Source organism: Eptesicus fuscus, chromosome 2 (genome assembly GCF_027574615.1).
Source record: "Eptesicus fuscus isolate TK198812 chromosome 2, DD_ASM_mEF_20220401, whole genome shotgun sequence".
NCBI classification, from domain to species: Eukaryota; Metazoa; Chordata; class Mammalia; order Chiroptera; family Vespertilionidae; genus Eptesicus; species Eptesicus fuscus.
In genome coordinates this window covers 60221703-60282650 of record NC_072474.1, presented here as the reverse complement: position 1 = coordinate 60282650, position 60948 = coordinate 60221703, and the positions used below count along the sequence as shown (strand labels likewise).

The window sequence follows — 60948 nt, the reverse complement described above, 5'->3', positions numbered from 1 at the left end:
CACAAGATGGCCACTACAAGATGGCCAGCAGGAGAGGGCAGTTGGGAGGCACCCGGCCTGCAAGGGAGGGCAGTTGAGAGGGACCAGGCTTGCAAGGGAGGGCAGTTGGAAGTGATCAACCCTGCATGAGAGGGCAGTTAGGGGTGACCAGGCCAGCAGAGGAGGGAAGTTGGGGGCAAACAGGCTGGCAGGGGAGCAGTTAAGCATCAACCAGGCTGGCAGGAGAGTGGTTAGGGGGTGATCAGGCTGGCAGGCAGAAGCGGTTAGGGGCAATCAGGAAGGAAGGCAGGCAAACAGTTGGGAGCCAGCAGTCCTGGATTGTGAGAGGGATGTCCGACTGCCCGTTTAGGCCCAATCCTGGTGGGATCGGGCCTAAATGGGCAGTCAGACATCCCTCCAGGAGTCCCAGATTGGAGAGGGTACAGGCTGGGCTAAGGGACAACCCCCCTCCATGCATGAATTTCGTGCACCGGGCTTCTAGTAGTTATATAAGAACACTGGTTCAGATCCAGCAATGACATGTGAACTTGCCCATAGGCTGATAGAAAAAAAACAGAGTAATTTGGGAACTTTTAAATCTGCTCCATGAAAGACTTTTTCTGCTAGCCTGCGCCTTCTTACAATTTTTTCTTTTTAGGGGGTGGGGGGAAGGGAGGCGTCCATTATACCCAATAGGCAATGGCTTTGTAATGTGGCTTTTTGATCTACTGCACTGACAAGCCCAGGTTGCCATTTTTTTTTTTTTTTAAATCTTCACCCGAAGATATTTTTCCCACTGATTTTTCAGAGAGAGTGAAAAGAATGGGGGTGGTGAGAGGGTAGAGAGAGAGAGAGAGAGAAGCATCAATGTGAGAGAGACACGTCAACCAGGGCTGGGAGCAAACCCACAACCCAGGTATGTGCCCTTGACCAGGAATTGAACCCGTGACCCTTCAGTCCGCAGGCAGACATTCTAACCAGCTAGGGCCAGGATGCCACTTAATGAGGACCACCAGAGCTACTAGGCAATAAACTTCAGGGTTGGCTAGATGGGGTTAGGGTTCTTACTGCCCTGCTTCCTTGTGAACCAGATGACTGATCAGCAGTGAATTATACTGAATTCTAAGGTATGACTTTAGGAGAGCCTAGATGTACCAAATGACATTCAAATAAAAAATATTCCTCATAAATATTTATACAAATATATACATATAACAAATAGGCCATTTTACAATTCTGGTTTAAACCATGAAGACCTGTTAATTAGTAGATGTAAGAATATCCTGGCTTCAAATTAATGTACAGAAATATTTCCAATTAAATAAATATACCAAAGGGGATTAAATAAAACAGAAAAAAAATGTAGTTTCAATCTTTCTCTGTTTTTACCAACTATATCTTTTATTGGTAATGATGGACTTGAACTAATCAGTAAACTACAGTCTATAATAGGATACATGTAAAAATGCATTCATTTTCTGATAATAAATTAATCCAGATTCTGTACAGTTACAAACACCAGGATGGTGGCAAATAGCAAAATAGAAAGTTCAAAATCAAATGATTAAATCAAAAAAAGAGTGTTGAACATATTCTCAGGCTCTCTTAAGGTGTATTGACTGAGCACTAGAATAACATCAACTCGAAAGCTTTCCTCTAGTATGTACTCTGGTTCAATTTTTGCTTACTATGAAGAAATTTCTTTTTTTTTGTATGAGGTGAAAAAATAAAAGTGTACATTTGTTCAGATGGAATCAGTTCAGCTAGGTCTTTGGTGTCCTAACAACTCAAACTGAAATTAAGATCTTAGAAGCTTTGAGCCAAGTGGCATGCAGAGAGATCAAACATTTGTTTCTACTTCTGTAAATATTCCAAAAAAAACTGAGAAATCAACACCCAGAAAAAGCAAGGCATAAATTCATCAGCACCAAGTAGAACTGCTCTTCAAAAGAAGGTCTCTTCTGTGTCCTAATGTCCTGGTGTTGATGAAGAGAGTCTAATCTCCCCTCTAGGAAAAGCCCACTGCCTAAGGTTAATACCTTTAGGCAAAAGAAACAAAACAAACAAAAAAAACCTCAGTAAATGACTTACATTTTGATTTGTCCACACTTTTTTAAATAGGAATTTCAACGGTTGGCACGACTTTAAACATTTTTCAGAGAAGGTATGGTTTCAGGTTAGAATGTCTTTCTTCCCTACTCAATTATTTGCTAAAGTGGGAAGTTATCAAATTTAACTTTATTACTAATAATTCTTTAGCTACTATTCCAAAAGTTGCACTTTGTCACAATACAACAGTTTACATTTCAGCAAGACTCTAGTAGTAGTTAAAACTGTTCAAAGAGGGTCATACAAAATCCTGGTCATTTTTCCTGACTATCAGATATGATGAAATTGTTGATGGCTGGGACTCAAATCACATGCAGTCAACCACATTGTTGGATCCATGACCTACATCTCGAATTTGGCTAGTTAAACAGGCACACACAGCTACACCTGCTCCAGCTCGGCAATGTGACACAGATCCAACAAGCTCCCACCTGAAATGAGAGGAAAAATAACGTTATTTTAAAAATATATATTTTTATTGATTTCAGAGAGGAAGAAAGAGGGAGAGAGAGATAAAAACATCAATGATAAGAGAAAATCATTGATTGGCTGCCTCCTGCATGCCCTCCCTCCCACTCTTGGGGATCGAGCCCACAACCTGGGCATGTGCCCTTGACCAGAATCCAACCCAGGATCCTTTAGTCTGCAGGCCAATGCTCTATGCACTGAGCCAAACCGGCTAGGGCAAAAGAATGTTATCTTAGAACAAAGCATGATTTACTTTATTCAAAACTGCCTATTATGGGACTGGTTTTGGAAGACACCAAGTTTCCCAAGGAAGACAAGATATCCCAAATGTTTTATATTAACCCCATCTAGCAGCATGTTAGCACCATGAAGTAATCAGTTACTGGAAGATCCCATTAAAGGGTAGAGAAAACATAGTTACCTATTCAGCACTGGATCAAATGCTTCTACTGTATTTAAGTATGCGTTGCCATTATGACCACCAACTGCAAAGATTTTGCCCATCACTGTTGCGATCCCCACTCCACCCCTGGGAGTGGTAAGTGCTGCTACATAATCCCATTTGTTGCTTCGAGGGTCATACCGCTCAACCGAACTCAGAGGAGAATTATCATCAAAACCACCTATATGAAGAAAAAAAGTAAAAGCATTACATTTCATAGAAATTAACTGCTAAGTCTTCATTCAATAGCTTCTACAAACCAAATCTTTTAAAAACATTTTAGAAAATGGAAAAAATTAATCTCAAAACTTATTACCACTCCCAACTTCTGTTAGACATACTTTCTAGAATTCATGATAAATGAAATAATATTTTACCTTAATACTAGGATTAAAAATCTTAAAATAGGAAAAACGAGAGTTCCTGTATCTAAGCAGATAACATAAAAGCAAAAAAAAAACCCCAAAAAACAAGAAAACAACAACAACAAAAAACCACAGACATTTATATAATTTTCCCTTAGCTTCCTAGAGGCAAGCAAGACAGCACCGGGATTCCCCTCTGTGTGTACATGTGTGCCTTATATTTTGAACAGTAACAGGGCTTGAGAAGAGAATAAACTATACTAAGTCATTTTACTCATTTATATATGTTAAAGTTTTCCAACTACTTCCCTTAATACCATAATTGCCATAGTAATTATAGATGGTAAACTATGACTGAATTCTTACTAGTTTTTGCCAAAACTACATCTTCATGCTACATAAGCTACGTCAAGCATGTCAAACTCACAGCCCATAGGCTGCATGCCTCATTTACTTGGCCCATGTTAGCTTCTGAGTTTGACATGTTTGCTACACATCATTCTGACAATATCCTATCTAATAAAAGAGTGATATGCAAATTAACCAACAGTCTGCTACGCCCACAAACCACGCGCACCAGCCAATCAGGAGTGAATATGCAAATTAACCACAACCAAGATGGCTGCGGCCACGGAGCGAGCAGGAGGGAGGCTTGGGTTTCCCTGGCGATGAAGGAAGCCAAGCTTTCCACACACCCTGGCGGGCCCAGGCCTCCACTCAAGGCTACAAAGTTTCAATTATAGAAGATAAATAAATCCCAACATAAATGGTGGCAGCCACGGAGCTGGAGAGAGCAGGAGGCTAGGGTTGCCCCCAGCGATGGAGGAAGCCAAGCTTTCTGCCTGCCCTGGCCTGCCTTGGCCTCCCCTTAAGGCTACAAAGTTTCAATTATAGAAGATAAATAAAGCCCAACAGAAATGGCTGCCACCACAGAGCAAGCAGGAGGCTTGGCTCCGCTCCAGGCTACAAAGTTTCAATTGTAGAAGATAAATAAGTCCCAGACACCAGGGTCTCCATTTGGGTTGCCGGGCCGCATGGCCGGCCTGCAAACCACCATAGGCCCCTCGCCCAGGCCGCCCCAAGCCCCAAGGGAACCCCCACCCTGATCCGGGACACCCTTTAGGGCAAACCAGCTGGCCCCCACCCATGCACCAGGCCTCTATCCTATCTAATAAAAGAGTAATATGCAGATTGACCATCACTCCAACACACAAGATGGCTGCCCACGTGGTCAAAGATCCTGCCCCCATGTAGACACAAGATGGCCACCACAAGATGGCCAGCAGGGGAGGGCAGTTGGGAGGGACCAGGCCTGCAAGGGAGGGCAGTTGTGGGTGATCAGGCCAGCAGAGGAGGGTAGTTGGGAGGGATCAGGCCTGCAAGGGAGGGCAGTTGGGGGCGATCAAGCCTGCAAGGGAGGGCAGTTAGGGGTGACCAGGCCGGCAGAATAGGGAAGTTGGGGGTGACCGGGCCTGCAGGGAAGGGCAGTTGGGGGGGACCCAGGCCTGCAGGGGAGGGCAGTTAGGGGCAAACGGGCTGTCAGGGGAGCAGTTAGGCATCAATCAGGCTGGCAGGGGAGTGGTTAAGGGGTGATCAGGCTGCAGGCAGAAGCGGTTAGGGGCAATCAGGAAGGCAGGCAGGCAAGCAGTTGGGAGCCAGCAGTTCTGGATTGTGAGAAGGATGTCCGACTGCCCGTTTAGACCCACCAGGATCGGGCCTAAATGTGCAGTCAGACATCCCTCGAGGGGTCCCAGATTGAAGAGGGTGCAAGCTGGGCTGAGGGACACCCCCCGCCCTGTGCGCGAATTTCATGTATTGGGCCTCTAGTTACTTATAATGTTTCTGAGGGTTAGACAAAGACTGTTATTTTAACAGTGCTCTTTCCTTTAAAAATAAACGTGTCTCACCTGGCTGGTGTACCACAGTGGATTGAGCACTGACCCTTGGACCAAGAGGTCCTGGGTTTGATTCCTAGTGAGGACACATGCCTGGGTTGCGGGTTCCATCCCCAGTAGGGGGGCCTGCAGGAGGCAGCAGATCAATTATTTGCTCTCATCATTGATATTTCTACCTCTCTCTCTCCCTTCCTCTCTGAAATCAATCAAAATATTCTTTTTTTTAAAAAGAAAAATTTCAAAGCAGAGGAAAAGAGGATGCAATGCTGCAGGCAGTGACTAGCTCTCTGAACTCTTTTCTTCCTTTGTAGAGGAAGGGATTACTGAGTCTAATATAGCCACCTATTTATTGGGTAACTACAAAGTACCAGATGCAGTTTGAGATGTTGAACATATATCGACTTTAATTCTTAAAACAATTCTAAAAAATAGGCATTATTACTCCCATGTCTTGGTCCTTTAAAACCTTAGTATTGGAAGGGAATAGACCAGAAGTAGCATCAGTTATCACTTGGGACTGTTAGAAATACAGAATCTGGGCCCCTCCTTTGCAGTTTAACAATATCTCCATACTATTCACACGCATATTAAAGTTTGAGAAAGCACTGTCCTATGGTTCCTTCCAACTCTACAATTCAGTAAGTCAAAAAGCAATAAAAAGATGCCAATACCTATTATGCATATGAAATACCTATTGGTTTGCTTAAAGTAGTCACTATAATTCCCTTGGGATGAGAAAACATGTCTTAGATCTCTAAAGATTTTTGCAAAGCATATTCATTCAATTTGTGTCCTTAAGTGAAGAAATATATATCTTATTTAAATGTAACCCCTTACTTTAGATATACTTGCTACTCCTAGTAAAAATATGGAGCTAGAAGTTTTAAACATGAATGAGGAAGATGTAAACAAAAAAGCATGAATGTGAACCCTAAGAATTCAAAAGTAAACCTTAGGACTGATTCCACTTGAACCTAAATGCAAATAATTTGTGTTATTTTGTAACACTACTAGATGCCAGGTTCATGAAATTCATGCATGGGTAGGGTCCGTAGGCCTGGCCGGCAATCAGGGCCAATCGGAGCCTTCCGGCTGCCGGCCAGGGCCTTCCTTCATTCCACGCCACCCCCTGGTGGGTGGTCAGCACACATCATAGCAAGCGATTGAACTCCCGGTCAAACTCCCAAGGGGACACTTGGCATATTAGCCTTACACACACACACACACACACACACACACACACACACACACACACACGAGGTTAAACTATATGAAATTCGTGCATGGGTAGGGTCCCTAGGCCTGGCCTTCGATCAGGGCCCATCTTGCCCGGCTGCTGGCAGCCGGCCCCGCCCTCCACTGCTAACGCTGGTCGCCCTGTGTGTGTGGGCCCACCGGCAGGGTGATTGGAGCCCTGCTCACTTGCACCCACTTTTGCCTGGCGCCGTCCGCATCCACCGCCACCCACCCCCAGGCCCCCATTTCCCATTAGGCGATCGGAGCCTGCCAGCCAGGGGGAGGGACTGAGAGGTTGTCCAGCAGGCCCCCATTGGGCGATCGGGGCCTGCAGGCCGGGGCAGCTCCTGTATTGAGCATCTGCCCCCTTGTGGTCAGTGCACGTCATAGCGACTGTTCGTTCCACTGTCTGGTTGATTTGCATATTATGCTTTTATATATATATATATATATATATATATAAAAGATTATTGTATATCCTGTAGTAAATTAGACCAGAGAAACACTATTCACTCACCAACAACGTATAAACAACCATGGAGATCACTAACTCCATTGCCTGCTCTTCGTTGACCCATCTCTTTAAGTTCTATCCACTTATCCAGATGTGGATCATACCTCTCCACACTAGATAGAGAGGCTACTCCATCATTGCCACCTACTGCATAAACATGGTTCTAAGTAAAGAGAAAATAAAAAACATGTCACATTAGTTTTTTAACTGATTTATACATTATCCTAATGGTAAATCAGAATCTTGAAAGAAAGCAGCATTTCATGAAATAATATGGTGTATAATCAATACGTGCATACTGGAGATATGAATATCCCAGATCATTCCTTATTTGGTTAGGGATGTGATGCAATGCAGTCCAATGAGCAAGGTGCCATATAACTTACCACTAGAGCCACAGAGCCAACTCCTCCACGGGGAGTAATCATTGGTGCCACTGTACTCCACTGATCACATTCTATGTCATATCTCTCCACGTAGTTGAAGCAAGTGTTGTCATCTAACCCTCCAATTGCATAAATTGGGCCTCCTAAGGAGGCTAAGGCAATTCCTCGCCTGCAAAGACAATAAAACACATTTTAGCCTCTGGGTTTGTTTAGAGAAAACAGGTAGCAAATTAAAAAAAAAATTGTGCTAATACAAGTCATTCATCATGTTAAACTTCAATGTGTCATTCCCCTCACCCCCCAATTATATTTAGATTTATGGAAGCTTCTGAATAGATGGCTACGGGGTTGCCAAACGTGCAAGTCTATGTGAGCAGTGCCCTCTGGAGTTTTATAATGCATAGCCTACATGGATTACTTTAAACTCATATGAAATAATAAAGTTAAAACCCAACAAAATACTATAAATGTAGTTCAAAATATTCAGTAAGTAAAACACAGTTGCATTGAGAGGTTGATGAACTGACAAATGGTTTACTATGGAGGTAAGAAGTCAACATCATTTCTAAATTCTTATAATCAGCAGAGTACATTTTGTTGCAGGGTTTCATTATATCACATTAAAAAAACATCAATTTTTATATTACATCCTTTTTATCACATTGCTTTACTTATGTAGGGCATTTATTTCTCTTCTTGGAAAGTAAGAGACTTAGCCCATGTTAAAAACTAATCTGCAGCCTGGCAGGTGTGGCTCGCTGGTTGAGCAATGACCTATGAACCAGGAGGTCAGGGTTCGATTCCAGTCGGGGTACATGCCCAGGTTGCGGACTCGATCCCTAGTAGGGGGTGTGCAAAAAGCAGCCAGTTGATGATTCTCTCTCATTGCTGATATTTCTATCTCTCTCTCCCTCTCCCTTCCTCTCTGAAATAAATAAAAATATATTAAAAAAACAACTACTAATTCACAGTAATGATGATCAGAAGAAGACTGCATAGCCTGGCTAGTGCAGCTCAGTGGTTGAGCGTCAACCCATGAACCAAAAGGTCATGGGATCGATTTCTGGTCAGGGCACATACCTGGATTATGGACTCGAACCCCTAGCACAGTGGTTGGCAAACTCATTAGTCAACAGAGCGGCAAGCCGAGGCTCGCCGACCACTGCCCTAGCAGATCGATAATTATCTCTCATAATTGATGTTTCTCTCTCTCCCTCTCCCTTCCTCTCTGAAATCAATAAAAATATATTTTAAAAAACCAAAAAGATTACACAAACTTCTTTAAAAACAATTGCAGCAATCTCTAAAACTATTATGTCACGGACTTGGTATGTACTTTGGATAAAGTAGTGTATCTTATAAATCTCTACCACCTTGCTTCTTCATCTGTACCCCATTTGAGACAGGAGTAGAAACAGCTGGTATGAGTTAATGTACGTCAAGCACTAAGAACAGTGACTGACCCATATATAGTGCTATGTATTAGCTATTGTTACTGGTGAGAGCAGCTGTTCTACTGAGTTTCTAACTCTAAGTTTACCAAAAGAGTATCGAAGGAAAGAATTCTTAAGAATTATGTAGTCATTCATTTTGTCATATTAACCTCTTTTCTCTTGAGTATAAAGCAATGACTTATAAAATACAGCGGGGAGCAGAATACAAGTCAGAAAGTTAAAGAATGAGGGCAATTCTGCATGCTACTGCTTGACAATAGAGGGGAACACTTAGAAAAAACCTGAGAGTGGTCTCTAGGAGCTGAGAGTAAGCCCTGGCCAACGGCCAGAAAAAATGAGGAAGTCAGTCCTACAATCACAGGAACAGAATTCTATCAATAACTAAGTGACCTTGGGAGCAGTTTCTCCCCCAGAGCCTCCAGGTGAGAACCTAGCCCCGCCGATACTTCAATTTTGGCCTCGTAAGACCCCAAGTGGAAAACCCAGTCAAACCTGCTGGATATCTGACCCATGGAACTGTGAGCCAATAAATGAGTGTTGTTTTGCACGGCTAAGTTTGTGAAGCACAGAAATTGAAAACTAACAGATCTATCACAAGACGAACAAAAATTTCATTCTGTTCACTGTCTTGTTTTGCCTAATACAGAAAAGCACATCACTATACATATCAGATGCTTAAGCCAGGAACCGTCCTCGCCTCTGCCTTAGTTTTCTTTCTAGCTCCCAAGCCTAATTCATCATTAAATCTTGTTGACAGTATACTTCTGAACTCTCAAATATGTCTTCTTTCCTCTATTCCACCTTCTACTACTTAAGTCCAAGCCACCATTATTTCTTGGCTGAAATATTACAATAATCCTTTTGGTCTCTCAGACTATTTTCACTTTCACTCTGGTCCTTCTCAAATTCCTTCTCCATTTGAGATGCAGGGGATTTTAGAAATGAGAAATGTGATTTTCTTGTCCCCTTGCTATTAAAAATTGCGTGTGTGCGTGTGCATGCGCGTGCGTGCGTGCGTGCGTGCGTGTGTGTGTGTGTGTGTGTGTGTGTGTGTGTATTTCAGAACCCACTAGATAAAGTAAATCTTGACAAACCTAAAAGGTCCTTTCTTTGCCTACTGTTTCAGCCTTATTTCTTGACACTATCCCTTTGATCTCTCACCCAAACTTGACACCTTTTATGCTCTCTGCTCTACTTCACCTCTGGATTTTCGAAGATTCTTCATCTCTTTCCACCCACCACCACTTAACTAGGCTAAATTATTCTATCCCTTCAGATCTTAGGTTAAGTGGGACTTCGTTAAGATCTTTTCCACTCTCCAGCACTCTTTACTTTCCCTGTGCTCACATTACTACTACCCTTGTAATCATGTCTTTGTATTTTCCCTTCTAGAGTGTAAGCTCAATGGAAGTGGGGCCTTTGGCTGTCTTATTTACTGCTGTATCTTCAGCACTTGGTATGTCTTACAATGGTCACTTAACCAGTGTTTGTTGAATAAATAAACCAACCTCTAGAGAGGCTCTGTTAGGATGAGGAGTTTCAATAAAGCCACAGGTTAACCAATACCAATGTCCATGTTAGTGGAAAAATGAAAAAGAAGAGGGGAAAAGTAAAGAAACCCAGATATTTTATATGTGAATATGATCTTGAAATGCACACTGAAAAAATGATTTGGGGGAATATAAATTGTTTTTTTTTTAGTGTTTTTTTTTTTTATTGATTTTTTACAGAGAGGAAGAGAGAGGGATAGAAACATCGATGATAGAGAAACATCGATCAGCTGCCTCTTGCACAACCCCTACTGGGGATGTGCCCGCAACCAAGGTACATGCCCTTGACCGGAATCGAACCTGGGACCTTTCAGTCCGAAGGCCGACGCTCTATCCACTGAGCCAAACCGGTTTCGGCTGGGGGACTATAAATTGTTAACAAATAACATGACAAAATAACTGCAGTTTTATTATTTTTACAGTTGGATAGCTATTTTAAAGTGCTCAGGGCATATTTTAAAAGATTAAAGAAATTCAACTGCTATTATGCTAGAGAAGTTTCGCTCAATTCTTGGCTAAAAACTAGCCAACTTCCTTATTTTAATTAATGCACAATTTAAATATTATTTGTAGTTAGCATGTAACATAAATCAAACCCTATTAAAGTATTAAAATGTCACTTGTAGACAAGTGGGAGATAATAGCATATTTTAAGGTCAGCTTTCTTCCCTAGATTTCTTTCTCCTCATGAGAAAAAAAAGGCTAGAAATATCTTTTAAAAATAACTCTCACAGTTCCATCTAATCTCTTATACTTATAACACATGAAAAATATTTAGTTAAAAACACTTCATGTTAAATTGATACATAATAGAAAATTAGTTGGCAATGTATCCCATGTGTAATTTAACTTAAAATTGTTTGTTTTGGTAAAAAGCAAATGCTGCTACAGTTTACAAACTATACAAGCCATAATGTCTGAAGTTAGGTTTTGTCTGTTGAATACTTATTCAGATAGCCCTTTTTTCTTTCCTTTATCCCATTTTCACTCTGAAACAAAGAGGCCGAATTACTGTAGTATCTAGGTTTATGTTCCTTGTTAAGCTATTTTTGAAATCCTCACCGTTTGCTGAATTTTAAATTTAAAAAAGAAAAAGAACAAGTAATCCAATTCAAGCTGTAAAAATAAGTTACTTTCTGATATATACATACATAATTCCAGTCACTGGGAGGTATTATATGTAGTATGCTCCATTACTATTATATTGATCTATAAATAAATAGATCATTCCTTCCTTCTAAAGCACCATACATCTCTTTAAATATCTAGATATTCTCTTAAGTGCTCATGTTTCCAGACCAAAACCCTTCAACAATATTTTATATGGCAGTTTTCAGAACTCTTACTAACCTACTAGTCTGTAGTTACATTTCCAACAATTTTTGTGCACCCCTATCTATATATATTAAAACATAATAAGCAAATCAACTGGACAGCGGAATGACCAGTTGCTATGACCTGCACTGACCACCAGGGGGCAGATGCTCAACGCAGAAGCTGCCCCCAACCCACAGGCCCCGATCGCCTGATCAGGGCCTGCCAGCCAACCTCTCGGTCTCCTCCCACCGCCAGCAGGCTCCAATTGCCATATGAGGAACAGGGAACCGGGATTGAGTGACGGCGGATGCAGACGGTGCCAGGCCAAGGTGGGTGCAAGCAAGCGGGGTCCTGACCGCCCCACCGGTTGCCCCACACACAGAGGGTGACTGGCATCGGTGGCAGGGGGCAGGGCCAGCTGCCAGCAGCCAGGGAATATGGGCCCTGATCACAGGCCAGGCTTAGAGACCCTACCCATGCACAAATTTCATGCGCCAGGCCTCTAGTATACCATAATTATTTTCAAAGTTAAAACATATATTACTCTATAGATAATGTTCACTATAGAACATCCACTCAAAATAAATTTAAAATGATTAAATTAAAATTGTAGAGTCTCATTTTTTTATTCCCACACCCCAACTGATATTACATAGCCTACTTTTTGAGACCACAGCTATAGATATAGACAAATCAGCATAAAGAACAGTACAATTACAATCTCCCTTGATCCAAAGGCTTCATTTCTCTTAATGTAGGAAACTATATTATATTTGCTTTTTTCCTTTCTTTTTTTTTTTTTTTTTAAGAGCTGTGCCTTTAGATTGGTTCAGGTACTTTTTCCATATGCAACAAAATCACAAACCTGACTTCCCACTGTGTTGTACTGGTGTAATTGATTTTTTAAAAACACGTCAAGCAGGTTTTACCTATAACTCTAATTTGAATATTTTTAAGGTTTGCCTCTATATCGAGAGTATGTTTGGTCTACTACATTTTTGAATCCTGATTTTGTCACATATTAGCTATCTTTCCACATTAGAATGTCTAAAAATTTGGTTTTCGAGTCATTTAAAAAATTCTGAATGGGCTAGTCAACATTTACTAAGTCATGTTACTAAAAAATCTTCCTCCCCTTTAAAGTGATCCATTTATCAATATATATTTCAATTTACTATAGATGAAGATTTTAACTATTAATACACATAATGATTAAAAATAATGACTAGAAATTGTGGGATATTCTTTTTATCATGTTAAAATACATAGCTTAGTCCTAAAGCCATTATCTTAATAGGGAAACAGCAGGACATTTCCATTAAGATCAGAAACAAGGCAAAAACACCTATCTCTGTCCCTATTCACACCATGGTATATTATTAACCAACACATTTAGAAAAGAAAAACCATCAGAAGCACAAAAATATGTGAAAAAACTGGCAAAAGTTGAATAAGGTCTACAGATTAGTGAACAGTTTTGTACTGATGTTCATTTCCTGGTTTCAAACACTGCACTGTGATGGTTTAAGATGTCAACCTTAGGGGATTTGGGTGAAGAGCACACAGCAGGTCTTCTCTGTCTCAGCGCTCCTGGCTTTTGGGGCCAGATAACCTGTGCTGTGGGGGACTTTCCTGTGCATTTACAGGATCTTTAGCAGCACCCGTGGCCTCTCCCAACAAGATGCCAGCGGCCACTCCCCAGCCCTCCCTGCCCCCAGCCCAGGTTGTGACACCAACTGCGCTGACCTACCTCTTTGTGTTCATTGATGCCTTCATCATCCATTTATTACTGAGAGGGTCAAACATCTCCATGCTGCCTAAATGCTCATTTCCATCGTGTCCACCCACGGCATACACTTTACCTGTCAAGCAGAGAAATACTTTCATTTGAGTCCAAATAAACTGACAGTTATTTACATGTATAACCAACATATAAATAGAAGAAAATAATTATTTTCCACAAGTATTCTTCTGTTCAGCATTATGATCAATGTCACTTTTGTAGTCAAATGGAAATAAATGTGAGCTTCTACTTAATAAAATGCCTGGAATGTGCTGTTCCACATGAAGTTTTTTAAATGCTCAAACACTATCCCTCAGGTTTCCCAACTTTTTATTACTTAGTATATGAAATCATGCTGTTAAAGAATGTTTTGTAAAATGAAAAAAATGCTCTAATGTTACATAAAGAAAATATGAAACAATACAATATGATCAAACTTTTTCTAAATGAAATAAAAGTACACAAAAAATTGGAAAGATTATATATCAAAATGTTAGCTGTGACAGTTGTGGGGTGTTTGGGTTACAGATGATGCCTATTAAAGTGTTTTCATATTTTCTAAAAAAAAAATTTACATTCTTATAATCAGAATAAAAGTGATTTTTTAAAAGTCTCCTAACAATGTATCCATGGTTTTCTGCAATTAATCATTTTCAGTAACCAGTAAAAAAAAAAAAAAAAAAAATCTAATTTCAATTATAATTAGATGGGTATAGAAAAAAGCTGGTATGTGTTTATTATTTGGGTTCAATAAACATTTTTCTTTAGTTTGATTCTTTTGCAAATATAATGCACAATAGTTTATTTTAACCCCCTTTCTCCCGGATACTCATCTCCTGTAAAGCAACTATATGCAAGTGATTGTACACTGAGCATCAATGGGCATAAAGCGAGTAAATACTCACCACCCAAATATATTAAAACATATTTTATCATTTAGCAATTTTCTTATAGAAAGAATTGTCAAAGTTCAAATAGTTTAAAAGAGCATTTATGATCATGTGATGTGATTTAAGACAATAATGAACTCACCTTCCACAGAGATTACACCCACATGTCGCCTTCGACTGTTCATTTCTGGTCCAAAGAACCAACTGTTTTTGTTGATAGAATAGCATTCAATACTGCGAAAAGGGTCACCAGATCCACCTCGACCACCCACACAAAACAGCACGCCTAAAGGTAAAGCCACAAAATAGAGGTCAAAATCACAGTTCCCTAATTTTTAAAAAAATTAGTATGGAAAAAATATTTAGGAAATCAAAATTTTGATTAATGGCAAAGAAAGTGAGTTATTTGGGTAGCATTCAATGTTACTACGTTACTAGAAATCTAATTTTTTTTTTTTTGGTTTTTCCTCATTTGAATTTCTCAAAGAATAGGACACATTAGCTACCCCCACTTCCTAACATCCCATTACAATATGGTTTAGATCCTCACCCACTATGTAAAATTGCTCTTGCTAAGGTCATCACACGATCCAGTGAACTCTTGCTAATTTCTTACTGAACACAGCTGCCAACACTGATCACTCTGTTTGAGAAACTCCTTAACTCTCTTGGTTTCCCTAATATCATAGTCTCCTTTTGTGTCTCATCGTTTCTTTCCTACATTTTCCATGTTTTATCCTTAGCCTACTTCTCACATACTTCGTGCATAGAGTGTATTCCTTTATTTTAAATTCCATCTGTATGATAATGCCTTCCAATCTATATTTGATGTCCTATGGGCACCCAAACCCAACATGTTCGAAAGAATGTGGCTTCCTCTCTTACCTAACCCTCTTCCTTCCCTGAGGTACCCTTCCTCTCCCTATTTCCACTGCCACTGCCTTCGTGCAGGCCAGGCGTCCTCAAACTACGGCCCGCGGGCCACATGCGGGTGTTTCTGCCGTTTTGTTTTTTTACTTCAAAATAAGATATGTGCAGTGTGCATAGGAATTTGTTCATAGTTTTTTTTAAACTATTGTCTGGCCCTCCAACGGTCTGAGGGACAGTGAACTGGCCCCCTGTTTAAAAAGTTTGAGGACCCCTGGTACCCGATCTTCTCCCTCTCTTTCTCTTAAAACTTCAAGCTCCTGCAACATGCGTGTAGTTGCGCTCATCCTCGAAGTGATCTATTATACTGACATTTGTCACCAGAAGCTAAGCCAGGTTAAGACTGTGTGCTAAGTGTTTATGCACTAAGAAGGACTAGCACAATGCCTGGCATATACTAGGCATTCAGTAAATGTAAAATGAACAGAATACCCCTTTCCCTAACTGGCACCCAGAAAAACATCTATTTATTATTAAAAACTAAGCCTGAGGTTTACTTTTTTATAGAACCTTTTCTGATCCTTGCAAGGTTCAGAAACCACCCTTTTCTTTGTGCTTCCCACTAAGCCTTACGATTATATCAAAGTATTTGTAATACTTTACATTTATTTATTTACATGTCTATTTCCCTCCATCAGACTGCAAGTACTCTCAGCATTTCTAATGCTCAACCTAGAACCCAGCACGTGGTAGGCACTGAATAATTGTTTGCTGAATGATCAGAACTGCTTGAGCTCTTTTCCAACTAATTCATTATCTTAAGTCATAGAAATTTAAAGTTGGAAGTGACTTTACAAATCATACAGTCAAAATTGTTTATAAATAAATCGAGGCTTTCGGAGGTTAAGAAATCTGCCCAGCCCTAGCTGGTGTGCTCAGTGGTCAGCGTCGACCCGTGCACCCAAGGGTTGAGGGTTTGATTCCCAGTGAAGGGCACATACGTGGGCTGCAGGTTCGACCTCGGTCCTGGTGCGTGCAGGAGGCAACCAATCGATGTATCTCTCTTACATCGATGTTTCTCTTTCACTCTTTCTCTCTTTCTCTCTCCCTCCCTACCCTTTCTCTCTCCCTCTCTCCTTCTCTCCCCTTCATTCTCGCTAAAAATCAATGATCCAATAAAAAAATGGGCAACAGACCTAAATAGAATCTTTTCAAAAGAAGACAGAAGGAAGGCCAAGAGACACATGAAAACATGCTCAACGTCACTAATTATCCGAGAGATGCAAATCAAAACAACAATGCGGTACCATCTCACACCTGTCAGAATGGCTATCATCAACAAATCAACAAACGACAAGTGTTGGCGAGGATGCGGAGAAAAAGGAACCCTCGTGCACTGCTGGTGGGGATGCAGACTGGTGCAGCCACTGTGGAGAACAGTATGGAGTTTCCTCAAAAAACTGAAAATGGAACTCCCATTTGACCCAGTAATCCCACTCCTGGGAATATATCCGAAGAAACTAGAAACACCAATCAGAAAGGATATATGCACCACTATGTTCATAACAGCACAATTCACCATAGCTAAGATTTGGAAACAGCCTAGGTGCCCGTCAGCAGATGACTGGATCAGAAAACTGTGGTACATTTACACAATGGAATACTATGCTGCCATAAAAAAGAAGGAATTCTCATCATTTGCAGCAACCTGGATGGAATTGGAGAACATTATGTTAAGTGAAATAAGCCAGTCAATGAAAGAAAAATACCACATGATCTCACTCATTTATGGATAATAAAGAACATTATAAACTTGAACAAAAAGACAGATACAGAGACAGTAAAGCATCAAACAGACTGTCAAATTACAGGGGGAAAGTTAGGGAGAGGTGGGGGAGATAAGAGATCAATCAAAGGACTTGTATGCATGCATATAAGCATAACCAATGGATGCAAAACTCTGGGGGGTGAGGGCATATATGGGAGTGGGGTGGGGGTGGCAATGGTAAGATATGTACACATATAATACCTTAATAAAAAAAATTGGAAAAAAAAAAGAAAAAAAATCAATGGAAAAATATCCTCAGGTGAGAATTAACCAAAAAATAAAAAAAGAAAGAAATCTGTCAAAATTATAGATCTTTAATGGCACTGATGTAATAATAATGCCAGAATGTAACCCCAATCATTGATAAGATTTTCTTTAAATGGAAATCAGTATTTCAGCTACACAGTTCACCTATATGACGTGGAAGGAAAGAAAATGAAGAATGAAGCAACAAGATCAGGATGCAAAATCCTTTCTCTGCTACTTCTCTATGTGGCCTTGAGCATACTTTTAGCCTCTCTGATTCTGTTTCCTCATCCATAAAATGGAATAACACTAGTTATCTCCTAATGAGGACTGAATCCTTTACTAAAACTTGCTTCATTAAGTTCTTGCAATCATGTAAGGGATAGTGTATATGAGGACTCAGCATATGTTGGGCATATAACCTAGACTGTCAAAATGTTGTCTGAATTCAAATTTAAGTCTAAGAATTTCATTAGATACCTTGACATCCTGAAATAGGATTCATAACTAAAAGAAATCTACACTTTAAAATGAGTTTTAGATTCTAACAGTTTAATATGGTCTGTCATAACAAATGTTAGATTTAGTACCTTTCTTTTGATTTCATAAAATGCACAAAACAAGTATTTAAGCATGTGATATATGTCAAGCTCCATGCTTGGCACTATGGATGCAAAACTAAATTATATACTTACCTGTCTTAGAAGGGCTCAAAATATATGAAATAAATTTCAATGCAACATAGTAAAATAAAATAAGTGCAAAAGTGTTCTAAAAGCACAAATGTCAGGAACTAATTCTGATGATAAGAATTAGGAAAATCTCAAAATAAGAGGTATTTCAGCAGGCTCTTTAGAGTGTATAAAACTTGTAATGGCTTTATTATTATTATTTTTTCACTGAATGTATTAGGGTGACACTGGTTAATAAAATTATGTAGGTTTCAGGTGTACAATTCTATAACACAACGTTTGTATAGTGTATCATGTAATGGCTTTTTAAAAAGCTGGCATGTTGGTAAAACTATCTGAATCATGTACAGTAAGAATTCATAAATAACCTTATGTGTGAGTTATTACTCTAAGGCAATCAGATACTAATCATCTTACAATCAAGTCTGGGCATACATACCCAGCCCTCAAATACAACAAAGATCCTTCCAGCAGAGTTGGTAAACGAGTGATTTAATTACCAGCAGTATGCTTCCTTGGTGTAGTCCGAATAGAGTATTCAAAGTCCGGTACTGCTCTGCTACTCAAGTGAAGGTGGTAGTTTCTTGCTTCATCCAATAAATCTCTACATTTCAGGTTTTGCTTGACAATCTGTTCTTTTGCCACAACACCCATAAGGAAATCCACTGGCAACAGCGGCAAACGAACCTAAGATCGTGAATAGTTACGGATATAAAATTTAAGTTGTAACTGGATAGCTCACGCTCCACTTCCACGGCAGCATATCACCCTTTTAAAACTCATTTACGTCATGAAGACTTAAAGCACAATGTGCCTCGTTCTAAAGCCATTTCCAGTACTGGTCTACACGAATGAAAGCAGATTATATGATAAATGTAAAATCCCCTTTTAAGTACAGATTTAAGTAGACTAATAATATTCATTCAATAATATTCATTCAAATTTCTTCCAAAATGGTACTGTCATAATTAGAAGGCCCCTTGCTGCTAAAGAAAAGGCACCATCAAAACGAAACTGCTGTGCTTTATTATTTTGCCTCTTAAAGCTAAGACTGAACACACGAAAATGTGATCTATTTCTGAAACACACAAACATTCAGATCTTCAACAAATAGGTGCTGTTTTCTTCAAACCAATGACCTTAGAAGATTATATACTATCTCAAGGCTGCATCCCCTCTTTTTGGAGAGGCACTCTCTTTTCCCCTCTTAAAAGAAGCATTGATTTTCCAGTGGAGTAAAGGCATTATCGAGCCAGGCAATACAATTTTGAGTTAAAAGTATGCACTCACACACACAAAAAGATACAGCTGCAAGATAATGAAACTTTTTGTTTTGGTTGACAAACTTATTTTCAAAGTAATTGTAACGCCTGTTTATTTATCTTCCTAAGTAACCCCTGTTGACAGTAAAAATAAATGACTAAAATAGAGATACACTTCTGAGATTTAAGTGGCGAGGGAAGAAAATGGGAAGTGGTATCTTGTAGTTCTTTCCAGAACAAATCTATATGCAGAGAATATTTCTAAATCAAATGTAACAAATTCAGATTTACTGTTAAATAGTATAATAGGGAAGTTAAGAGTCAAAACCATTTTCACACTGTTTTACATCAAGTGGTAATTTACATCTTTCATGACAAATGAAACATGTCGATTTGCTTCCATATCGTTCATTTCTATGCACAATCTTATTTCAGTCCCTACCTGTGCAAGCGTTTCATCCAGCCATTTGGAGTGATGCTGAGGATTGGCAAGAAGCCACTTGATGGCTGCATTATAGACCTGTTTTTCATTCTCGATATTCAGATCACTGGAGGACAAAAGCTTATGGAGATGCTGGGGTGACACACTTACGAAGTCTTCACACTCCACTACTTCAGTAAAGTGCTCACAGGCATACTGATCCGCCATGTCCATTAAGTCTATTCGATTGTGACTTTCCGCAAAGGCTCTTACCGCCAGGCAGTTGGAGGGATGAAAATGTAACTTCATGTATTCACAGCAAGCTCTGGCCACCAGTTCCACCTGCAGGATGCAGGCTGCATATAAGAGAGGCTGGACGTTGTCAACAGTCAGAGTGAGCCGTGAGGAATAGACAAACTTGACCAGGTCTTCTATTGCATCGCCATCAAAATCTCTAATCTCAATCACTGTCTGCTTGGCTTCAGCCATTTCAGAGAGAAACATGGCTCTGAAGTAGGGAATAACGCAGGCCAAAACCAGTTTGTGACAAGAGATTAACTTTGAGCCAACCTGTTCCAAACAAACAAAACGGGACTCAGTTTAATAACACAGCTAGTTTTATTTTATTTTATTTTATTTATTTATTTTTTTTTAAATATATTTTATTGATTTTTTACAGAGAGGAAGGAAGAGGGATAGAAAGCTAGAAACATCGATGAGAGAGAAACATCGACCAGCTGCCTCCTGCACACCCCCTATCTGGGATGTGGCCGCAACCAAGGTACATGCCCTCGACCGGAATCGAACCTGGGACCTTTCAGTCCACAGGCCGACGCTCTATCCACTGAGCCAAACCGGTTTTGGCAGTTTAATAACACAGCTAGTTTTAGATCAGCATCAAGCTTATGCTATAGCGGGGACAGTAACGCCAGACAAATTTAGTGCATTTGTTTTAACAATGTAATGCTTTGGTCACTTACTTTTTTTTTTAGTTTGCATTCATTCATTCATTCATTCATTTATTTATTTATTTATAACTAGTGACCCGGTGCACGGATTCATGCACATTGAAAGGAAATTAATATTAGAAGGTGGCCAGTGGGGCGGGACTGGGCGAGAAGGACTAGACACACCCTGGAGCCAACCTCCTGCAGTCCCTCCCCGGCCAGCTGGCTGCACCTGGGGTGGCGCCGTGACTTGAAGGGCATCTGCGGAGTGAGCAGGGTACCTCAGGCAGGTGGGGTGCCTTGGCCTGGCCTGCGGGGATCAGGCTGAAACCGGCTCTCTGACTTCCCGAGGGGTCCCGGAGTGCAAGAGGGCACTCTGTAAAGTTGCTGTCGTACAGGGTGTGCAACGCAAAAGCAAGTGTGCAATAAACCAGATTAGGGCCCGACAGTGCCCCAGCAACAACATAACCCACGGCCGAAGGTGGACCCACACAGTCCCACAAGAAATTGGGCTCCCTCCTCTCTGATTTCAGGGTGTGTCATCTGAGAACCCTTGCTGCCAAGTTACTGCGGCTTGGCAGCTCCTGCGTTGAGTGTCTGCCTCCTGGTGGTCAGTGCATGTCATAGCAACTGGTTAGCCTTTTATATATATATATATATATATTAGAGGCCCCAATGCATGAAACTCATGCAAGGGGCTCGGATCTCATAGCCCCAGCTGCCTCGGCCAGCCCTCGCAGCCCCGGCTTCGTCCGGAAGGTTGTCTGGATGGTTATTCTGCTGTTCGGTCTAATTAGCATATTCGCTCTTTATTATATACTAGAGGCCCAGTGCACGAAATTCGTGCACGGGGGGGAAGGGTGTCCCTCAGCCCAGCCTGCACCCTCTCCAATCTGGGACCCCTCGAGGGATGTCTGACTGCCCTACCGGGATCGGGCCTAAATGGGCAGTCGGACATCCCTCTCACAATCCAGGACTGCTGGCTCCCAACTGCTCACCTGCCTGCCTTCCAGATTGCCCCTAACTGCTTCTGCCTGCCAGCCTGATCACCCCCTAACCACTCCCCTGCCAGCCTGATTGAAGCCTAACTGCTCCCCTGCCAGCCTGTTTGCCCCTAACTGCCCTCCCCTGCAGGCCTAGTCACCCCTAACTGCCCTCCCCTGCAGGCTTGATCGCCCCCAACTGCCCTCCCTTGCAGGCCTGGTCCCTCCCAACTGCCCTCCCCTGCTGGCCTGATCGCCCACAACTGCCCTCCCTTGCAGGCCTGGTCCCTCTCAACTGCCCTCTCCTGCTGGCCATCTTGTGGCGGCCACCTTGTGTCCACATGGGGGCAGCCATCTTTGACCACATGGGGGCAGCCATCTTGTGTGTTGGAGTGATGGTCAATTTGAATATTACTCTTTTATTAGATAGGATGATATATAGATTCTTTATTGTTGAAAGTTTTACATATCTCTCCTTTTTCCCCCATTGACCTTTCCCCATGGTCACTTACTTTTAATCTAGGCCAATTTCTTAAAATCAGGTAATTTTCTTCTTCCAAATTAGCCACTTATCTTTTATACATGTATCTATGTATATATAATGTATATACAGTAAACAATGATATATAACACTGTATCAGTTTAAAATATAATGATTTGATATATGTATTATGAAATGATTGTCACATAATTACATTCTCTCTTCCCTTATGATGATAAGTTTGAAGACCTTAGCAACTTTCAAATATATATACCATCTAATATTATTAACTAAAGTCATCAAGTCAGGCACTATTTTAAGTACTTTTCATATATTAACTGACTTATTTGATTATATACTATTATTATCCACAATTTATCAGTGAGGAAATTGAAGCACAGAGTAAATAAATCAATATTTAGTAGTATTTAGTATGACTTAACTGAAGTTTTTTTTCACTTCCTGCTTATTTTGAAATAATGAAATATGTAATTAATAATTACATTAATTTTATATAAAAGTAATAACTCTAAAATCTCACCACGTTAATTATTTAAAGATTAGATTGCTTGCAATAGTTTGCCATTACAAATGACATAGTAATGAACTTCGCTGTAATTGAATCTTTGTCCATCTTCCCTATTATTTCCTGCAGATAAATTCTAGAAATGCTGCTTCAAAGAATAGGTACGAAATTTGGATACATTCTGCTAAACTGTCCATTTTTTATCTACCTACAATAGTTGTATTTCTTCCACAAATTTTTTTCTATGACGTTTTTCTTATTCACTTGTAAGAACTCATACATTTAGAGTGTTAATCGTTTATTTTATATATACTTTAAACTTTCATCTTTTACAGTGTACTTATAAATTTTATTCCCCCCATATATTTTTATATAATTAAATCAATCTTTTCTTTATGATTTCTGCCTTCATACTATGCTTGAAATGGGAGTCATTCTAATATTCCATAAACATTTACTTCATGTCATTTTTTTCTAGTACCTTTTTTGTTTTACAATACAACTTTTATTTCCATCTGGAAATTTTGGGTACTGAGTAGACAGATAGCTTCTTTTTAACCTAGTAGCTATCCAAATTTCCCAGCACTTTATATTGAATAATCAATGAGTACAAGTAATAGTAGTGTTTAAGCAATTTTTCTGTTTTCATGTAGCAGCTGATTATACAATACACTTATAGTTGTGTATCATTATTTGGGAACTAATTTTTAAGTAATAAATTCTAAAGAAAAAGGTCTGAGGAGTTTTGCTTATAAATGCTCCTTACCCAACTTTTTTCACTGATTTAGAGGAAAAATGAATAACACATATTTCAATGAACAGATGATCATTTCTGGCACATATGCTATATTTAATTTTTAAAAAGAATTCATTAAAGTAGAATTTAGATTCTATTGAAACTCAAGTTGAATCCTACACTAAAGCAGAAAGCTTGGCATTTTTTTAAATTCACTTCAACCCTAAAATGAGATATAAATTCTGATGTCAAACATTTTCAGAATAGCCTTAAAATATCCCCTTTTTAAAAATTATCTGTACATTGCTGAAACCAGTTTGGCTCAGTGGATAGAGCATCGGCCTGTGGACTGAGGGGTCCCGGGTTCGATTCCGGTCAAGGGCATGTACATTGGTTGCGGGCACATCCCCGGTGGGGGGTGTGCAGGAGGCAGCTGGTCGATGTTTCTCTCCCATCGATGTTTCTAGCTCTCTATCCCTCTCCCTTCCTCTCTGTAAGAAATCAATAAAATATATTTTTTAAAAAATTACCTATACATGTCACCATTGATATTTGGTTTTTAGGCAAATATCTGTAAATCTCACATGATATCTGCTCAATTAAACAACTTGCCAACATTCTCTTACATAACATTACTATACCATAAAATAGAGTTCTATGATTTCCAGATAAACAGTGTTTTAACACTGCTTTTTCACCCAAGCTGTACAAATCAATGGCCCATAAGTTATTTTCATGTTTTTATAATAAGGTTCTGTCTCTCTGTTTTAACTTCTTGATTCAAATAAACAAAAACATGGATATTTAATGCACATACACACAAAATCACACCCCTATGAATAAATACCCATCTTATCTTTAAAAAGAACTTTGAGCCGAAACCGGTTTGGCTCAGTGGGTAGAGCGTCGGCCTGGGGACTGAAAGGTCCCAGGTTCGATTCCGGTCAAGGGCATGTACCTTGGTTGCGGGCACATCCCCAGTAGGGGGTGTGCAAGAGGCAGCTGATCGATGTTTCTCTATCATCGATGTTTCTGACTCTCTATCCCTCTCTCTTCCTCTCTGTAATAAAATCAATAAAATATATTAAAAAAAAAAAGAACTTTGAGTAATATGTATAAAATAGGAACATAAAAAATTTGTCTTTCTATTCATTAATTCTCCTTTGACACTATATACTTTCATTATATTCTTGAAAGTTTATTTTTATATTTTTCTTCTCTGGTACATAAAAAACATTTAATCACAAATTTAGAATTAAAAGAAATCAAAGCCTATAGACTACATATTTAAAATTGGGTGAAAAATACATAATCTAAAAAATATAGACATTACTATACAATTTTAAATTATATAAGTACATACTACATTCTGTGTCTTTGATACTAGTGAAATTTCTAATTTATATTCATTTTTATCAGATCAGTGAACATATAAATAATTCAAGATGCTCAGGGGAAAAAACATGCCAAGCTTACAGTTTAGTGAAATACGTAAAATATCAACATTAAAAAAATGTTCCCTGCCCCTGCTCAGTGGTTAGAGTGTTGGCCCTCAGACCAAAGGGTGGAGGGTTCAATTACCGGTCAAGGGCTCGTTCCTTGGTTGTGGGTTGTACCCCAGCCCCAGTCAGGGGCATGTGGTAGGCTTCCTCCCTCCCTTCTACTCTGTCTGAAAATCAACAGGAAAAAAACTGTGTGATTGAAAAGTAATAATAAGTAGAGTTATGGGTAAGCAACCATTGCACAAAGGAAATTGTTGGGAAAAAATAATAAAATAAAATGTTCCCTTATTTAAAAAAAAATCAATACCAAGTAATTTTCCATAGATTAGCCAATAGGGATCAGAAAACAATGAAACAAAGGCTTTAGATTGCAAAAGCACTTACCTTTTTAAAAAAATCTTTTTTATTGATTTTTTCAGAGAGAGAAGAAGGGAGAGGGATAGAGAGAGAGAAACATCAATCAGCTGCCTCTTGCACAGCCCTCACTGGGAATCGAGCCCACAAACTGGACATATGCCCTGACTGGGAATCAAACCTGTGACCTCTTGGTTCATGAGTCAGTGCTCAACCACTGAGGCACACCAGCTGGGCAAGCACTTCACTTTCAACACAGGGAGAAACAGGGGAAGTCAAGCATCCTTAACTTTAATTGCTGATTCAACATACAAGTCCAACCAAAAAAACTAAGTAGAACTCTGAAAACATAAATGATCTTTTGGTGAATTATGAGGTAAAATGAATGAAAAATGATATAAAAATAACATTAACTAAACAAAGAACATCAAAAATTCCAGTTTGGCTCAGTGGATAGAGTGCTGGCCTGTGGACTGAGAGGTCCCGGGTTCGATTCCGGTCAAGGGCATGTGCCTTGGTTGCGGGCACATCCCCAGTAGGAGATGTGTAGGAGGCAGCTGATCGATGTTTCTAACTCTCTATCCCTCTCCCTTCCTCTCTGTAAAAAATTAATAAAACATATTAAAAAAAATTCCAGTACTATCAAATCTGACTTGTAAAATGAACCTATTTTACATAAGGAAGTCATTTATTTTTCAACTTTTTCTCTCTCCTCCCTCATTCTATATAATAAAAGCATAGTATGCAAATTGTCCCCTCTACCGGGAGTTTGTCTGGGAGTTCGACCAGGGACTGGGCCGGGGAAGGGAGGGAGGCCCCAACCAGCAGTGGCAGCAGGTGGCCAGGGAAAGGGAGGGAGGCTCTGGCTGGTGGCAGCGGCGGCGGCAGGTGGCCGTGGAAAGGGAGGGAGGCCCTGGCTGGCAGCCGGCAGCCACTAGGGACCCTACTAGTGCATGAATTTCATGCAATGGGCCTCTAGTCTATCTATATAAAACCCTACTGCAAATCGACTGAATGGTGGAATGACTGGTTGCTATGACACACACTGACCACCAGGGGGCAGACGCTCAATGCAGGAGCTGCCCCAGCCCGCAGGCCCTGACCAGCAGCAGTAGTGTGTGTGTGGGGGGGGGGGGGGGAGGGGGGGGCGGGGCCGGTGAGTGGGTGGCACCAGGCCAGCCAAGGCAGGTGGGAGCGGGGGCCCCCAATTGCCCTGCAGATTGGCCCTGATCACCGGCTAGGCCTAGGGACCCTACCTGTGCACAAATTTCGTGCACTGGGCCTCCAGTACAATATAATTTACTCTTAAGTAAACAAATACTGTTAACCTTCTAGTATATTTTTCCTTCCAACTTTTTTTCTATGCATTTTGAAACATAACTCAGTTGTCATGAATTTTGTTTCCTAAGTTTCTGAAAACTTTTGTAAGCTTCATTCTCATTGGCTATACACTATTCTAAACCAGGGGTGGGGAACCTTTTTTCTGCCAAGGGCCATTTAGATATTTATAACATCATTCTCGGGCCATACAAAATTATCAATTTAAAAATTAGCCTGCTATATTTGGTCAAACATTTAACCCTTTGCACTCGCTTGCTTTTTTCTCGATTCCTTTATTCTACTCAGGATTTAATATTTTAAATACCCCAGATTTTACAAAGCGCAGCAGTGGAATAAAAAACTGGAGTTTCTTTTCATACAAACTTATTTATTTGGATTTCTTTATATTTCAAATTATTGATACATTCAAAGAGTAATTTTAATCTCTATAATTTTTCATGATGTGATATTTTTTGAAACATTCACCCACATGAAGACTTGGTTTACATTCACATGTTTCGCAAATATAAATCGTCTCTCTCTTCTTCCTCCTTTGATTTTTCTGTTAGAACAACCAACACAATCTTTGTGTTTTTTGTTAGGGTGAGGTGTGATTATATGGAGCTTTCCATCTAAACGTTGCTCTAAGTTAGTGGATAATAATCTACCCCTGGAAGTTAGTGTACCATCTTTGAATTCTCCAAAAAGATCATGTACTAGTTTCCTAATAAATTTCATATGCGTTATCGGTTTTTCATTTTTTCTTTTTTGGCATCAGTTGAGACGGCATTTACATTTTACTTGTCCTTTCATGCTAATGAAAACAAGAAAAGATACTGGAAAAATAGACAAAAATCCCCCTTCCCCTCCATGGTGAAACTACGTGTCGAGTGTGGCTCGACATACGAGCTGCTACCGATGCTAACCGTGTAGAGTCACACTCGACATCTGAGTGCAAAAGGTTAATTATTTCATCCCTATGCCTTGACAGGGCCAGACTAAATGATTTTGCAGACCTTATGGCCCCGCGACCCAGATGTTCCCCACCCCTGTTAAAGAGTGGATGCAACACACAGTTTAACCGTTCTGATATTAGCCATCAAAAACTGAACGCTTTTCAAAGCTCTTGATACAGACTGTCAAACTGTCCACAAAAAAAAAAAAAAAAAAAAAAATGAGCCACATTTACTTATCCAACAGCAGTGTTTGAGAATACCTCCTTCATAAAAATTTAAAAAACAATAAATGTTTTAAATATTCAATATGTTGATAATTGATTTTAGCTATGTTTAATACTTATTTAAAAATTGGCTATCCTGTGAACTATTCTTTTGCAAACTAGTTGTTTTACATAGGTTCACTTCATTTCTAAGTTTTAATTATATAATTTCATTAACACAGATTGTTAAAAATCTTTTACAAACACCTCAAAAATTTTTTAAATCATTAAGAAAACCTAAAGTATATTAGGTTAAAATGTTTATAATGATGCCACTTAAACAGTCAATGTTTGAGAACTAGACTGAAATAAAAGTGCAGAAGACACACAGTGGAACAGAAAGAACTAAAGACTGGAGGAGGAAAAAAACACACCTATGTAACAAAGATTCCTTTCATTATGTGCTTATAAACTACTAGAGGCCAGTGCACGAAATTTGTGCTGGGGGGGGGGGGGGCGGGGGGGCAGTGGGGTGGGACAGGGAGGGTCCCTCAGCCCGGCCTACACACTCTCGCAATCTGGGATCCCTCAGGGGATGTCCAACTGCTGGTTTAGGCCCAATTCCTCTCGAAATCCGGGACTGCTGGCTCCTAACTGCTTGCCTACCTGTCTGTCTGATCGCCCCTAACTGCTTTGCCTGCCCCTAACCGCTCTGCCTGCCCCTACCCACTCTACTTACCTGATCACCCCTAACCATTCTGCCTGCCGACCTGATCGCCCCTAACCACTCTGTCTCCCTGCCTGATCGCTCCTAACCACTCTGCCTGCCTGATCACCCCTAACCGCTTGTCTGCCTGCCTGCCTGCCTGCCTGATCATCCCTAACCACTCTGTCTGCCTGCCTGCCTGCCTGCCCAACCACTCTGCCTGCCTGCCTGATCACCCCTAACTGCTCTGCCTGCCTGCCTGATCACTCCTAACCGCTCTGCCTGCCTGATTGCCCCTAACTGCTCTGCCTGCCTGCCTGCCTGCCTGATCATCCCTAACCGCTTGTCTGCCTGCCTGCCTGCCTGATCGCCCCAACCACTCTGCCTTGCCTGCCTGCTGATCCCTAACTGCTTGCCTGCCTGCCTGCCTGATCGCCCCAACCACTCGCCTGCCTGCCTGCCTGCTCAGTGCATGTCATAGCGACCAGTCGTTCTGCTGTTAGGTTGATTTGCATATTACCCTTTTATTATATAGGATAATTTTTCAGTTTAATCCCTTGTAATTTCATAAAACCTTTTCACGCAAATAGCTACTCTTTTCAATAATTCACCAATTTTAATGAGTTTGAGTAGCCAAAAAAGTGTTTTATTTCCAAGGTCAAGAAGGATTTGACTTTGGGTGGTGGGCCCATGATGCAATGTATAGATAGATCATATATCACAGAGATACACACCTGAAGCCTAAATAATCCTATCAACCAATGTCATCCCAATAAATTTAATTTAAAATTAAAAAAATAAATGGCTACACAGTAAAAAAATAATAAAATAAAAACTAATTAAAAAATTAAAAATCGTTATATTCTATTTATTTCCCATTCATACATTAATATGCTGGATTGGTAATTCATTAAATTCAAATAATGTATTTTACATTTTTATTTTTGCCAAAGTCAGTGTAGGTAACTGAATATCATACTAAGGTTGAAAATTAGAACTATCATGTGAAATTAAAGCATAATATACCATATAGAACAAAATGTTCCTTCATTAAAATATACGCATTGCTAGATTTCACAGAGCAGAATTACATAATGGTTTTCTTTTCAAAATCCTAGAACCTAGAAATATATAAGGACACTAAAAATTTAAGTAAAGCAAATATAGATCATGTATACACAGTGTAACACTATAATCCTGGACACTCTGGGCCTGAAACTCAAAGTTTATGCTTTCAGTTACAGACTTGTGCTAAGTGTCCCCAATCTGGTTTTCCAAGTATATCCTCAAACCACAACTAAAGAATCTGTCTGATCCGGAACAGAAAGCAAAATCTAAGAGATCCCAAAGTGGCAAATCTTATGTGGAAAATGCTGTATGGATGCATTTAGTGATATGAATTACTAAAATAATTGTAGTACTACACGGAGATAAGAATAGGAGAGTACCTTAAGTGAATAACGAAAAACAATGAGAACACAGGCTCTTCCACACTACTTGGTCACTTTCCCAGTTTTATTAAAACTGTCTTGTGAGGCAGACTGATATGATTCTATAAAACATAGACAAAGTTTACTAAAGACTTTTTCATCCAACTCTAAATAGACTCTACACACTATCTGTATATAAACAATCTGTCTTAACAGAAAACAGTATTGAAGTAGAGATTAAATTACCAGGATAGGAACATAAGTAAAACACTAGCGCAATTTAGTAAACAACCAAGAATTCCTGCCTTCTAACCAAAATCAAGAGTAAGTGAATGCATTAACTTTTTAAGTTCACAAATTAAAAGCTTATATGGTCAACAGCAAGTTGATTTTACTAATAGTAACTATTTGTTATTTTAGAATTCCAGAACTCTCAGAAGTTAAACTAAGAAACAATGACTATCAACATTGAATTAGTATGAGAATTTGATCTTTTGCTAATCTCTCTTTATTTATCCTCCATTATGTTCCTTCCCCTTCAATCAAAAGGATTGAGACTAAAATCATTCTGATTATAACAATAAGTACAGCACCAAAAATTTGCTGATATGGTTATAGAAACCCGTTTTTTATAATACTCTGAAGAGACAGAGAAGAGAGAGAAAAAAAATACAGTCTGACCTTTAGTGTGACATCACAAAGTTCTCCATTTTCATAAAACCGAAGAAGAGACCCATGAAAATCTTTCCAAGCTTCCTGTGCTTCAAAGATGAAGGAGTCGTCGCCATCGCCATCACTGATGGAAGATCTAGTCTTTGTTTGCTGGTGCTGCTGCCTTTTCCCCTTTGTGAAGTGATTCCTAGGGTATTTTGTATTCATGGAATCTGAAGCCATTTGCAACACTCTTCTTTTAATAGAGCTGTCTTCTCAAACATCCCATTTATTCTCTTGTAAATGGTAGGGCAAAAGCGGAAGGTAGATGCGGCCCACTAAACTTCAGACATTTTCAAAACCCACTCAATGCCATTGTCCAATTTGCTGACACTGAAAAATAAACAAAACACACGTAGAAACAAACTAAAAGAAAAAAAATCAATAATAATTCTAGTTTACCAATATTATAAATGTAAAAAGACTATATAAATCAAAAAAGAACAAGTAACTTTAGAGCTCTTATACTAAATGTCACATAAAGTACCTCAGCAAAATATAGGTGACTCTTGAACAATGTTGTGGATTTTCTGTTAAGTAAGATTGTTTATATACCAACTAGAGGCCCGGTGCACGAAATTTGTGCACAGGGGTGGGGTGTCCCTCAGCCCAGCCTGCACCCTCTCCAATCTGGGACCCCTCAAGGGATGTCCGACTGCCCATTTAGGCCCAATCCTACTGGTAGTGGGACATCCCTCTCACAATCCAGGATTGCTGGCTCTGAACTGCTTGCCTGCCTGCCTTCCTGATTGCCCCTAACCACTTCTGCCTGCCAGCCTGATCACCCCCTAACCACTCTCCTGCCAGCCTGATCAATGCCTAACTGTTCCCCTGCCGGCCCAGTCGTCCCCAACTGCCTTCCCCTGACAGCCCGGTCACCCCCAAATGCTCTCCCCTCCATATTCCCTCTTTAGTAGATAGGGTTTTTTTCTTTAACATACTGGACAGTGTACCTGCCGTGGTCTTCACAAACCAGTAAAAATGTAAACCCAAACTAAAAGTGTCATAAAATAAACTTAAACAGGAATTTCATGAGACCTTAGAAAGGTGATATGATGTGGTTGTTTCTTCCTTTTTTCTTTCTTTCTTTTTCTTGATGTTTCAACTTTGGTCCTTTCTTTCTTTTTTCCTTTTATTCCTTTTCTGTCCTCTCTTTCTCTTAACTTTTCCGTTGGTAGAATTGTCAGTACTTGAATCTGTCTTGCTTCCAGAAGACAAAGAAGAGGGAAACACACAGTCATCTGAAGAAAAAGATGATCGATGATGGGATCGGTGGTGTTTCTGGTTTTGCTCTTTTCCCGGTTTGATTGTCATTTCTTCCGGCCCCAGCATCTTCAGGACTTGTGCGTGGGCACTTCTTATTCATGTCTACAAAACCTCCCTGCCTTGGTGAAAACTGTAGGGGAAAAGGCCTTCCTGGGTGGGCTCAAGCCCTGCCCAAGGTGCTGAGGAACCAGGGTGGGGAGCACTCTGCACCGCCGCTGCAAGAGCCAACCTCCGGACCTCGGGGTACTCTCCAGTAATGTAACTGCAATGTCCCCGTTTGCCTTCAGAAATTAGTTGTAAGTTACTTCCGATGTGAAACCCTACCTCAGACATTTCCATGTGGTTCCTAAAGATTTTAAACAAAACCCATTTACCTCCCTAACCTGGTCAGAACTTTCTACCCAATGGGAGAGGTTTGCTGGGCAGCATCGCCCAGATATCACCGCCCATCTCGAATCACTCGGCTGGCGGCAAGGGAAGTTCCAAGGCTATAGTGTGTGGGGGGGATCACTCCATGGGGGTGCAGCCTGACACCCCAGACTGCCACTTGGAGGAAATAGCTCTGGGGGGCATGGCTGCCTCCCAGGCCTACACCCCCAGCTGCAGATGGGAGCTGATCTCAGAGGGGGCGGGGAGGGAGGTGTATAGGCAGCTCCTGGGTCTCCCAGGCCCACAGCCCAGGCTGGGACAGGTAGCAGATGGCTCTGGCCCTGCACGGGCACCTCGCAGGCCCAATGCCCGTGCCACTGTGGGCAGCTGATCACGCCGGCCTTGCGCAGTCGCCTTCCAGACCCACAGCCCGGGCCTCGGCAGGCAGCTGATTGTGCACGCCTTGCACAATGTAACTGCAATGTCCAGACCAGACCCACAGCCCAGGTCGGGGCAGGCAGCTGATCAAGGCGGCCGTGCTTGGGCGCCTCCCAGACCCATGGTCCAGGTCCCGGAGGGCAGCTGATCATGGCGGCCATGTGCAAGCGCCTCCCAGACCCACGGCCAGGTTCAGGGCTAGGAGAGGATCTGGCCGGAGGGCAAAGCCGCCTCCTAGGCCAACAGGCTGGGCTGCTCGCTGCCTGCTCTCAGCGGCAGCCTTTCCTGGGACTGGGGGACTCCTGCGGGCCTGAGAGGACTGGGCACCGCCATCTTGTGTCTATGGGCGCCGTCATTTTTGTCGCAGAGTGATGGTTAATTTGCATATTACTCTTTTATTAGATAGGATATTGTTCAGAGGATGGATTCAAACCACCATACATCAAAAGTATTTTCGACTTACAGTTGGAAATGCACAGTTAGGAAACCGTGGTTGAGAATGAGAAAATACTGGGGTTTTGTTGTTGTTGTTTTGATATATTTTTATTGATTTCAGAGAGGAAGGGAGAGAAAGTGAGAGATAGAAACATCAGTGATGAGAGAGAATTGTTGATTAGCTGCCTCCTGCCTGACCCCCCACTGGGGATCAAGCCCACAACCCACGCATGTGCCCTGAGAATCGAACCATGACCTTCCTGGTTCATAGGTTGACGCTCAACCACTGTACCACACAGGGTGGGTGAGAAAATACTGTTTTGATTGAATCCACAGATGTTAAACCCATGGATACAAAGGACTGACTATAAAAATTTGTATATAAATGGACCAACATAGATCAAAACCATGTTTTGAAGTATCAACTGTATTCTGTATCAGTGAAAAAACTCCTTTAAAATCTAATTTGAGCCCTAGCTGGTTTGGCACAGTGGATAGAGCGTCAACCTGTGGACTGAAAGGTCCCGGATTCGATTCCAGTCAAGGGCACAAGCCTGGGTTGCGGGCTCGATCCCCAGTAGGGGGCGTGCAGGAAGTAGCTGATCAATGATTCTCTCTCATCACTGTTGTTTCTATCTCTCTCTCCCTCTCTCCCCCTCTCTCTGAAGTCAATAAAAATATATATATTTTTAAAAAATCTAATTTGAAAATTCTGGGAAGAAGGTGAAATAGAAAGCATCAGGAATTTGTCTTCCCACCTAGACAACAATCGCAGTGGCAGAATCTGTCTGGTGTAACTATTTTGGAACTCAAGTGTTGAAGGCTAACAACTTTCAAGAGAAGACTTGGATGGTAAATCATGGTTAATGTTGGTCAATTTCAGCTCTTAGTACAGTAGCAGCTTTCTATCCACACCCTCAGTCACATGCAGGCATCCATGCATGTGTTCCAGGAGCAGCAGCTTGCACACAATTTGCAGGAGCCATGGGGCAAAAGGACCCTGTCCTCCAAATATCAGGAGTCTCTGCTCTGATTGCTGAATGCTGTTTCTGCTCACAGAGATGCAGATAAAAAGTAGGCAGACATTTTTGCTGCAACTCCTTCTACTATTGCAAGCCTTTCTCTCTCAACTGGAGTAACTTCCAGGGGATTTGAAAGGCTGGTGTTCTTTCCCCCCTATATTTTATACGTTTTCTCCTTTAGGGAGCAAGACATGAAAGACTAAGATGTTAAAAAACTACTGCATATACAAGGAATATTAGACACACCCCGGGAAAGGCTGAAAAAGAATTGAGGGCACCTGAAGGTTACACCTGAGGGTGATCTTTAGCATAGATAACTTATAATAAAGAGGGGTGGGGGGATAGGGGGAGAGAGAGAGAGAGAGAGAGAGAGAGAGAGAGAGAGAGAGAGAGAACAATGACAAAAACTGGCAACCCTTTAAAAAAAGGAAGAATCTGATTTTTAGACTTATATTATTAGATTTAAATGTTCAGTGTTCAATCGCAATAAAACACAAGGCATACATAGAAACAGATATGTATGGCCCATTTAGGGGGAAAAAATAAATAAAAAGAAACTGTCTCTGAAAAAGAACTAATGACATTTATACTAGACAAATAATTTAAGACACTATTTTACTGATATTTGAAGAACCAAAGAAAGATGTGGTGAACGTCATTTGTATGAACAAAACAGAACTATCAATTAAAACAGGGGCGGGGGGAAAGAAAACACCAGAAAACCTAAAAAGGACTCAGACCGACACTCTATCCACTGAGGCAAACCGGCTGGGGCCTCAGACTATTTTTATAGAGAACAAATCTACTGAGATAAAAATAGTTCTGTTACTTTATTTTATAAATCCCAAGTATTGATTTAGAACCTTGAACTTTGAAAAGCATTTACATTTCAAATGAAAAAACTGACCAATATAAAAGGGGAAAAGGAAAAAAAAAAAAAAAGATCTGAGAAAAAAAGGCATTACATTACTCTGGTTAGATTCATTCATAAGCTTGTATAACATCACTTGATCCACCTCATACCCTTCAGACCTTGTGACTGTTACTGGAAACTGACCCAGAAACAGAAGTTGGCTTCACATTATAAAGCCCTATAGCCCAGCAATCTAACACTTACAAGGAAAGCAGGGCAGTTTGATACAGCGTACTTCAACCTCTTATTACAAAAATAAACTCAAGCTTAGCACTCCAACCTAATTCTGAAATTCCCCAAATGCAAATAAGATTAACTTTTAAATGTTATAAATTCAAATTATAAATTATAGTCTAATTTAAGACTATAAGATGATTGTAAATTCCATATTCTTTTCTAACCAGCAATACTGAAAGTCAAAATGATCAATTAGGATTTATTATAACTTTATACTCTGTGCTATATAAGAAGAAATATTATACAACACACATACTATGTAAATATCATCTAGTTTGGAAGATAAAATAGTTTTCTTTAGCATTTGGTGTTTTGTTGACAAAAAAAACAAAAACATGTCCAACTTTTAGAACAAACGAACCAAATTATCTTTTAGCATTTCAAAGTAATATTCTGAACATGCTGGATTGTATTAGGGTGTCGTTCTCTGCCATACAACCTATTGCCCATCAAGGCAGGGGAGGGCAGGAGTGGACAGTATCTGCCTAATGATCACGGATGAATCAGTGGTGTGTCATCTTCAGCTCTAAGAAGGAGCACTATTATTCAGGGGACTGGCCAGCACACCATATCATATTTATATCATAAATACCAACCTCTGGTAGAAAACAGGCACTCATGGTGCTTCAAAAATTACCTGTTCACTTTCTTTTCTCAGAAAACTAATGTTAAAAATAATCTGCAAAATATCTAGTAAAAATAAACAAACAAAAACCCTGCCTAAATAACTGAAACTAATGGTTCCTAGAACCTCTAGGGGGAAGATGGTCATACTAGTAAACCCCTTTTGAGCATGCTGAAAGCTGTGAGTCTTCTCCCCAGAAAAGTGCTCTACACACATACACCGAGTTTACACTCCAAGGTTAGAAGACCACTTATGGGCATACCCATAGGTCGGGTTAAGAACCAGCAAGATGACATTACAATTCTGCACAGCAATGTATTGTCATTCAATGTAGTGATGCTACTAAAAAGTGCTTTTATGACTCATCACTTTGTAAAAGAAAATGGGTCACTTTTTAACGTATTAATCACTCCATAGGTTCTAGCTATCAAGGATATTGGTTGAAGTTTGCTTTCTAACTATTTGAACTCGTGCAGAAAATAGTTAAGTATAGTTCTGCCCTCCCTACATTGTTCTTACCCATTCAGTTCTATAAATAGAACTATTATATCCCTAAACAACTTGGAAAAGATGTGATATTGTGTGTTGGAGAATGGGTGTGGCCTATGTCAAAGCCCTGGCCAGAGAGACAGTGGCAGAAATATCATCCCATGTGTTTCCTGGGAACATGGGACCCCAGCCCACCAGACTAGACAATGTGTGGCTAACCCGGTCTGGTTTTGAAGACTGAAAGGTGTGTGGGTGTAGGTAACTGCTATTGTTGGAAGCAGTAAAAAGGTTTCATAGATTATTAACTTTCAAATGCTGGAGATTTTTATCTGGAAAGATTGCTGGGAGAAGTGATCTTGCCATCTCACTAAAGGTATGAAATTTCTTCTTTTTTTTTTTTTTTAAATTTCTTCTTTATAATGTTCAATGACAGCAGAGGTCAGCAAAACTTTTATCAAAAGAGCCAGACAAATAAATACCTTAGGCTGTCAGGGTAGATGTTTCTGTCAAAGCGACTTAACTTTAGTGTTTATACAAATCAGCCATAAACAATATGTAAATAAATTAGCATACCTGTGTTCCAATAAATTTTTATTTATGAACACAGAAAACACACACACACACACACACACACACACACACACACACACACATACACACACACAGAACCCCAGCAAGATGAAGTAGAAATTTTCCCAAGGTCCCTTTGACCTTCTTCGATAGTTTTACCTCTGACTCACAGAAAGTATGCATAACCAGATAATGAATTCTCTTGTATAACCAGCCCTTAGAAAAAAAAAGTTTTAACGGTATTTACATAACCTGTATTCACGGAAAATAAACTATACTAGCAGCATTTGAAAAAACAGCATGTGACTAATGCTATCAATGAATATCATAGTGCTTACTGTTTATGAAACTATTTCACATATTATGAACATTTTTAACCCCCTTTTACAGCTAAGAAACAGGTTCAGAAAATAACTCACCATGGTCACACAGCCAACAAGGTTAGTCTCTTTAGTTCTTAATATACAAAAATAAATAATTGTCACCCTAGCTGGCTTGGCTCAGTGGATAGAGCGTCAGCCTGCGGACCAAAGGGTCCCAAGTTTGATTCCGGTCGAGGGCATGTACCTTGGCTGCAGGCTCCTCCCCGCCCTGGGCCGGGCTTGTGCAGGAGGCAACCAATTGATGTGTTTCTCTCACATCGACATTTCTTTCTTTCTTTCCCTCTCTCTTCCACTCTCTCTAAAAATAAATGGAAAATTATCCTCAGGTGAAGATAAAAAAAAAAAATTGTTGAAAATTCAAATATAAGAAACCAAAGTTTAAACATCCAATTTTTTAAAACAGAAAAGCTATCTGAAATTCATTTTTAGGACGTTTAAAATATTCTCTTTAATCTTCTAAAAATAACACCCATTTCAATTCTCTACAACTCTTAAAAGTTCTTGACTTGTTTTTAAGGAGTCATTTACCCAAACCCATAGATAGAATGTACACCACCAAGAGTAAGCTGTAATATTAACTCCGGACTTTGAGTGATAACAATGTATCAATGAAGGTTCATCAGTTGTCATAAATTTACCATTCCAGTGTGGGGATTTGATAGCTGGGGAGATTGTGCATATGTGGGACAGGGCAGAGGGCACATGGGGACAGAATGTATATGAGAAATCTCAATTTTACTATGAACCTAAAACTGCTCTCAATATAAACTCTATTTTGAAAAGGGAAAAGGGTGTCAAATTTTATCTACCTTACTTTCTTCTTAACAACGAGAAATGATGTGTGTGTGTTTTTTTTTAATTACACTCCCTGACTGAATTTACAGAACATGCAATTACTACAGACTATAATATCATCATAAAAGACAATGATAGTAATCTTATCAAATGCTAAAGAATTAGTAGCTTTAGATGCTAATATGGTAAAGCTGTTACCAGAAAGGGGAGTGACCAGGAGCGGACTAGCCGGTAGTGTGTGGGTTCTTGACTTCGTGCAGGAAAGATTTCACAACACAAGTCCAGGTGATTTTGAGAGTGTGTTTATTAAAGCTGGGAACAGTGAAACAAGGAAGGGCTTAGGATAAAGAAGCAACAGGAGAGCCTAGAGAGGTCTGCTTTGGCTCACTGGAAGTCAGAGAAAAGGGGGCCCTGGAGACAGGGTCAAGGGATTAGCCTGGGAGAGCGGCCCAGTTGCTGGTCCTGGGGAGTTCTTTAGAGTTTAGGAGAGGCTTATCTGTGGGGGAAACAGAGGGGGAAGAAGAGGGGAATGGGGAAGGGAAAGGCACGGGCATGCTCTCCTGGGGGAAAGAGCGAGTACCCTGGGGACCTTCATTTTGAGGGCTTTTAAAGGCTGGGAATTTTGGGGAGGTCTATGGGAGAATCTCAATAAAATACTCATCAGTTTTATGCTGATGTATCAAAATGAAATTTACTCCCGTAACTTCATCTGTCCTTGGGTATGGCTGGCACAAATGGTACTAACTGGATTTCTCCTGGAGTAAGGGTAATTTAAGCTATTTATACTCCAGTTGGGGAGAAGTGTAAACCATTTACTCTTTTTTTTTTTTTAAGAGTGTTTTTTTTAAAAAATACATTTTTATTGATTTCAGAGAGGACGGGAGAGAGAGAGAGAAACAACGATGAGAGAAAATCATTGATCAGCTGCCTCCTGCACACCTCTTACTGGGAATCGAGTCCACAATCCTGGCATATGCCCTTGACATAATCGAACCTGGGACTCTTCAGTCTGGAGGCTGATGCTCTATCCACTGAGCCAAACTGGCTAGGGCTAAACCATTTACTCTTTTTTTTTTTTTTAATTTCTTTATTGATTAAGGTGTCACATATTTGTCCTCATCCCCCCATTCCCATCCCCCCCCCTCTCCACGCATGCCCCAACCCCCTGTTGAACTTCACCGTTGGATAGGCTCATATGCATGCACACAAGTCCTTTGGTTGAACTCTCCCCCTCCCCCCACCCTCCCCTATCCTCCCTCTGAGGCCCGATAGTCCGATCGATGCCTCCTTGCTTCTGGTTCTGTTCTTGTTCCTCAGTCTATGTTGTTCATCATTTCCCCTAGATGAGCGAGATCATATGTCACTAGATATATACTTATGAGAACTGAATGTGAGACGAGCTATAATAGTTATGCTGACAGGCAGATGGATCAGTCTGTAGTGAGTTTCTTTCCGGACCAACAGTTCTTTTGAGACCCAATTTCAATGTCCACCAGTTCCTTATGTGTACATGTCAGCACTGACCCCTCAGCTCTGGATGGTGGACAAATGGTGGTAACGGAGGTCCGACTCCCTCTGGTTTGGTCTCGGCCGGACCCAGGGGCACGGCTTCACCCGGACTAAGGGGCACGTGGCCTCACCCGGATCTAGGGACACATGGTCTCACCCGTACCCAGGGACGCTTGGCCTCTCCCAGCCCCAGGGGCACGTGGCCTCACCCGGGCCTAGGTGCACGAGGCCCCACCCGGATCCAGGGACACATGGTCTCACCCGGACCCAGGGACGCTTGGCCTCTCCCAGACCCAGGGGCACGTGGCCTCACCCGGGCCTAGGTGCACAAGGCCTCACCCGGATCCAGGGACACATGGTCTCGCCCGGACCCAGGGATGCTTGGCCTCTCCCAGACCCAGGGGCACGTGGCCTCACCCGGGCCTAGGTGCACGAGGCCTCACCCGGATCCAGGGACACATGGTCTCACCCGGACACAGGAACGCTTGGCCTCTCCCAGACCCAGGGGCACGTGGCCTCACCCGGGCCTAGGTGCACGAGGCCTCACCCGGATCCAGGGACACATGGTCTCGCCCGGACCCAGGGGTGCGTGGCCTCTCTCAGACCCAGGGGCACGTGGCCTCACCTGGACCTAGGTGCACGAGGCCTCACCCGGATCCAGGGACACATGGTCTCACCCGGACCCAGGTGCGCTTGGCCTCCCCCAGACCCAGGGGCACGTGGCCTCACCCGGACCTAGGTGCATGAGGCCTCACCCGGATCCAGGGACACATGTAAACCATTTACTCTTAAGTGTCCCTGGTTTCAGAATATAGGATTTTGAGATTTACTAGATGGCTGTATACTGGTTGGCTATTTAACCGGCTGTCTCAGTTTTCCTATTCTGCTTGTCCTGGCTTACTGCCTGTCTCAAAGCTAAATGTAATAGTTGAGGTACAGTATCCTGAAATTTCTTCTTATATTTATACTAGAGGCCCGGTGCATGAAAATTCATGCACTGGATGGGGAGTCCCTCAGCTCGGCCTGCCCCCTCTCACAGTCCAGAAGCCCTCAGGGGCGGGAGGTGACCCAGCAATCAGGGGAAGGTGACGCCCCCATCACACCTCTGCTGCTGCCACTGCCAGCAGCACAAGCCTTGGCCGGCCCTGGTTACCTGCGCCTCAGGCAGCCCTGGGCGGCTGGACAGCTGCCATCTGAGGCTTGATTGTGTCTCAGGCCGGCCCTGGGCGGCTGGGCAGCTGCCATCTGAGGCTTGATCGTGCCTCAGGCCGGCCCTGGGTGGCTGGGCAGCTGCCATCTGAGGCTTGCCTGCACTTCGGGCCGGCCCTAGGTGGCTGGGCAGCCGGCATTGTAGGCTTGTCTGTGCCTCGGGCCAGCCCTGGGCAGCTGGGGGGCTGAGGGGATAGGGGACTCCAGAGGCAGGCTCATGGAGCCGCCGGACCTGCCTGCGGGTGGGCCCGGCTGTGTCCCGCGCCTGCCACCCCAGCAGGGCTAAGGGGACTGGGCACCGCCATCTTGTGGCTGTGGGTGCCGCCATCTTTGAGGGCATGGCAGTCAATTAACATATTCCCTCCTTATTGGCGGTGGGCGCCACCATCTTTGTGAGGGTGTGATGGTCAATTAGCATATCCCCTCTTTATTAGATAGGATTCATACTACTTGGTATCTTAAAGGCAATCTATAAAGTGACTAAAAGTTTGAAGTGGGTCATGGGTTGACTGAACTAATACGGATGACTGTAAAAAGAGGAAAAGCAACAGCCAATGAAAAACCCCACTGCCAAGCAAAGGTCCTCTGCTCACCCGTCTACCCTCTGGCAGGGTCAAGACATGAGGGAGATGGGGGAAGAGGATTTCTTCGCAGAGTGAGGGTGAAGAGCACCAAGAGCTGAACAACTATCAACTTATAAGGAGAAAAGTGTGGATGGAAGGAAAAAGGGGACGGGGAGGGCACCACCTACTAAACCTGACAAGCTCGGCGGTGTTACAAACTCAGAGACAGAACGTAACCACATAGTACGGTCTGAAATGAACACTTTCTAACGAAAAGCAGTTCATGGTGGGTAGTCATGTTCCACGGCGGCATTTTCCCTGCCAAAGGTCATTTTCACCGTAACTGCTCCTGTCGTCTTTTTGCACCTCCGATAACATGTGTGATAACATGCCTTTGGAATATAAAAAAAAAAAATTTCCTTTTTATTTTTTCTGGATCCCTCAAAGCACAACCACCTCTCCAGAGCAGAGACCACAAATCCCCTCATAGTTATTATTATCGTGTTAATTGTTAACGTCACTTTCCTCTACCCACCTACGTAAAAGAAGTATGAGTCTCTGGTTTACTTTTTACCCACTCCCAGAGAGCTCTCCCACTCCCCTCCCTCCCTCCCTCCCTAATCTATCACCAATGAATTTCATGTAACCCCTGTATGTCTTCCCCTTTGATTCTGATGAGTAAAATAAGGGGTAAAACTGCCATTTTCCAGAGCATTTTCTCAATCCATTGAGATTTTGCTTCCAGGTAACTGTCATCAAGTTGGCTCAATTAAACTCATAAAAATTCTCTACAGATCTGAATGGTTCTTCTGTTCACAAAAGCAATACAAAAAAGAAAGAAAAGGTACAACCAGCTGATAAAATACTTCTCAGCCCAAGTTTTTTCAAAAACCTTTTCCCAAAGATTTCTTCCAACGTGGTGACATTAGTGAAGAGAACCAAAGCTTTGCGTCCCTGAAGCTGCTTTTCAGGGATGTTGATTTTAAGCTGTTTATTAAGAAACAAGACCTGGAACCTCTGACCCTGCCCCTTTTCCTGCCCAACACATTCAGACAGAGAAATCTGCTTCAGGAAGGATATCTTACACCTTCGCCTTAACCTAAATTGAATTATGTATGTTTGTTTGTTTTTAGAAAAAAAAAAGGGTGGGGGGGCCTTCAGGCGGACGCCTGTGGGCTAGATACCCCCCACAATGTCGCACTGCTTCTGAGTTGCCTAGCAAGGACTTTCCTGCCCTGTATGTTCTGCTCTCCAGCCACCTGTAAGTAGCCCATTCTCCTCCCCCCTTCTTCCTTTGTCCAAAATGTCTTACATACCCAATGTTGCCTCGCTGTCTTTGGAATGTTCGCGCTCATGTAAATTCCTCAAGCACATATAAGAAAAACTCTGATTTTTCTCCTTTCATGTCTTTATTAATTTGATAAGGAGCCCAGCGCAGAAGAACTTAAAAAGGTGGGAGAAAAGAATGGATATATTTTAGCCCCCACACTAGCACAGGGCAAAGGGCTAGAGGCGGTGATGCTATTGAAACAGATGAAAAGGAAGGAGAAAAGTTCAATTTTCTACAAAGAGTCACCTGCTTCAACACTGCCTGGTGGGAAAAATACAGAAAAGGCTTTGCAAACCCAGGCGCCTGGGAGTGTGCAAACCCAGGGGAGGGCGAGCCGCAGGCTAGAACACTCCGACCGGGTAGCCGCGTCGGGCTCCCGCAGAAACCCGCACGCTGATAAGGAAGCCCAGGACCCAGGCTGGCATCGCCGCAGGCGAACAACTCCGCACTGAGCGGCCGCGCGCGTGGAAAAGGCTGCCGTGTCCGGTGTCACACCCAGAGGTGTCAGGCCACGGCGGGAGGGGCACCTGTTGCGGGCAGAAGCCCCCTCCACCAGCACTGAGGCCGCGCCGCGGGCCGCCCCGGGGCCAGTCTCGCCCCCGCCCCAGGCAGGACCCGCTGGCCCGGGACAGGCCACCTGCCCCCGGGGCAAGTCCCGGCCAGGCCGCTAAGCCCCCGGCCGGCTGCGAGTCCCCGAACTGCAGGGCCGGGAGAAAGCCCACCCGCTCCGCCCCCACAGCGGTTCCCCGGGGCGCCTGGTCGGCAGCGCAGCCCGCGCTCCCCGGACCCCGCAAGCACCTGCCTGGCTCTCTGCCTCCGAAAGACCGGCAGGAGCGCGCCGGGGGCGGCCGGCGACGCGGACAGCGCCGAGGCTGGGGCTCCCCTCGGGGAACGCGACCCCGTTCCTCCCGCCAAGGAGGACGCCAGGAAGCGTGCGGCTTTCACGGGCCCAGAGCCTCCGGCTGTGGAGTTCGGTGACCGCTCGCGGGGCTGGCGGCGCCCGATGCCCGGCGCCCAAGCCAGGGCGGCGTTAGGGTTTGCAGCTGGGGCGAGACGGCTCGGCAAGGGCGCGGGGCGCGCACAAAGGCGCGGGGAGCGAGGGGAGCGAGCGCCCAGTTACCTCGGTCCTCGGCTCTGCCCTCCGTTCGCTTCCTTCTGGCCTCGCCGAGACCGCAGCCGCGCCACCGGGTCCCCGCAGCTGCGAGGCACCAGCCGCGAACAGCCAGCCTGACGCGCGCACCTCCCCGCGCCGGAGCCCGGCTCCTCCGCCTCAGCCCCCGGAGCGGGGCCGGGGGCGGGGCGAGGAGAGCGCCCCGGGCGGCGCACGGCACTCTGGGAAGTGTGGTTCTAGGGGACCTCCCCCCGCCGCCCCGCGTCCCTCCTGGGGCCGCGGGAGTCTCCAGGGACGGGCAGGGTTGTCCTGCCCTGATGTGGCAGGCCGGGGCCTAGCCAAGTCCTCAAAACACATTTTTGGATAGGATACTGCGCAAACACCTCTGGAGTTGTTCAGTTTCTTCATTTTACTGTCCATGCAAAATGTAGTTTATTTTTACATCCACCAGGTTTCCTCATGCGCATGGTGTTCTTCGGGTTTATGCCTTTCAGAAACAAAACAAATACACACACAAGACAAGGAAAAAAAGGCTTCTATGTTTACTCCTATATCATTGTCTCCACATGCTCCACAAAGGACATACCAAACAGCTCGTGTTTATACATACCCCAGGTTATAAACTTAAGGAAGCAGTGTATTGACCTAAGCATTCTCTGCTACAAACATGAAAGTAAAAGTGATATTGAAGTAAAGGAACTCTTCAATAAAGTCAATGGCGTGTGGGAGGGCAGAGATGAAGAGAAAGCAAAGAAAAAATTTTACAAGAGGGTATTCCCCTACATGTGTCTTTTGTTAAAGCAACCTCCAGCTTCTACAACCCTAGGAGTCTAGTTCAGAATAAATTCAATCTGAAGTACATTTATGAATATTAACACATAGGTTTGTATTATGCTAGAAAATAGCTTTTTTTTTTACAATAGCATCTTATGTAAAAACCCAAAAGTGACTACTTCCATTTGAAATTTCATTTCTAAAAAAAGAAAACCACTTGTTTTTTTTACATAGCAGAAGTAGAAATAAATAATTCTTAATATTTTAAAATATTTCTCTTCAGAGCATATTTTGCAAATGTAATGCAAACGTCCTTAGAAAAAATAAAGCAACACCAGTTTTAAAGTGCACACACACAAAATATAAAAGTTGTCTGGAAGCATGATATACTACAATGTATATTTCATAAGACCATGTTCTAATAGAATTCTTTTTTTTTTTTTTTATAATCTGAACTCTTTTTAGTCAGGTATGCAGTGTTTCCTAAAAATATGTTTATGGAGCAGATCTTTTTCTCTGCTAATTGACTTATGCAAACAATAGAATACTTGTAGTTACTAACTACATTGAAGAAATATACACCATGTTTCCATATTGCTATTAATTATTTGTTCAAGAATATTTGAGCATCTACTATATACCAGACCCTGAGCAAAGAACCGGGAAATACACAGTGAACAAAACTGAAATCCCTGCTCTGATAGAGACTTAATATCTAGTAGAGGAGACAGGTATGAGAAATAGATAGGCCTAAAGTGATAAGGATTATAAATTTATTAGGTCATCTGGAGACCCGATGGGCTGAGCCCCAAAATGGCACCAGCACTCAGGGATGGGGAATCATCGGTTTTATAGGACTCTAGGCCGCCTTTTTTTGGCATGGAACTCTATGGATGGAAAGTCCGGAGGGGAAAGGTAATGGTCAGCAAGTGGAATATGGTCTTAGCAAGTGGAATGTGGTCTAAGCGAATGGGAATGTCGGGTATGATGTGGTCTAAAGGTCAGTTCCAGGGAAGGGGTATCGATTCAATTATCTGATCAGACCTAACAGTATGCATAGAGTGGCCAGGGGAGGAGGAACATGTAAAGTACACCAATGTAGAGCTATTTGTTGGGAGAGAGGAGTCAGGCAAAATTTCTGAAAATTAAGTGAAATTCTCAAAGCTAATGATAAACTAGGAGGGGGGGAGGGTTTCTCCCTAAGAAATGACATATCCACAACAATGCTCTCAAATAATTATTTTTTAAATATATATCTTACAAAACAAGCTATACCTTGATGTGGTTCAAGATATGCTACCCCAAAATATGACAGCTTGGCATATTGAATATGTTCAACTGAAGGAATTTGATGACAGAAAGAGGAATGTCACTATCTCCCCTCCCACCACCTCTCCCCTTTCCCCCAAATAGGCCATAAAACTCCTAGGTAGAAGGTACTCCCCCTGTACCAGTAAGAAAGACATTCTTATCACGAGAGGGAATTTAGGGCTGAGAAGGCTGTATAAACAAACCTTATTACACTAACCCTTGTCTTCCTAGATACTTCTTCGCCACTTACCCTAGCCCAAACACCTTTGTCTTGTCAATTCTTCACAAATTTCTTTCTTTGTCTAAAAGGTATAAAAGCTTCCTGCTCTGGTCACTTCTTTGGGTCTTCATTCTCTTGTGAAAGTTCCCATGTACATGTAAAAATTCAATAAAATTTGTATATTTTTCTCCTGATAATCTGTCTTTGTTAGTTTAAATTTCAGACCCAGCCAGGGACTTTAGGAGGGTTGAAAAAAACTTTTTTTCTCCTTTACAACCTCAACTGAAAGGAAAAAACACATATTTTCTAAATCTGACTAAGAGTATCTGTTAGCTTTTATTCATTGCTCCGTGTCTCCATTTGAGACCCAACAGGACAGGCCCTTAATAAGTAAGGATCTTCCATTAAAAACTCCTTCCTTTCCCTAAAATCCCATAAATTAAAACTGGAAATGATCTGATATCTATTGGCACATTGTTGTACTTTGGTCTGAATAAATTGCACTGTTTTAACCTCAGTCAACAATTGCATTTTAAGTCTTTACCCCTAATCTACCTAATAAAAGAGTAACATGCCAATTGACCGTACCTTCACAACACCCACCAGCCAATCAGGAGTGAGTATGCAAATCAACCCAACAAAGATGGTGGGTTAATTTGCATACATGGGCGCCAAGTGGTCGGGAGCGGGGTGGGATGCTTGTGTCATCACCATGGTGACGACGCAGGCTTCCGCACCACCCTAGCTGCTCCGGGCCTCTGGGCAGCATGGGAGGCTCCGGGCTGGAGGGGAAAGGCGGCTCCGGCCAGAGCGAAGGTGGTGCCAGCAGCCAGGCGAAGGAAGGCCCATTCTTGCATGAATCTTCATGCATCGGGCCTCTAGTCCTGGAATAAAAGACTTTATAATAGCCAAAAGAATTTCAGATGTGGCCTATGGAGAGATTTGGAAAGATTAACGAAGAGAACAATTTTATCTTCATTTGCCTTGGAGGCAAAGTTTGCAACTAGAAGGCAGTCCTCTGGACAGCTGCCTGTCTATGAAAACTTCCTTAAAGAGCCTCAACACCACCCCTCCCTGTCCAGGTCAGAGTCACTGGCCTGCAGGCTAACCTTCCTTCCCATTCCTCTCCTATCTTATCACGGTTCTCCACAGCCACCCTTCAGTGTGATGCTTCAGCTTCCCTTAACAACAACCACTTCCTGCCTTCTGCCACACTACAAACTTGTTTTTTCTGGCCTTGGCCCAGTGGCCCCGCTTATGCTATTTTAGTTAGTTTAGGACGGTTCTTTCATCCATTACCCTCACTAGCAATCTGACATAGGTATCTCTAAACATTTCTTTGCTGACCTCTTTTCACTCTCCCTTTGAAATATTTGTATTTCCCTAATTTCTTTCTGGCCTTTGTAATTGCTGTGCTTTCTTCCTCTTTGCATGGCTAACTCCTACTCAGCATCCAATACCAATTTAGATACGGTTTTCATCAGGAAGTCCTTCCTGGTTACAGTACCCCTCTATCCTGCGTTAATGCCTCCTATATACGAGCGCCCAGTTACCTCGGTCCTCGGCTCTTTAACCTCAGTCAACAATTGCATTTTAAGTCTTTACCCCTAATCTACCTAATAAAAGAGTAACATGCCAATTGACTGTACCTTCACAACACCCACCAGCCAATCAGGAGTGAGTATGCAAATCAACCCAACAAAGATGGTGGGTTAATTTGCATACATGGGCGCCAAGTGTATATATACGCTTATATTGCAAACTTTTTGTTGTTAATTCTCACCTGAGGATATTTTTTTCCATTTATTTTTAGAGAGAGTGGAAGTTGAAGCCAGAGAGAGAGACACACCGATGTGAGAGAGACACAATTGGTTGCCTTCTGCACAAGCCCTGACCAGGCCCAGGAATTGAACCTGCAACCCTTCCATGTGCGAGCTGATGCCCTATCACTGAGCCGCACCAACCAAGGTTATTACAACCTATTTTTGCCCCTAAGGTAGCACTTATCAGTAAGCATTTTAATTAGTTATCTCCTCTTTCATTTGTCTGAGAGCTTCTTAAATAGAAAGTAGGAGCACAGTACTTGGTATATAACAGCCGTTTAATAAATACTCAGGAGCCCCAAAATGGCTTCAGCATCAAGGGGCCTGGAAATAAGATGTTTTAGAGGACTCTAGGTGGGCTTTTTCAGCAGGGAATTCTCTGGGTGGGTCCGGGTACTGGGCAAGTCCGGAGGGGAAAGTTACTGGTCTTAGTAAATGGAATGTGGTTCAAATGAAAGGGAATGTTGGTTGCAAAAGGTCAGTTTCCCAAGGGAGGGAGTATCGATTCGATTATTTGATCAGACCTAACAAGGGCTAGTTCTCTCCAGAATATCTATAGAAGACAGAATTTGAGTTTAAATGTCGAGTGGAAGGAGAAGGCTGCATCTATGAGCTAGACTAGAGGACTATACTTGAGGATATGTTTCCATAACTGGTATATTGTATTGTTCTTGTTTAGAGTGATTAGAGTTTGGGCCTAGGTGGCTGGATGGAGCTAAAAGAGAAGGTGTCCTTCGTATGGCCACTGCTAGTTCAGTTTGTACACAAAATTCTTTTGAAAATTACTAGTGTTGGTGAGTTTTTTTAATTTATCATTTAATCAGAGGTGGTGGTTGTTTTTCCATTTTTAACAGTTCACTTTTGCTGTTCCACCCTGCCCAAGTCAAACGCTTTCCGCTTCCCATGAGGTTGCCTAGACGTGGTGCAGCTTTCAGGCTGCATATGTGGGGAGTGGAATTCTCTCGAGAGCAATTTGTCTCCGTCCCTACCACACTCCAGAAGTGCTGTGACTTCAGTTATCAATAAAACACATGGAGAGGAACTTTGTTTTCCAATCTCTATGTTTGAAATATGTGTAATACATTTCTGAACAAAATTATATCCCTATGCATGGTAGAAACTGGCACAGTGAAACAAAATACAATTGTGTCTCAATTCCAATAATAAATTTAAATGCATGATGTTTCATTAAGATAAAGATCTAGCCCTGGCCAGTGTTGTTCAGTGGTTAAAGCATCAGCCCGAGAACCAAAGGGTCATGTGTTTGATTCTGGGTCAAGGGTATGTACCTGGGTTGTAGATTCAATCCCCTGGTCAGGTGTGTGTGGGAGGCAACCAATGTGTCTCTCTCACATCGATGTTTCTCTCTTTGTTTTTCCCTTTCACTCTCTCTAAAAATCAATGGAAAAAAATATCCTCAGATGAGTATTTTTAGAAAAAGATATTATAAATATTACATATGGCATTAGCTTTCTGATATCATCTTCACATTCTTCTAATGGAATCTATCTCTGAAAAGTTTATTATTTGATTTTTTTAATTAAAATAAATGCATCATTGTAGATACTGCTAACTGCTTAAACAGTATCTTTTTGCTTCTTCATTAATAAAAGAACTCCAGTGCTTTTGGGAGGTGACTATGTACCTAGATAATAGATTGTTTTTCATCCTCCCCGACAGACTCAATTCTGTCCATGAGATTTAAGTACAGTGTTTCATGGGACTTTGGGGATGGCTGCCTAAAGGGAATTGATTCAGCTGGGAGGTAGCTCTCTTTTCTTCCTTTTTTTTTTTTTTTTAAGGTTTTTATTTACTTTTAGAGAGAGAGGAAGGAAGATGACAAGAGAGAGAGAAATATCGATGAGAGAGGAACATCATCAATCAGCTGCCTCCTGTACATCCCCCACTGGGGATGGAGCCCGCAACCCAGGCATGAGCCCTGACTGGGAATCTAACCTGCGACTTCTTGGTTCCTGGGTCAATGCCGAGCCACACCAGCCCAGCTCTTCCTTCTTTCCTTTTGGCAGTAATGACTTAGATCTTAGCAGCCGTCTAGGACTCTGAGAGAGGAAAGGCTGTCTAAGCTGCTGCTCCAGCTTGATCATCACCCCAGGGAACACAACACATTCCTAACCACGGCCTTCGGTGGGGCCAGCCACTGTACACTTTCCAACAGTTCCAATAAAAAAGATAAAAAGTTATAGAAGGCAGAGGCTGTTCTTCACACATTCTGATAAAAATTTAAAAATAATTGCTTCCAGACTCTTCCCACACTCCCACCTCCAGGTGCTTGATGACCCAACCTTATCTGGATAGTCTCTCCACCTGATGTAAAACTGTTCACCTTCGAATATAACTAACTAAAACCGCTGGTGCATAGTTGTATTTTTCTTTGTCCTCCTGTATATCTGAGCATCCCCTCCCTTTCCTAACGTTAGAGCACTGTTTCAAGTCTTCTTGGAACTCTGCTCTCGAGTAAGGTCCTTGGACGGGCCCAGCCAGTGATGGATGACTCTCTCTCACCATTGGAGTTTCTATCTCTCTCTCCCTCTCCTTTCCTCTCTCTGAAATCAATATATATAAAACCTCTTTTCCTAAATCTACAAAGGTTCAAGTCTTCTTTTCATTGACGACTATGAGGTTATTTGAAGGAGGAAGTCACATATATGATGGTGGAAGAATGACTGAGTCACTGATGACCACCGATCCAGCAAAACAATCTCACTATAGGCCTGAGGGGTTGGAATTTCCAGTTGCAAAAAGGATAATATTTGTCTCTGACAAACAAAATGTGCTGCTTCCAAATTTTGGAACCAGCACAGTGGCCTGCCCCGGCTTGCAGGCTTTCCTTCCTTCCTAATTAGCACTTTAGGACTGCTCTTTCACTGGGTCAGTGGAGAAAGAAGGCATGGCAGTCAGGAGCCATGAAGAGACCAGCTGATGAAAACCACTGATTGAAAGAGATAATCGAGTGTGGAGGAGAGACTGTTCCATGGCATGACGGTTGTCGTCCCCAGAGAGCTGTCCTGGGACCAAATCGGAGATCAGGAGTGCTTCCAGAAAACGACCTCAAAGATAGCAGTTGATGTCCATTCTGACATAAACCCCTCCCCTGCCTCCTGCTCCAAGCTGGATCCTGGAACAGGCTGTTGTCCTGAACTGGTTAAGCGCGCAATTTCCTATAGCATTCAAATACTAGTGCCCATGACTACCCCCCACCTTATCCCATGTAATTCTCTGGTGTCTAGGAAGCACTTCAGGGATCCACTTTGTCTCGCAGCCTCCCAAGTCGTGCCTTATATGTTAGTTTCCTGTAATAAACTCTACGAAGTACCTTGTTGGAGTGGCCAGCCTCTGTCTTCTGCCTTTCCCTGCCCTCCAGTCATGGAGGTAGATTTCCAGTCCTAGGACGTTTCCCTGCGTCTGAGCACACTAACAACCAGGGAAGTAGCAGAGAAGGTATGTGAATTGGCTTCACTGGGCCTTGACCTGTTTGCACAGAGGCTCTAAGACAATGCTTTGAGGTTACCATGTTGCAACCTTTTGAAGATGATGTAAATGGTTGCTGACTGTACTCAGCACAACCTAGAACTCATGAACCCATGATCCTTGTACAAATGGTACAGAAAGAGGCTCAATTTTTCAGATTCTCTTTGTAAGTGATTCTCTTTGGGAGTTTATAAGCCAGCATTAAAAAAGAGAAATTGGCCCTGGCCAGTGTTGCTAAGTGGTTAGAGCATTGGCCACACACGGAAGGGTCTTGGGTTTGATTCCTGGTCAAGGGCACGTACCTGGGTTGCAAGTTCGATCTCCGGCCTGGTTGGGGCACGTGTGAGAGGCAACCAAGGATGTGTATCTCTCGTGTCGATGTTTCTCTCTCTCTCTCTCTCTTCCTTCCTTCCACTGTCTCTAAAAATCAATGAGAAAAATATCCTCAGGTGAAGATTAACTAAACAAAAGAGAGAGAGAGAGAGAGAGAGAGAGAGAAGAGAGAGAGAGAGAGATTGCTTTAAAGAAAAAGAGAAATTGTTATAATTGCATTTCTTTTTCTAGAAAACAAAACTAGTAAGAAAACCTTTCCGTTTCCTCAGAGGCAAAACTGGATTATAGAGTAGAATAGCCTGTCGTTCAGCTTGTTTGGAAGGTTTCAGATGCTACTTTTCAGCAGCTGAGACTTGAATCATAGAAACCTCGAGGGCAATTGAGTATGGGCCCGCCTGCTTGAGGTACCACACAAAAACTCTTCCTTTACATAGGAAACAGGTGAGGCCAAGCAAAGCTTGTGATAGAAGATACATAATCGCCTTTGCCACATGTTCACTGGCAAGCAGCCATTTACATGTCAGTTCAGTTTTTCAACTTCATTCGGAATATTATCCTCAAGTCTGGAGTACCATTTTCTTTAGAAAAACATAGCTTTAGCTGGTTTGGCTGAGTGGATAGAGCTTCGGCCTGAGGACTGAAGGGTCCCAGGTTCCATTCCAGTCAAGGGCCCATGCCCGGGTTGCAGGCTCTATCCCCAGTAGGAGCGTGCAGGAAGCAGCCAATCAATGATTCTCTCTCATCATTGATCTCTCTCTCTCTCCCTTTCCCTTCCTTTCTGAAATCAATAAAAAAATATGTGTGTGTGTGTGTGTGTGTGTGTGTGTGTATGAAAAACAAAAAAGCAATGTCCATTTTACCTGCCTCTACTTCTCTCCATGAACATTTCCCTCAAGCTCCGCCATTTTAGTCTTCCGTCCTCTGGGGGAGCCCATTGCCACCCTGTCAGTCTGGCTGCAGGCAAAAAAACTCCCAGGACATTTAAGGAGCAATTTAAGGAGAATTCAACAAAGGTGAGGACAGGTTCTAGGAAACACTACAAGGAACAGTGCAGTACACCTAGGCTAGTAAGAGAGCAGTTCCCAGATCTAGCGAGGAGAGAGGAGAAAGGAGGGAGGAGAGAGGAGAGGCCTGCTGACTATAATTAAGCCCTGATAAAAGAAAGTAGCTGTCTTGGGGTGACTTTGCAAGAAGGGAGCTGAAACAGAAATACCCCAAACTCCCTCTCCTTCTCTTTGACCTCAAGTGACACTCTACCAGAGGAAGTTGCTAGAAGTCCGATTTCAAGGAAGCCTTAAAGGCCAGCCTTTCTGGCACACAGCAGGATAGAGCAGAGTGAAGGGGAATCTAGAGAGATGACGGGAAAGCATTCGGCACACCTGTTATTACATTTTTGCTCATGCCGGGCTTATCATTAAGAACACCCTCCTTTTCATCTGTCATATAATCCTCTGGTCTGGTCTAGGACTTGGTGTATGACCTATTTTTAAACACAGAAATGCCTCTTTCCTCAGCATTTTCATCTGTATCACTGACACTTAATTATATATATTCTTTATTTCCATTTAACTGTTTCGTGTGTATATAATAAGTATTCTCTTGTAAACTCTGTGGACCAGAATTTATGACTTACACCTTTTTTTTCCTCCATTTTCACAACACCTAACACAGTGTTCAGCACAGACCACTTGAAGCAAATTGTAATCTTAATTCCCTTTTTTCTTTTTATCCCTATCTCCTTCCTTCCCCAGAGGAGGCTTATACCTTCATATTATTATGTGGGCACTCAAGGGAAAAGGTAATTTAAAACAGTATTTGAGAGCACAAGAGGTCTAGGCATTAGGGTGTTACGAGCTGTGTCAGTGGGGCTGTGCCTGAAGTTGGGCAGAGGAACATGCAGATGGGACGGAGGCTTCCATCTGCAGACACCTGCAATGCTTCACCTGAGGGTGTTTTCGGTCTTCTTGAGCAGCCTGAGGGCAGGAGAGGTTAGAAGTGCTGGGGAGTTTGCTGTCTCCACTCTCCCCCCCAAGCACCTCTCAACCAGTGACTGAAAGGACTTGGTGACTAAAAATCACAGCAACATCACCTACCTGGTTAGGGCAATTCCTCTGCACAGTTTCCCAGAATTCCACAGGATGGAGCCCCATCTCCCACAGGGGTCATCTGCATGAAAATGCACCCAAGCTTAATTAGCTCTCTTCCCTTTCTTGCTCTACTTCTATACTGCTGCTGATTGTAGGACTCAGTCACCTCCCTACTGAAATACCGGCTTAAGTTCTTCAGGTTTACTGCTATGGCGGAATGGTGTAACACCACCCATGATACTCAACCCACTTGCCGCAGGAATATACAAGGATCTGCTTTGCTTGATATAACTTCTTTGTTCTGATATTTTCCTCTTTCTTTGCTTTCATGACAGCTAAACATATTTTTTATCCACCTGAGAAAAATTACAAAGATATTTTTTTTAAAAACTAAAGGTAAATGTTAGTGTTGTTTTATCTTGTAAAAGCAACATATGTTTATGATTGAAAAATTAGAAAATAAAGATACTTTTCTGCAAAATTTCTGTTTAACGCCCTCCCTCCCCCCACATACACACACTTACTATTGGATTTTTGTCTCTTTTCTGATTAGTTGTTTTAGGAGTAATTTTTAATATTCTAAATAGTAATTCTCTGTTTTTTTATATAAGCATTAAGTTTCTTCTTCAGTTTGTGCCTTATCTTCTTATTTTTATAGTGGTTTCTCCACCCCTCCCATTCTTATTTATGTATTTATTTTTTATTATTGAAAGTTAGTGGTTTATTTTGACAACCAGAAGTTCTTAATTAGAATGTAATACAATTATCAGTGTTTACCTAATGGGTTAAACTTTTTATATCTCCTTTAAGAAACACTTCCCTATTCCAGAGACATAAAGACATTTTCTTCTCAAACTTTTGAGTTTTACCTTATGTATGTATGTATGTATGTATGTATTTTCTTGGGAGGGAGAGAGACAGAGCGAGAGAAACATCGATGTGAAAGACAAACATCAAATTGGTTTCCTCCTGCATGCACCCTGACCAGGGCCTGGTATAGAGCCTGCAACCGAGGTACGTGCCCTTGACCTGAATTGAACCTGAGACCCTTCAGGCTGTGGGCCGACTTTCTATCCACCGATCTAAACCAGCTAGGGCTTCCTTTTATATTTAAAGTCTTAGTCTGCCTGAATTAACTTTTTAAAAAATATATATATTTTTTTATTGATTTCAGAGAGGAAGAGAGAGGGAGAGAGAGATAGAAACATCAATGATGAGAGAGAATCATTGATTGGCTGCCTCCTGCATGCCCCACACTGGGGATCAAGCCCGCAACCCTAGCATGTGCCCTTGACCAGAATCGAACCCGTGACCCTTCAGTCCGCAGGCTGATGCTCTATCCATTGAGCCAAACTGGTTAGGGCATGAATTAATTTTTATAAATGAAATTGTTATCATGTTACTACTAATGTCTACATCCTAGCCAGCTTGTAGAAGATACTCAACATTTTCCACCCCTTTTTTCAGTTTTTAATTTAATATTTTAAATAATTGCTTTTTAAAAATGCTTATTTCAAGCTAAATGTATCTTTTAGCAGCACTCCACAATGTGTTCTTTGTCATTGTTTAGATGTTGCCTAAATAACCAAAAGCACAAGCAAGCCAACAATTTGCCACAATCAGCATTCAATTCTTAGATGAATCACTAGATTTAGAATGAGATTAAGTTCTGGGTTCATATTGTAGATGTTGAGATATTTTTAAGAATTTGGCCTGATAAATGAAAAAAATATATATATAAAAATAGCCTTGTGTCATCCTTTGAGATGAATTGGATGTGCTATATCTTTTGGGGCGGGAGGGAGGGGTGAGCATGGTTGTTGTCATTTAATCATCGTCGGTCACTATCTCTAACTATATTGCAAATCAAGCATTAAAAAATTATGCTCTATATCACCGATAAGGGTTTAATCTCCAACATTTACGGGGAACTCATACAACTTAACAAAAGAAAGATAAACAACCTAATCAAAAAGGCAATGGACCTAAATCGATACTTTTCAAAAGAGGACAGAAGGAAGGCCAAGAGACATATGAAAACATGCTCAAAGTCACTAATCATTTGAGAGATGCAAATCAAAATGACAATTGCGGGACCATCTCACACCTGTCAGAATGGCTATCATCAACAAATCAACAAATGACAAGTGCTAGTGAAGATGTGAAGAAAAAAGAACCCTTGTGCACTGCTGGTGGGAATGCAGACTGGTGCAGCCACTGTGGAGAACAATATGGAGTTTCCTCACAAAACTAAAAATGGAACTCCCATTTGACCTAGTGATTCCACTTCTAGGAATATATCCCAAGAAGCTAGAAACACCAATCAGAAAGGATATATGCACCCCTATGTTCACAGCAGCACAATTTAACATAGCTAAGATTTGGAAACAGCCTAAGTGCCCATCAGCAGATGAGTGGGTTAGAAAATGGTGGTACATCTACACAATAGAATACTATGCTGCTGTATAAAAGAAGGAATTCGTACCATTTGCAACAGCATGGATGGAACTGGAGAGCATTATGCTAAACGAAATAAGCCAGTCGGAGAAAGATAAATGTCACAAGATCTCATTCATTTGTGGAATATAATGAACAACATAAACTGATGAACAAAAACAGATCCAGAGACAGAGAAGCATCCATAAGATCGTCAAACCTCAGAGGGAAGTTAGGGGAGGGTGGGGGTAAAGGGAAGAGATCAACCAAAGGATTTGTATGCATGCATACAAGCCTAATGGACACAGACACCAGAGGGGTGAGGGCATGAGTGGGGTGGGGGTGGGGGGCAATGGGGAGATAAGGACACATATGTAATACCTTAATCAATAAAGAAAAAAAAAATAAAATAAAAATTATGCTCTATACTTCATGTGGTATATTTAAGTATCACCTCCTTAATGGAATATGGAGAGGAGTGATAAAATACAGTCTCTCTTTTCAGGTTTTTTCAAACCCTACTAGCTCTTAATGTGACCTTAGGGAAAGCCAGGCCTGTTCAATGAGTTGGCAGCAGAATTAGGCCCAAACTTGAGTCTTTGGGATAGTGGGGAGGGAGGAAGGGAAGGCACAGCGGTCATGGGTACCTAGTTGTAAAACACTGGAGGCTCCCCCTGCTGGAATGTGTTGTCAAAGGAGCAGAGGGAACGGGAGCCGACGGAAACAAAGGGCTCTCTAAGTTAGCTTTGACACCAGGTTAAAGGGGGGCTTAAAACGACAGTAGGCGTTCTTCTAGGGTTTTCTGTAGAATTTGTCAGTTTTCCTTTCACCTAAGGACTAGTTGCCTTATAGTAGGAAAGAGCATGGACTTGATTCGTTAATTAGCACCTTACAGGAGCAACCTCAGGAAAGAGCACATTACTGTAGAACACCGATGACTGAACATCAGCGCTCTAAACTTTTCTTCATAGCCTAGACTTGTATTCCCTATGTAATTTTAGAAAGTAATTTAACTTCCCTGTACTGTGTCCTTCTCATTTTAACGTGAAGATGACCATCACAGTCCCAAACACTTTGATAATGGGAGGGTAAACAAGAAGGCAACAGATGGGAAACAAACTTCCAAAGTGCCATAACCACTCATGGCTAAAATTCCAGAACTGGTGGGTCACCGTGTTCCCGGATGAGTGTTGCTTCCCAGGCGCTGAGTCAGGCCCCAGTGACATAGTGATAAATAAAGCATGCTCCTCCCCCTCCCAGAACTCAGTTTAACAACCGACTGGGGAAGATGCTATAACAGTAACAATAAAACATGGCAAATCCTATGATAAAGTCTTGGAAGAGGAACAGAAAAAGCTTCAAAGAAACGTTGTGTTTGAGCTGGGACTTGAAGGAGGATGTACTTGTCAGTTAGGAGGGAGGCTGTTTGCTGCCCAGTCTTGGCAAAGATGGGTCCCTCATGTGATCATTCAACAAACACATATTGAACACCTACTGCACGCCAAACACTATTCTGGGTACTGGGGATATTTCAATGATCAAAGCAGACAATGATCCCTACCCTTGGAGGTTATGGTCTCATGGGAGGAGACCAGATCACAAGTTAAATATGTAGCAGTCTGAGGTGGTGTGTGCTGTGAAGACAAGGCCGAACAGGGGAGGGAGACGGGTTTTCTCAGCAATAAAAACATTTGGGCTTCAAAGGACACCATAAAGAAAGTAAAAAGACAACTCACAGAATGGGAGAAAATATTTGCAAATCATATATTTGTAAGAGACTTGTATCCAAAGTGTATAAAGAGTATCTACATCCCCACAATAAAAAAACACACAAATAACTCAATTTTTAAATTGGCCATGGACTTGAATAAACGTTTCTCCAAAGAATATATACAAATGGCCAATAAGCACATGGAAAGATGCTTAACATCATTAGTCATTATCAAAATTGCAAATCAAAACCACAGAAGATACCAGTTCACACCCACTAGTATGGCTATAATAAAAAAGATAAACAATAACAAGTGTTGGCAAAAATGTGGAGACGTTGGAATCCTCATACATTGCTGGTAGGAATATAAAATGGTGTAACCAACTTGGAAAACAAGTTTGGCAGTTTCTCAAAAGCTAAAAATAGAGTTATCAAATGTTATCGCAATCCCACTCTTTGGTATTTACCCAAGAGAATTGAAAACTTACGTTTATATAAAAACTTGTAAGTAAATATTCATAACAACATTATTCCTAATAGCCCCAAATGTCCATCATCTGGTAAATGGATAAACAAAATGTGTTATGTTCACACAATAAATATTATTTAGCCATAAAAACAAATAAAGTACTGATACGAGCTATGAAATGGATGAAACTTGAAAATATTATTCTAAGTGAAAGAAATCAGACACAATAGACCACATATTCTATTATTCCATTTACATGGAATACCCAGAACAGACAAATTTATAGAGACCAAGAGTAGATTAGTGGTTGTCAGGGAGTGGGGAGTGACTGGTAGTATGTATAGTTTCTTTGGGCAGTGTTGAAAATGCTCTGGCATTAGATACTGGTGACAGTTGCACAACCCTTTTTTAAAAATTTTTTTTAATGTATTGATTTATTTTAGAGAGAGAGAGAGAGAGAGAAGAGAGAAGAGGAGAGGCGATATAGGTTTTGTTGTTCCACTTATTGATGTATTCATTGGTTGATTCTTGTGTGTGCCCTGACCAGGGATTGAACTGGCAAACTTGGCAGATCAGGCTGACACTCTAACCAACTGAGCCACCCATTCAGGGCATGGTTGCACAACTTTGTGAATATACCAAAACCACTGAAATATGTATTTAAACAATTAAAATTTTTAAAAAAGAATCATAGCCTCAACGGCATTTTAAAGCTGTGGAGTGTTCAAAAATCAAGATTATTGGATTACAGATATTAACTTCTTTTAAAAAAATACATTTTTATTGATTTGAGAGAGAGAGAGAGAGAGAGAGAGAGAAACATCAATGATGAGAGTGAATCGTTGATCAGCTGCCTCCTTCATGCCCACACTGGGAATCGAGCCCACAACCCGGGCATGTGCCCTGACCAGGAATGGAATAGTGACCTCCTGGTTCATAGGTCAATGCTCAACCACTGAACTACGCCAGCCCAGCCAGATATTAACTTCTTTAGTCCTCATTACAAGCCTATGACATAGTCCTACATTATATCCACTTTTTGGAGGCAGAAACTTGGACTGAGAGAGGCTAAGTAACTTGCCTAAGGTTGCACATGTCAGAAAGGGACAGAGTTGAGGTTTAAAACAGAGCAGTCTGCCAGGGAAGTCTATTCAGCCAGTCCATCATTTGGCTTCTCACTGTGACTATGCAAAAACCAGGTTCTGAATGAACTGATAAACAGGAAATAACTTTATACAAAATAACTTATGGTGACAAAAAGTATTGTGCCTTCTAGAGCACATTGAAAACCTGAATCTTTTTAAACAGACGAATAAAATTCAGAAGGATAAAATAAAGTTTTATTTTCCTGAGTTAGGAAAGGTGCTTTCCTGCCACTTACATTTCAGATATTATTGGCAGCACGCTAACCCCAAAGCTTCCAAATTAATTCTCTTTGGAAGGTGTATTTTATTACATCTTTGAGTTCTATTTGCGGCGCTCAATAGAATAAGAATTTCACTTTATTTGGAAGTGGAAGTTGGAAGAAACAGGATGGGGCATTTGGCTTTCATAATTATAACAAGGACTGAGTTTCTTTTAGTGCTGCCAACTCAAGCGGACTCAGTGGTGCTTGTGCTGCAAGCTGCTAACAGTGGGATTCAGTTCACACTGTGAGTCTGGCCGAGGTCCACTTTGTCTCTGCACAGAGGGGAGCACTTCAGAGCAAGCGAGGGCTTATTCTCTGCTGTGCCCAGATTAATCTGCAGTATGTTCACTCATGTTCATTATTAAGAATCCCAAAGAGAAGATTGTCTCTTCTCTCAAAGAGAGCTTTTTGTAGAATATGTCTACACCCAATCTAGTCATTGATTATCTTGAAAAACAGCATAATCTTCATGTGAAGTCATAACTTGGGGACACAAGACTAAGTAAGGGTAGTGCCTAAGTGTGGGAGATGGCAATGAGTCTGCCTGTTTCCACTCCTGCCCACACAATCCATTGTCCACACCGTAGCCAGAATGAGAATGAAAACATTGAGATCACAGTATTCTACATTCCTAATAGCTTTCCATTGCACTTAAAACCCAAAGGTCTTATAATGGTCTATAAAGCCCTACAACAAGCATGTCAAACTCAAAGGCTAATACGGGCCAAATAAACAAGGTTTAAGTTTATGTGGGCCGCAACAAAACGACAGCTTCAATTTTCATAGAAACGTAGGTTTATTTCGATAGAGACATGCTGAATACAAAGGGCTGAAATAAATGAGTAATTGTTAACATAAAATAAAAGAACATTTTAATAAAAATTAATATATTTTCTTGAACATTAAATTACCAGACACTGCATAACTGCACAAATTAATAAACGTAACGCAAATAAACCTACTTTTCTTGTTCTCCGAAAGCAAAATATTTCCTGTTGCGCACACCAAACAAGTCAGTCCAAGACTAATGACATGACAATCGGCTGCTAAAATATTCGCTGCTG

The 60948-nt window shown here is 41.8% G+C and overlaps 1 protein-coding gene across 4 annotated transcripts; it reads right to left on the bottom strand.

Moving 5' to 3' along the window:
- Positions 1-669: 669 nt before the first annotated feature.
- On the bottom strand, positions 670-43992 carry KLHL8 (kelch like family member 8). 4 transcript variants are annotated; one of them, XM_054727604.1, is made up of 11 exons: positions 43833-43992; positions 31598-31763; positions 30530-30892; positions 19726-20274; positions 18522-18708; positions 14531-14674; positions 13466-13577; positions 7395-7563; positions 7012-7171; positions 2978-3179; positions 670-2519 (listed from the first exon to the last, which is right to left on the bottom strand). In XM_054727604.1, exons 3-11 carry the CDS (start codon positions 30740-30742, stop codon positions 2396-2398), a joined length of 1860 nt encoding a protein of 619 aa, XP_054583579.1. In that variant the 5' UTR covers positions 30743-30892; positions 31598-31763; positions 43833-43992; the 3' UTR covers positions 670-2395. The 4 variants fall into 4 exon arrangements, with proteins under 4 accessions (XP_054583579.1, XP_008141799.2, XP_054583589.1 ...); XM_008143577.3 differs by lacking the exon at positions 31598-31763; XM_054727614.1 differs by lacking the exons at positions 30530-30892; positions 31598-31763.
- Positions 43993-60948: the final 16956 nt, after the last annotated feature.

Bases quoted from the DNA above. Each gene is read 5' to 3' on its own strand.
- KLHL8 (XM_054727604.1), bottom strand. From the start codon at position 30,742: ATGGCTTCAGATTCCATGAATACAAAATACCCTAGGAATCACTTCACA. The intron at 7,564-13,465 runs GTAGGTCAGCGC...TTGTCTTTGCAG, and splicing joins GCATCAATGAACACAAAGAG to GCGAGGAATTGCCTTAGCCT. The intron at 7,172-7,394 runs GTAAGTTATATG...CTCTTTACTTAG, and splicing joins TTGGCTCTGTGGCTCTAGTG to AACCATGTTTATGCAGTAGG.